The sequence below is a fragment of the Phoenix dactylifera genome, chromosome 9, assembly GCF_051530095.1.
Source record: "Phoenix dactylifera cultivar Ajwa chromosome 9, Ajwa_hap1_PhDact_Kaust_v1.1, whole genome shotgun sequence".
Classification (NCBI taxonomy): domain Eukaryota; kingdom Viridiplantae; phylum Streptophyta; class Magnoliopsida; order Arecales; family Arecaceae; genus Phoenix; species Phoenix dactylifera.
Genome location: NC_143198.1, coordinates 27,299,570 through 27,358,849, shown reverse-complemented (window position 1 = coordinate 27,358,849; position 59,280 = coordinate 27,299,570). Strand labels below are relative to the sequence as shown.

The 59,280-nt window shown below is 37.4% G+C and overlaps 9 protein-coding genes and 1 non-coding gene across 10 annotated transcripts; 7 read left to right on the top strand and 3 right to left on the bottom strand.

The window, feature by feature from the left end:
• The first annotated feature begins 1,312 nt into the window (after positions 1-1,312).
• LOC103713224 (Thioredoxin z) lies at positions 1,313-6,471 on the top strand. Its single transcript, XM_008800076.4, has 4 exons — positions 1,313-1,614; positions 1,713-1,835; positions 6,014-6,094; positions 6,213-6,471. Exons 1-4 carry the CDS (start codon positions 1,396-1,398, stop codon positions 6,327-6,329), a joined length of 540 nt encoding a protein of 179 aa, XP_008798298.2. The 5' UTR covers positions 1,313-1,395; the 3' UTR covers positions 6,330-6,471.
• Positions 6,472-11,888: 5,417 nt separating this feature from the next.
• LOC113463109 (cytochrome b561 domain-containing protein At2g30890-like) lies at positions 11,889-14,305 on the top strand. The gene is made up of 4 exons (XM_039131598.2): positions 11,889-12,559; positions 12,882-13,043; positions 13,353-13,501; positions 13,622-14,305. Exons 1-4 carry the CDS (start codon positions 12,419-12,421, stop codon positions 13,911-13,913), a joined length of 744 nt encoding a protein of 247 aa, XP_038987526.2. The 5' UTR covers positions 11,889-12,418; the 3' UTR covers positions 13,914-14,305.
• Positions 14,306-15,294: 989 nt separating this feature from the next.
• LOC113463111 (pentatricopeptide repeat-containing protein At2g13600-like) lies at positions 15,295-18,830 on the top strand. The gene has a single exon (XM_026807015.3). It carries the CDS (start codon positions 15,669-15,671, stop codon positions 17,982-17,984), a length of 2,316 nt encoding a protein of 771 aa, XP_026662816.3. The 5' UTR covers positions 15,295-15,668; the 3' UTR covers positions 17,985-18,830.
• Positions 17,794-19,718, bottom strand: LOC103713226 (uncharacterized). The gene is made up of 3 exons (XM_008800081.5): positions 19,478-19,718; positions 18,429-18,497; positions 17,794-18,319 (listed from the first exon to the last, which is right to left on the bottom strand). Exons 1-3 carry the CDS (start codon positions 19,656-19,658, stop codon positions 18,027-18,029), a joined length of 543 nt encoding a protein of 180 aa, XP_008798303.2. The 5' UTR covers positions 19,659-19,718; the 3' UTR covers positions 17,794-18,026.
• A 1,077-nt stretch (positions 19,719-20,795) lies between these two features.
• LOC113463110 (uncharacterized protein At4g18257-like) lies at positions 20,796-24,777 on the top strand. Its single transcript, XM_026807008.3, has 3 exons — positions 20,796-21,253; positions 23,322-23,639; positions 24,433-24,777. The coding sequence occupies exons 1-3, from the start codon at positions 20,979-20,981 to the stop codon at positions 24,635-24,637; spliced, it is 798 nt and encodes a 265-aa protein (XP_026662809.1). The 5' UTR covers positions 20,796-20,978; the 3' UTR covers positions 24,638-24,777.
• A 1,634-nt stretch (positions 24,778-26,411) lies between these two features.
• Positions 26,412-31,070, top strand: LOC103713225 (GDSL esterase/lipase At4g10955-like). The gene is made up of 2 exons (XM_026807009.3): positions 26,412-26,731; positions 29,795-31,070. The coding sequence occupies exons 1-2, from the start codon at positions 26,493-26,495 to the stop codon at positions 30,786-30,788; spliced, it is 1,233 nt and encodes a 410-aa protein (XP_026662810.3). The 5' UTR covers positions 26,412-26,492; the 3' UTR covers positions 30,789-31,070.
• Positions 31,071-33,116: 2,046 nt separating this feature from the next.
• Positions 33,117-37,375, top strand: LOC120103965 (GDSL esterase/lipase At4g10955-like). The gene is made up of 2 exons (XM_039131597.2): positions 33,117-33,434; positions 36,166-37,375. Exons 1-2 carry the CDS (start codon positions 33,190-33,192, stop codon positions 37,154-37,156), a joined length of 1,236 nt encoding a protein of 411 aa, XP_038987525.2. The 5' UTR covers positions 33,117-33,189; the 3' UTR covers positions 37,157-37,375.
• A 1,358-nt stretch (positions 37,376-38,733) lies between these two features.
• On the bottom strand, positions 38,734-38,806 carry TRNAR-ACG (transfer RNA arginine (anticodon ACG)). The gene has a single exon. It is a non-coding gene; the product is annotated as a tRNA-Arg (tRNA).
• Positions 38,807-41,302: 2,496 nt separating this feature from the next.
• Positions 41,303-47,343, top strand: LOC103713227 (HMG-box (high mobility group) DNA-binding family protein). The gene is made up of 5 exons (XM_008800082.5): positions 41,303-41,598; positions 42,574-42,631; positions 42,722-42,766; positions 46,974-47,054; positions 47,167-47,343. The coding sequence occupies exons 1-5, from the start codon at positions 41,444-41,446 to the stop codon at positions 47,209-47,211; spliced, it is 384 nt and encodes a 127-aa protein (XP_008798304.1). The 5' UTR covers positions 41,303-41,443; the 3' UTR covers positions 47,212-47,343.
• Positions 47,344-48,552: 1,209 nt separating this feature from the next.
• LOC103713228 (uncharacterized protein ycf23-like) lies at positions 48,553-55,558 on the bottom strand. Its single transcript, XM_008800083.5, has 9 exons — positions 55,266-55,558; positions 54,159-54,224; positions 52,144-52,218; positions 51,211-51,273; positions 51,063-51,122; positions 50,886-50,975; positions 50,684-50,791; positions 49,733-49,855; positions 48,553-48,919 (listed from the first exon to the last, which is right to left on the bottom strand). Exons 1-9 carry the CDS (start codon positions 55,554-55,556, stop codon positions 48,791-48,793), a joined length of 1,005 nt encoding a protein of 334 aa, XP_008798305.3. The 5' UTR covers positions 55,557-55,558; the 3' UTR covers positions 48,553-48,790.
• Positions 55,559-59,280: the final 3,722 nt, after the last annotated feature.

Here is a 59,280-nt window from a genome sequence, read left to right as displayed (position 1 = left end):
TAGCCTGTGAAGCACCATCTGCAGCTTTCCTTGGCCATGCCAATTGGTGCACAGGCCTGGTTTAAAGGAAAACAAATAAATTGAAATAAGACTAAATTAAAGCCATTAACTAAAACTTGGAATGGTGGCAAAACATATCTTGTTTAAATTTGTGACGGCACTGGATGCTCGAGTACTGAATTAAGATCTACAAAGCAAGTTAACAGAGGCATGGTAATAAGAAACACAAAAATTCATTGTAAAAGTCAATACCAGAACTTTCCTACGGCTCTATAAGTTTTGACTGTATTTGAGAGCTGCTGCTTTCTCATCAGCATCAATACATGCTTCCGCAAAAGGTTTATAGTCTACTAATTAGATAAAAAACTAGAGAATTAATAAATGAATGATGTAATTATATAAACAATAATGCAAGTGAAAATTGAGGTAAGAGAGGAAGTGGTTTAATTTACATATCCGCAGATCTTCAAAGAATCTTTTGCTTCATTCAAAAATGCTTTATTTGCAATTTCATTTGTAATGCTCCATAATAATAAGTTCTTAAAAGAAGTGATTTAATAATAAGTCCTTGTAATTGTTTTGTTGTAAAACTTATTCCATTTACCTATATACAAAATCAAAATGGCAAGATGAGACGGGTACAATGCACAAGAAGCAAGATAGGTTAAGCCATCTCACAATACTAAAGTAGTTCCTTCCAGCGCAACATTAGTGGTAGATAAGGGAGTGATGGCCTCAAGTAAGAGGTCAAGTTGAGCCACTATAATCTTTACATACTCACTTATTTATTTATTTTACATACTCAGTTTATTTTCTCAACATAATCTTCTATGGATGAAAGATAATACCTTCTTCTTTTTTTGTTAAATCTTAGACTAAATACAACCACTCGCATCGGGGCTAAAATAATCTCCCGAAAATAAGTGGGTACTGAGCCACCATGACGAGCAACATAGAGAGCTATCCAATCTGCCGTTCCTCAAAACATACTTAACAATACATGCGATGATATTTGCTTTGAGATTACCTTCCTTCAAGTTGGTTTGGGTTCCATGGTTAACAATAGTGAAATAATCATTGCATTTCTATTTATACCCTCATTGACCAGCTAAGAGGTGGTGCACAAGTTTATCAATGATTTCTACATCCAAGTTGGCCCAACCTTGGTTTGACGATCCAATCTCCGATCTCCACCGGGCCTCCACGAGTCGGGTCGGGTCGAGTGGGCTCCGACCCGACCCATTTATTTGCAACTGTAGCCCACTCGACCCGACCCATTTATTTTTCGGCTACCACTCCTGCGAAGTAATTCCGGAAGTCAGGAAGATAAGATTCAGAGACGCACATAAATCCATTTGCTTCGGTTCCACTCCGCTGCGTTCTTCTAACGAAGGGATGGCCGCGGTTCTCCAGAGCTCGACCTCCTTCGCCTTCTCGTCCCTTCGGGGCCTTCCGAGCTCCTTTCTCTCGACACCTCGAAGCCCATTCTTCGGCCTCTCCACCGCCAAACCTCTCTCTTCTTGGAGTTCCCTTAGCCGGAAGAGCAGCAGCAGCATTAGAAGGTTGGTTTCCAAATCCCCCTCGGCCAAGTACATCAGAGAAGATTATCTTGTGGTATCTCTCTATACCCATCTCCTTTCTGATCTCCGTTTACCATTCTTACTTCTTTTTCTTACTGCTTTTTCTTTGGGTTTTGGGGGTGGGGGGAGTAGAAGAAGGTGTCGGCGAAGGAGGTGCAGGATTTGGTGAATAGCGAGAGGAACGTCCCGCTCATCGTGGATTTCTATGCTGCATGGTGCGGGCCCTGCATTATAATGGCCCAGGAGCTCGAAATGGTACATCTATTCTCCCCTTAATCTCCCCTTCTTCTTCCTCCGTTTTCAGTTCTTTTAAGATGTTGTGCTCTGGAGCATAGATTATTTAATTTACCAGTGCTTTCGCTTTTCTTTGTATGTCTTTGCCAAAGGATTGACCCTCTATAGGCACAGAGTTAAATCAGACTGCCTTTTTCCTTTTCCAGTTTTATGAGATGAAGGATGGTAAGAATACCATCCAGATGAAAGAAAGTTTCATTTGATAGATTATTAGAAAAAGTTTTTTCGAATGCGAACAATGAAAGGATGTGAAGTTTGGTATGAATTGATGGATTAGAGCAGTTGCTTTGGAGGCAAGTTTGAGATTTTTGTCAAACTTCATGATGAATGCTATATTTCAAATGAAAGATTGGAATCATTGGAAGCTACTCTGTCTCCTTGGTTGTGGTTAAGGGATGCATTATCTGAATAAGTGTCCTTGAATGTGTTTATAGCTGGGGAATTTGGATGCTTCTATCCTAATTGCAAGCAGATTTTTTCTGAATAAGAGGGGCTTTCTTTGCATTGTGAAGAAGCATGATATCTCAGCGTCTGACTTCAGATAATATCTTGGTCAAATTGAAAGAGCTTGTAAGCAGTTGCAGTTTGGAAATGGTGCAGGGGTGCAACACTTCCAAGAGACTTTTGCTCGGTACATTGTTTGATGCACATCGTAGGTATTGTTCGAGTAAGGACATTTATTCATAAAACAATGTAGAGGAACAGGAATCCAAAGACAAGAAACCATTAGGTAAGTCTAGTATAATTAATTTGAAGTCATTCTGAAATTCTGCAAGTTACTTAGGATGAAATGAACACTTACTTATCAAATCTAACAGTCAGTCAGATGCAACTCCGGTCTCATAACATAAAACCAGCCATGACATTTTAATTTATTCTTTTAGCTTCTTAATAGAAAAATAATTTTGAAGAAAATTTGATTTGAGTTAAAGATATTGGTTCATAATATTGCTAGGTCATTAATAAATTAATAATATTTCAAAAATCTAATATGTTTGAATGGTTATAGATCAATTTCTAAAATTTACCATTGGATAAGTTGTATACATAATAATACAAAACTAGGAGAAAATGTCATTCCAATTGCCATTACAAAATTTTGACTTTTGTCATTAGAACATATTAACTACTCCAAAAAGTACTACTTATAGTAATTATAGACACTCTTGTATCTTATGTGGGCTAAGCAATTTAGAACTTCCATTGATTGGTGAATCGGTGGATCCATTTGGAACTCTTTTGGAAATATTACCTGATGAACTTCTTCCCTCTATGTTAAGTGCCTTAAGTTATCTGTTTTTTGGAACACCAAAGAAAAATCATTCACTGACCAAGATATATATTAAGTCATGAAAAGGATTCATGAAAGAGAAACAAATGCAATGTCTGTATTATATCAAGCAACACATGTAGAACCTCCGGATAGAAAATTGGGAACTGCATGCTCTCTTTTAAATCAATTCATCTTACTTTTTGAAAGGTGCTGATGCATGCTCTGAAGCTCTCTACCATTTGTCACTTTGAGGATTCATTGAGGATATATGCACAACCATGTTCCAGTTCTTCTTGTTGGCCAGTAAGCCAAAGCTTGTCTCTGAGTTTGGAAAATTTTTTCCCACTCACTGTCCTCCACAATCTCTTAACGTATTTCTACTCATGTATCATGACTCCTGCATGTTACTTAAAAGTCAGAGAGATAAAATTCCTTCTGTTTTGAAAATATGTGGCTGAACATCTGTAGTGTGAATAGATGGTTGCAAAATAGTGGTTCCCATGAATAGTAATTGAAGTCCTTGGCACCAAGAACTGAGAACAGAAATATGGAAGACACTAACCCTTTTAACTGACAAAAAAATCAAAGGACTGATTCCCATGAAGCTTCGTATAGGAAGACACTAGACACCATAACTTGTTTAAAACAAACTCTAGCGACTGCAGAACTTTCACTCGAAGCAATATTAGAAGATGGTCCTTCGCTCACCAAAAAAATAAAAGGAATCTAATCAACTACTTCTATGTGCAGAGGGAATCCTTTACATTGGGGAAAAAGAAATTCATAGATGGCGAACTCTTTTCTTAAGGAATCTACATGGATTTCCAAAACACTTGCAGGGTGGTATAAAAATTACGGAATGATTGTCTCATGGTGAGCCACCTTTACTCCGTGGAGGATGATTCAATGTTGATTCTGCTGTAAGAGAAGAGGCAAACTGTAGTCTTGCAACAATATGTTGTTCCATTTAATATATGCTGCTTCTTGTTCTTTCACTCAAAGTGGAGAGCGTGAGCAACACGAATCTTACAGCTGAGAGGAGTTGTCCAATTGCTGTCCCATCTCCTCTCCATGGCTGTAGCAAGTAGAAAGCAAGAACTTTCATGGTCCTTTATTTCTTTGTAATCCTGCTACTGGTCGATCATTAGTGGTTGAAACATATGGGCGCTAAAAGTTTTAGTTGTTGTTGATTGACAAGGATTTTAGTTGACGGGGTAAACCAAGCTGAATCCTTTACAGGGAAAAATTCACAGTGAAAAATATATCGATCATCCATCCACAAACATATAATTAGGATAGGCTGTTAATGGTCGGGCCAGTCTGAGTGGCCTGAAGATCTGACCTTGAAAAAACAGAGATCAGGCTAAACATTTTATAAGCCAAAAGCCCAATTCAACCAATTTTTAGGAAGTCTGGTTAATTTTAGCCTGGCTCAGGCTGGGGTTTTGGCAGAAAAATGAATATGGGCCTGTTTTGAGTGCCGTCCAGCCCAAAAATATACCGAGTCAGATTGGGCTGAGGCCTGGTACCTTCAGGCCAGGCTTTGGGCTTGAGGCTTATAATCTTGGCTTGTTTTGGGCCTAGACCCGATCCCACACATGGACACCCCTAAATTAGTATCTTATTGAAGATTTTGCATTTGCTGTGAGTGTTATCTCACTCTTGCTCCTGCTCACGCATCTTATCCACATCTTTAATCCACCAGCATTAATTTTACTCAATTTATAACTCGTATTGTCTTGTATTGTCTTGTCTTGTTTCAGTCAGCTACTGTGTTCGTTAAAATTTAACCACCATATTGCTTTGCTAAGACAATTATGCAGTATATCTGCTTTCTACCTTTCTCTCAAACACCTCTTTCCTATTTTCACATGCATTTGGCCCCCACTGCTACTAATGCAAGCTTTGCAGTTCCTAGGAACAATTTCTCTATGATTTAGGAAAGGTTCAATAGTAAAATATAAAAACAACTGCTGCATGCTGATTATGCCCATAATGAGATGCGTAATGCTTACTCAAAAAGCAGAGATGCATAATGCCACTTTTGATGAACCATTTTTCCTGCAACTCTTTCGAATGAGTAAATATTATACCAATTATCTATGTTCTTCAGGTGAACAGGTTTGCAAATGTGTTAGCTTGCTCATGAACGTGCAAGCATATGCCAGTATTTGTGGAGTTCTTTTTAGCAAATACACTGCATTTGTGAAACTTTAGAGAGTTCCCTATCTATGACATTTTAGCATTCTGCATCTGTAGGAATATCAATTTTGGATCTGTTGTTTGCATTTGGTATCATGTTTTCCTCCTCACCAAGCTTTCTGGAGCTGTCATTCAGTTCTGACTGCATGCTGATAGGTGTTCTATTAACATCTGCTGTAAACCATGCCAGCCATTTCTCTGATGGTTTTAATATTTTTTTTTCATGATATCCAGTTCTCTGCATTATGCGCACAAAGTCTAATAGTATCTTGACTAGCTGGCTGCTGGAACTTTTTTGGAGAAAAAGCTTTCTGTTGGTGCTGCATTTCTATCAATTTACTGGACAAAGCAAATTTTGGGTCTTTTAATGTGTTGGACACTTGGAACATTCCATGACACTCCTTGACACTTCATTACCAAAAAGTCACCATGCCATCATCATTATGTGTTTGCATTTAGCACTTCTGTTGGAAAATTATTAAGTCTAACATAACAATTTGTAAACCATTTTATTGAATATTAAAAGGGGCATGGATCTAACTCATTTCGCTATATTAAGCATGGTTTTGGCAATTTTGCTTCTAATCCGAGGAACACAATTTTATAGGTAATGCAATAGTAATAAAATTCTTATGGGCTGATATCGACAGCAACTACTTTGCAGCTTGCTGTGGAGTATGAGAGCAATGCACTGTTTGTCAAGGTGGACACTGATGATGAATATGAATTTTCACGAGATATGCAGGTATTCAACAATGAACTGTGAAAATAATAGCTGAGATTTTACATTCCAGAGACTGTTGAATCTTAACATCGTCTCACTATTTTCTGCCCTTTGTTTTTGAAAATATAAACCATCACAGGTTCGTGGACTACCAACATTGTATTTTATCAGCCCAGATCCAAACAAGGATGCTATTCGAACTGAGGGGCTTGTCCCATCTGAAATGATTAAAAACATCATTGATAATGAAATGTGAGAATAATATCTTGAAGGTTTGGTGTTGTAGCTGTTTTCAGCATTGCAGTTTTGCTCGTATTCTGCTAGAACATCACTTATCAGCATCAAATTGTACCACAGTCATCCGCTCCCTGTTTCTGTTAAAGGTCATTCGCATGCAATTCTAGTGACATAGTTGGTGCAACTCCAAAACTCTACTTTTGTGATTTGAAGGTAAGCTGGTTCATAGCTAGGATTGATGATGATGACGGAACAGTCCCAATACACGTAGAATGTAGAACAATACAATAGATCAGTAAGCATGTTCTTTTAAGATTTTTTTTCTTTCTTTTAATTATAGCAAAGTGAAATGGTAAATAAAATATGTGGCAGAACCCATTGCAGCTTAGCAGTACTGCGAAGCCATTCTCTAATGGCTCAATTGATAAAGCCATTGTAATGGGCATGGATGCAAGATGCAGGTTTTCTCCTTTGACTAGAGTATTCTGCATGTTCTGTTGTATTTAGCTGTCTCTTTCTGTTGGCTTTTTCTTGAAGATATGAAACAGCTGACGTATTGTCATACATATAATGCTGATTCGGGCTTCACCATGATAGTCCTTTAGATTTTAGAGTCAACTTCTGTTAAATCCAATCATTCTTATGTTTGTCTACAGCATCTGTTCTTGCAAATTATTGATTAGCTATAAGCAAGGCTAAATAATATAAATAATTTTGGCTTCCATAAAATCCCATGGCTTGTTAGAGATAATATAGGAGTCATTTGTTGGATTCAATTATATATAGTTCAAATTCTGAATAAGATACCAGTTATCTAATACAAGAAATGCAGCAAAGAAGAGAGGAGTTGTAGCTTTCTTTTTCTCTATTGGGTAGAGGAAGGGGGGAATGTAGCTTTAGAGGATTCCTCCACGAGGGTTGCTGCAACCACTTTGATAGCATCATCTTTCTCATGCTCCCGTGAGCATCTGAAATAAGGAAGGAACACCAAGTTGTGGTGCATCTTTAGACGCATTAAGGCAGCTTCTTTGATCTCCATGACTTCGGCCGCTACCAAAAGACCTGTCGGTGACCAAAGGGGTATGGTAGCCCATGGCAAACTACTTTGTGGTGTGCTTGTGATTTCTCGGGCCATCTTTGGGCCTGTAAAACGTGGTTTTAGTTTCGATCATCAGATCTGCTGTGGATTATTCTTGTCGTGTCGGGTAGGTTTAGATAGAGTTTGGGAGCAAAATCTGCTACAAAAGAAGCTGAATTGCGCATCAAAACTTACGGAGGGTAGAACTTTCTCCCACCGTGTTTGATTGAGAAGCATTTTTTTTTAAAAAAGAAATGTAGAGAACTTTTCATCATCTACAATGCTGTGTCCATCCCTAAAGGGTTCTATGCACGCAGCAGTTGGGGCCATATAATGATGTTTGGATCTTTAAATAGGCTAGTGAAAGTAAAGTTTTTTAATCCTCAAATCGGATGACAGCGATTGGAGATAAAGTTGATATAAAAATCATTACATAGTCCTGAAGTATTTTAGTTGTTTTTATGATTATTTTTTCTTTCAACTAGAAGAAAAATTCAGCTTGGATTTTGTAAGAGCAGTATAAATAGAGGGATTTAATCAGTTTCATTGTTAAATAAATGAAAGAAAAAGAACCTATAACCTTATTTTGGATTTTTTTAAAAAAATTTGGGTTGGATGGGCTGAGAAAATCTCCTAGTGAATCATTTATTTTTCTCTGGACCTTCTAATAAGCACTCAACCACCAAAGTAATACGGTAGCTCCATTGCCACCTAAAAAGAAGGGCTACCAAACAAAACGTTGTGGGCAGAACCTCTCTCATGGCCAGCAGCATCTTTAGACTTGCAAAAAGAAGCATTTTTGTTCCTTTGTTGCTGGGCACCAGCGTATAATTGCTTGGGTTTCAGCGGATGTGGTCCAATTAATAGTTAAAAGACAAGCTCGAATGAGCAAAGTCAAAATTAAAAAGGTTTTTTATAACATTGACTAGAAAAAAGAGAAACTGCGCTTCAAGGGAACACTAAGGAAATTTCAAGTATTAAAAATGGATTTTTTTTTGTCATTCTCCTTAATATCAAATTTTAGTTGGGGTTGCATCTCAAATAAATTATTTATCTAAAATTTTGAGTGATGTTTTTTACATGCAAACTGCAATATTCATTCTATTTTGATCCACTCCACAAGCTTTTGATTCTAGGGTATATTACAAAAATTCTTCTGAGATTAGAAGTAAATTATACTTACATACAATAGTTAGAAAAATTTATGCTTATCCTTCTGCAATTTATTTTTATCCAATTTGGATCCATTACTTAATAGAATGTTAGCTAACTCATTAATTTTAAATGGAACCCAAATGTCATGTCAAAAAAAAATAAAAAATGATTAAAATAATTTTAAATGACATAAGATATGTATCTCTTTTCTATTTAAGGATGGTTTTGATTTTTCGTATGGGGTAAAGGGTTTCATTAATGCCGTTAATTTAACTAGATGTAAGTATATATTTTACAAATTATTGGATGCAAATGTAACAAATGTAAATTCAGAAATTTTTTTATAATTTACTCTTATCCTTATCATCTTTTCTCGTGTCGCTTACTAGAAAGAATTTTGTAGCATGGCTTTAAATTGTTCAAGTGCTTAGTAATAGTGTTTCTTGAAAAGAGTCACCGAAGGATGAAAAATAACGTTAAAGATGCTCCATCAAAGGCTACTTACAAAATTGATACAACATATACCTGAAATGCCCTTTATTTTTTTTTAAAGAGAGATGAGAAAAACTTTTTTACATAGTAATACAATCTAATTTTGCTGAAATTTGGTGTAGCATTAAGTAGCAGTTAAAAATTATCTTTGGTTATATTCTTTGTAAGATGTAAAGTACAATATCAATGATAGGTCTTATCTTAGCAATCCCTTTATTCTAACAACTTGCATCCCAATTGAGTATATGTATTCATAAATATATGTTAAATGTCAATGCCTCCTAAAAGATTTTGTTCCTGAAATCCCCATTATTGAAAAGGGACAACCAAGTTGACAAAACATTCTCCCCACAAAGGGATGCCTCAGCTAGGTGGCAAAACCTTCATTAATAAAATAAAAAAAACAAGATACGACCCCCATGTTTTTCCCAACGAAGAGCAAAGTTCAGGACCATAAGAACATGGATGTTGCAAGACCACAATTAATAGAATTCCCTTTGCCCCAATAATTCATTTTGGGAGACCCACATGCGATCCTTTAATCTTGCCCCCAGTGATCAATATGATCACCTTTTTGGGCTCGTTTGGTTCGCGGGAAGTATTTTCCCTCCTAGGAATATGATTCCTGGGAATCAGATTCCTAGGAAGAGGATACCTAGGAAAGTACTTTTGACATGTTTGGTTAACCATGGGAAAGTGACTAATTTCCAAAGTGCTTATGTTTGGTTGACCATCCACTTTCCTAGGAAAGTTATATATAATTCCTATTATGCCCTTAATAAAAATTAGGTTTTTAATGCCTCTTTAATGCTTCTTTAATGCTGAAGGGTCTTTTTGGGAAAAAATAAAAAAGAAGTGATTCCCACCTCATGGGAAAGTAACTTTCCCATGTTTCTCATGGGAAAGACTTTCCCATGAAATGTGGGAATCATATTCCCATGGGAATACAACTTTCCCATCTCTCTCCTTTGAAAACTCCAACCAAACAAGAGGCATTTCATTACTTTCCCGTTGACCACACTTTCCCCCCTCCTTTTCCTGCGAACCAAACGAGCCCTTTAAGTTGATGGTTGTTAGGTTAAGAAAGAAACCTCATCCATGATTATGCTTTAAATGAACTCTCCCATCTGTCATGAGCCCATAATGGATAATGGGCAAAAGGTCTCGATTTCATAATCAAATTCGTTATTCTCACCATCTTAACCTATTGATAGGAGAAGAAAACCAATTACATCAGCCCATGGTTTTGTTCCTTTGAGGGTCATGGTCATACGGTCAAAGTAAAGCATGTGAAATCTCTTGTTTTTTGATGTGAAGTGTCAACCACAACATGGATAAAGGTTTAGTGGGGCCTTTGTCTTAGAGTGATGAGGTGGATTTCTAGCTTGCTTTGTCACTTTGGCATCATTAGGTTTCTAGATTATGTGGGTGGTCCAAAGTCTAATGAGTATGTTAGTGAGGCCCTATGGGCAAATCCTGCACTGAGTAACAAAACTCCCTTTTTTTTTATCCTGCCATCCTTTGTCATGTTAAATTATATTATCATGTAAGAGAGTTTAGCTGTACCAGATGGCCATTGTTAACTTCTTCCTAAGTTATAATTAGTCTTTTATAAACAAAGTAACAATTGTGGCCGATACAATGATTTAAAAAGCTACAAGGAAAAGGAGAAGGTTGTAAAGTATCAATGATGTAGAATTCTAACGAACATTTGTGTCTCCGATCAAATTCGGCCGGTCCCATTTAGTGGATTCGATTGATTGAGCTAACCCACCGTATCATACAATTAGACTTATTTTGTATCTCATAAGCATACTTTATTGGATTCATTTCTAGCAGATAAAAAGCGATCACAAATTCACAACAGTCGAAGGCTAAATAATTTTCTGCTTTTGATTCACTAAAATCATGAACCAAGCAAAATATAACATGCTCTTAAGACCTGCAAATAAGTGAATCTAGGTGCATTAATCTCCAAAGAAAATTGAACACTACATGCATGATAGAGTCTATGACTATAACTCTGGATTTCTATATGGTAACGCAAATGTGCATTTAGACTTTTCCATCCACGTTCATGCATCGAAAGCATCTACGTAAAACTCATTATCAAAATTAGCAGCCAATTAAAATCTAATATTGGGATAGATCATTATCCTTAGTTGAGGCCCAGGTTTCTATCAACATGGGTTCTCGAATTGGCACCATGCTGAACAAGGACTTATACTCCATCTAACCTGGTTTATAATTTTGACCTAAGTCACAACTAAAAGTCCCCACCAACCTCTCAGCGTGGTCAATTGTCGTAGATACGCCGACTTTGATGGCAATCTTTGAAAAGCGGCGATTACTTCTTAGGCGCTCCCCACAAAAGACTGTGGGGGAGTATGGCACATGGATTCTCCTCTAATGGCTTGATCTCAGGAGTTCCTTAGATGCATTCTTGTTATCCAGCCCAACCAGTTATTGCAAAGCCTAGATGAAATCATGACATCACCAAGACCTTGGTCTCTTGTACAGTAACTATTTAAAAAGATTGTCTAAAAGGAGCACTGCTTCTTATTGTGGCCCTGGTGGGGAAATACCGGAGGATAACAGAGCACAATTCCATCTCCCTGCACCCCACCGACCACGTTCCACTTGTTTACAAATGTATTACTGTTTGAAAGTATGGCCACCTTTTCTTTGTGCTCCCTGCTACTCCACAAACCTCACCATCATACCAAAAAGTTGAGAAAGCTGGAGCTAAAGCCTCGCATTCCAGTCCCCACGTAGAGATTCTTAATATATTTAAAATCTATTCACAGCCAAACCATCCAAGGCCTCTAGTCTATTTAGAGGTTTCCCTCGGCAGGTTGGTTGCTTTTGGGATTCCTTTATTGGCCTTCAAGCTAGCTTGGGATTCTTCACATAATATAGTTGCTTGTGGAGAGGTGGTGAAGGAATTCAAGTGTCTGTTTCGGCATTGTTTATATGCTTGAAAGGTTACTACTGTGATCCGAGCATACTTTGGAAGGGAGGGATTTCTTCTTTTTTTTTTTCAGGGGGTACGTATCATCTGTCTGCTTTTTATTGATCTTCAAATGCACATTGGTTTGCTACTGAGACCAGAGGAAGAAAATATAGGAAAGGCTTTGCTTGCTGCACTGGGTTAAGCTCGAGGAATAGCTCTAATAAATATATTCCGAGCGATCTGTAGTATTGGAAGAGGTTATTGTTTTGCTTGGTCATTGTATAGAATTTAGGTTGCTTAGACTCCAACAAGGCTGAGGAGTAGTACAGGCAGTAACTGCACTTGAGTTTTGAGTTTTAGTTCTCTTTTTCTTTTCGATATTTTTTGGTTCTCTTTTTGTGTGGAAAGAAAGCTTCTCCAGCTTGAAAGAATGCTCGCTTTGGAAAGAGGAGTTTTCTTGGGATTAGCAAGCCTTCTGATTCTTATTCTTCTCACACCATTGGTGAATTCATCCCGAGACCCCCATAAACCAAGTCAAAGCCACAAGACCAGACAACAAAACCAACTGAAGGTAGTTCATTCTGCTTCAGACTTTGTAATTGTTTGAAATTTAGCAGCGCAAGGAACTTTTAAAAGGATTACATCTCCATGGTCATTTGCTGAATTTTCTAATTTAGGTCTGATTACAAATTGCCTGAAAGTGATAACTATTAAACTTGAATTAGAATTGTTCCTTTCCCTCTTATCTTTCTCTTGTTGGTTGAGGTGGGAATTGGGTAATGTAGCCTAACCTTTTCTCTTTGTCATGTTAACTGAGCTATGTGTTGGTGTACACTGCAGATACATAATTTGAAAAGCCCTCTGTTTTAACTTCTTTGTGATGCTATCTGCAGCTGACTCCTGAACTCTCATTTCAAATCACACTCCACGCATTCCTTCTCTGGGCTTCCATTGGTTTCTTGATGCCTATTGGGATAATCATAATTAGGATGTCAAACAGAGTTGAATGTGGCAAAAAGCTCAAGGTTCTCTTCTACTCCCATGTCATTGTGCAGGTAAGCTCTATCACATGTTACATCATCCACAGCATTTGCAGTGCACAGAACTGTATTTAATTTATCTATTGGATGGTGGTCTCTTGTCTCTTTCTGGCCATTTACATATTTTGCTTCCACCCTCGTACTTTTTGAGCAACCAGCAACATCAGAAGTACTAGGTTTTGTACTTGGTAACCTGTTATTGGTGATTTGAAGGGCATTTTTAAAAAAACAAGCATGATTTTACTCCACTAAGTCTCCTCATAACATTTTGCCATGCAACCTTCCACACACATTACCATATTTTCTTTCATTTTGAGTTGACAGATGATAGCTACCCTGCTTGCTACTGCTGGGGCAGTTCTGGCTATAATGAACTTTGAGAATTCCTTCAGTAACACTCATCAGAGGACAGGGTTGGCACTTCATGCATTGATATGGATTCAACCTTTGATTGGCTTTCTCAGGCCTCGCAGGCATGTAACACATTTTTATGCATTAAAAGAAGAAGATGTGTGTATTGCTTGCTCTTTTTTAATACTCTTTTCATCAAGAGCTAACATTGAGTGTTCATTTCTTGTTTTATTTTTTCTCAGGGGAGTGAAACTAAGGAGCATATGGTACTTTGTGCATTGGCTACTTGGAATTGGAATTCCTATTTTGGGGATCATAAACATTTACATTGGCCTGCACACCTACCATGAGAGGACCTCCAGAAGTGTAAGGTTGTGGACTGTTCTCTTCACTGCAGAGATTGTGATCATTGCTTTCATCTATCTTTTCCAAGACAGGAGGGATTATATGATGAAGCAGGGAGTGATCCTAGGTGATGAGCAGATCAGACCCACTGACCATATAACTGTCCAAGTACCAGCCAGAAAGAGTTAGTATCAATTACCTAGTGGAGAGCCAAGGTCCCAAGGGCTTGTTTTCATGTGCTCATGAACTATTTTAGCTCTAGCATTGGCTCAAACTCTTTTGTTCTTCTGTCAGTGCATTCTTTTAGCAACATGGTGAAAGTGTTGGAAACTGTCAATGGAATGGAAGTATTGGAATTAGAAAAGGATGTTATGTATGAGAAGTATGGTATAGTGGGGGCTTTGCTGCTTAGAAATTTTTTGAGATGTAGTCTGCTGCTTAGAATTGAGATCCATTGTGTAATATAAATTTAAGCATCTGTGTACAATGATCAAATAGGATTAGTTGCAATTCAAGACTTCTCCTTTCTGTAATTATAATTTTTTGTTTCATCTTCTGAAATAATACAGCATTTGAACATATTTTTATTCCAAGTGATGCAATGAATTGTCTAGGACAATAAGCCAGCCTATAATCTCATGTTCTTCTTTCCTGATCCTAAAGGGTTTCTTTTGCAAAACTTGTGCTATAGCTGCGTGCTTTCCAAATTTATAAGCCTTCATTAATTCTTCTCTCTTTCATACAAAACTTGATAGAATGTCTCTGCAGGTAAAATTACTAGTTAAACGATCACTGCTAATTTACCTGGAGATCAAAATTTATTTGAGAGATGAAAAGGTGTTTCATAAAACAACTTAGTCAATCAAGACTATTGATTGTGAGCAGTGGCCACATTGATGTCTATTTATTCTTCCAAGTTGGCATACAACATAAAACTAATTTGTGCAGAAAATCCCAAAAGTAGTTTCTTTCTCTACTTAAATATCCTAATCCAATCACAACAACTTCATATTGAAATCCCCAAAGTCGATTACTTACTTTTCCCTTCAATCAATGTCCTCCTTGTTATTTAAAGTTACAAGTCATTAGTTGCCTATGATTCATCTATAGCTGCACCAGGTAGGAGATCTAGATGCAAGAGTATAGAAACTATTATTAAAAATTGCAGGAAAGGGGAGCACAAAGGAAGTGTTTGCTTGATGTGGGGCTTGTGCACCACTTGTGAAAGAGAGTTGCATGAGAAAAATTCATAAAGCATCTCAAACATCAACAATCAGGACAAACATTTTAGATCCATGCAGGTCAACCAGGTCGGCTCATCCGACTCAAATATATATAGATTCGATCGAGATTTATTTTTCTGAAATATCAAAACCGGGCATATCACTGTTACAAATATAAAAGCCTAAGGTATGGAATCCAAGAAACAAGATGGCCAACTTAAATGAGATATGATAATTTATTTATGGTCTAATATTTTTGTCAATACATTATCCTTATTTTATTCCGAATTGTAGTCTCTAATTAATTATATAGCAACGATAAGGTTAAATGGTGAAGTCTTGTGCTATGGTTGCGCAAGCCGGTAGAGTACATGTGTCGAGCTAGATCAAATGACTCCAGATCTCAAATCTCGGAAATCCGTTCGTCCTGTTGATCTGGGTAGGTCAACCTCTTGACTTGTAACTTGTATGGAGTCAGCCGACATTCCAGCTGTCGGGTCAACCACTACAAAGCTAACATTCTTTTCGCGACAACAATCTTGGGCATAACGTGCCCACCTACAATAGTGATGAAGCATGGAGTAACCTCGGAGTCATCAGTTCAAGCTCTGCTGCTTGAAGGCATCAGCACACTCCACTCCAACCTCGTCAAGACCTCCCTCGGCGCTTGCTCCAGCATTCAGACTTTGCTCCGGCCAACGCCGTAGACCTTCTCGATGAAATGCCCCACCCAAACCCGTCCACCGCGAGGGCCGTGATTACTGCACTCTGTAGAGCAGGTCAAGTTGCCAAAGCACGGGAGGTCTTTGATGGCATCAAAAACCAACGGACCCCTGATTGTTTGAATGCCATGATTGCTGGGTACGCCCTTAATGGCTGTGACTCAGAAGGTCTACAACTTTTCAGGAAGTTCCAGACATCCGGTTTTGATCCAGATGAGTTCGCGCTCTCACGTATGCTTTCCATCTCTGCCAACCTCAATGCATTGGATGAAGGAAAACAAATACATAATCTCATAGTGAAAAAGAATCTGGCCGTAGACGTTGCGGTGAATAATTCCCTGATCAATCTTTATTTCAAGTGCAAAAGTGTGGGTGATGCTGAGATGGTTTTTAGCTGCATGCCAGAGAGAGATGTTTATACGTGGACGGTCATGGTTTCGGGCTTTGCAATGAGTGGTAGTTTGGAGAAGGCCATGGATTCGTTCAATAAGATGCCATGCAGAAACACGGTTTCTTGGAACTCAATGATCAGCGCATATCAGAGTGAAGGATATGATGAGATGGCCCTGGACTTGTTCTATAAAATGAGGGAACAAGGCGAGGCTCCTAATAAGCCGACATTTCTTGCAGTTTTGAAGGCATGTGCAAGCCAGCACTTATTGGAGACTGGTCAGGGTGTTCATTGTTGCCTAGTGAAATTGGCATGGATAAAGAATGTCGATATCAGATGTACATTAATGGATATGTACGTCAAATGTGGTGAGCTTTTAGATGTTCAGAGAGTTTTTAATGAGATTTCAGAGCATAACGTAGTGTCGCGGTCCATCTTGGTGGCAGGATATGCTCAGAATGGGAAAATTGAGGAGGCTGAGAGGATTTTTAGTGGATTGTTGGAGAGAAATGTGATCTCTTGGAATGTTATGATTGCTGGCTATGTGCAGAATGGGATGCTAGATAGAGCATTTGGTCTTTTTATTGATATGATCAAGGATGATGTGAGACCAAACTGCTTCACCCTTACAATCCTCCTTAGTGGGTGCTCAAGTTCTAAATTTACGAGAAGTGGCAAAAAATTTCATGGATATGTGATGAAAGTGGGCTTACAGTCAAATATTTCAATAGGAAATTCTTTGATCACTATGTATGGCGAGCAAGGAAATGTTGGATATGCCCGTTTAGTCTTTGACACGATGCCTCAGTATGATGTGATCTCGTGCACAGCAATTGTGGCTGCTTATACTTCTAATAATGATGTAGCTGAAGCTCGAAATGTTTTTGATCAGATGCCACAGAAGAACCTGATATCTTGGAACACCATGATGTTTGGCTACCTTCAGAATAGCAAACACATCGAAACCAACACTGTAACTGGGATGACCAACCTGGATGCACTATCATTCTTTTATGAGATGGAGCAATCAGAGTTGAAACCTGACCAGTTCTCTTATAATTGTGCTCTAAGTGCCTGTGCCGCCATTGGCGCTCTGGAACAGGCCAGAGCAATCCATTGCAGAGCTGTCAAAAGAGGGTTCATAACAGATTTAGGAGTGGGGAATGCATTAATTACTGTATATGGGAAATGTGGAGCTCTTAATGAAGGAGAAATGATCTTTCACACCATGACCAACCCTGACATGATATCTTGGAATGCCTTGTTAACAGGATATTCACAGAATGGACGAGGAAGTGAAGTCCTAGATTTCTATGAGAAAATGCAAAATTCAGGAGTTCAGCCAAATCATGTCACATTTATAAGCTTACTCACAGCTTGCAGTTATTTGGGAGAGGTTGTGAAAGGTCAGCAATTCTTTTATGCTATGGAGAAAGAACATAGTATCAGTCCTACCAAGGAGCACTATGCTTGTATGGTAGATCTTCTTGGCCGAGCTGGCCATCTTAAGGATGCTGAATCTATTATCATAAACATGCCAATAGAACCGGATGCGACTGTTTGGGGAGCATTGCTTGGAGCTTGCAAAATATATGGAGATACTGTGATTGGTAGAAGAGCAGCAGATCAATTCTTTCATTTGCAACCAAATAATTCTTCTGCTTATATTGCACTAGCTGAGACTTTTGCAGCAGCCAGATTGTGGGAAGATGTGGCAAATTTGAGAGCAGTAATGAAGGAGAAAAGGCTTCTAAAGGAACCTGGATGCAGCTGGATTGAGATAAGGAACCAAAAGCACATGTTTTTATCTGGTGACTCCTGCCACCAGCAAAAGGATTCCATCTATGCAACACTCTATGGCCTTTACAGTAGCATGATTGAAGAAAGTTATGTACTAGATTCTGACCTCTTGGTTTTTGTATAGTATGATCAACAGAAAATGATAGCAAAAACATGCACTTTTACTTCATGGAAAAAGCTGGACATAACCAGTCAATATAGCAATAGATAATATGGCTACTGGTGGGAGAATCACGAATGCTCCAATTGTTGCAAAGAAAATGGAATCATTTCTGCGAGCAACTTCATTCAGATAGGTCTGTCGCTTGATGTTTCTTCTCTGTGAAATGGTTAAGGAATTCCGACTTGCTTTCAGCTTTTTACCTAATGGAAGGCTGAAATCACCTTCTCTGTCCCCTACCAGTTCAGAAAGTTGTTCACGAATTGTAGGCTTGTGAGCGTCACCATCACTCTCATATCCTGTTAGGGAAGTCCGCATCAGTTATATTGGAACAAAGTGTTGGTTTTGTGAATGTATATGATGTTGAGAAAAGATCTGCCAAGCAATCTCTAGATAACATGTACATACCGCTGCCAGGGAAGGTGGAAGAAGAAGTCAGTTGTTCCAAGAGATCCAACTGAGTGCGGGCAGAAGACCCTATTAGAATCGAGCACACAGGCATGAGTAATTAATTTATTGACAAGATAAGGCTCCAAAAATATGAAAGAGGAAATGCAGTGAACTACTTTTTCTCAGATGGAAAGACATGATCTGTATTTTGCATTGCTAGATAAACTGAAGAGCCATTAAACAATATAGCCTGGCCAATCTCCAATTCCAGCTCTCAAACATGACAACAACCTTGTTGACCAATTGCTTGGACTTCTGAGTTTAGAAGTCGTGATCATTGTAATGATGTATTCATCAAAGTCGATGATGGATTCTAATAATTAAGTCGAAGGGCTATTGATCCATCAGTATTTACTGGCATATCATAGCATTATCATAACATTTGAAAGTGAGTAATCATTCTGTTATTTAATTAGCTTTCCTTTTATTTTCTACCATCAGTGTTGTACATGATTAAATATTTTTTTAAAAAATAAAGAAATGCCTAAACTTTGACATAAAAACTGAGAACAGGAATAAGAAGTTAATGATTTCATAACGATTAAGTGATAAAGAACCGACATGATGATAAGCCTCTGCAAGGGAGAAAGAAAAAAGTGGTGCAACATTCGATTTTCGTTTTTTTTTCTTTTTTCAAATCAACATATGATGTAACTAGTGATTGCAATAAACTGCGAAGGAAGAAAGCAAAACTGTACAGTTGCTAGTGGTTTGGTTATGGCTAATTCATGAATCCAGCCTGAGCAAGTTTCCTAAGGCCTAGAGGACCTTTTTATCTTCTATTGGCGCTTGCTGAATCTCTTCACTTGAAAGCTACTGATCCATCTCAGCTTGTTCTTTGAACTAAAAGTTCAGCTATGCTGCAAACTAGATGCTTCTACGCGATGAAGATGCAATTGCCTCATGATTCGGACTTCTAAGGGCCATGCAAGCATTCTTCTACGTGTTAGACTAGATATCTACGTGATTTCTTTGTTCACAATGAAACCAAAGGGAAGGGACTGTACCTGATAGACCGTGTTCTTCTGTAACACCTTCTGATTGTGCTACTTTGCAGGGAGATAAACTTTTCTCTGGGCTTGTGGGCTTCACGAAGGCAGTGAGCTTCTTTATTGGGAACCTCTCTGAACCCTGAATCCTAGGAGGAGCTGTTGGGAGAGAGGAGGAAGGGGCAAAATTCCAGGCCATGGATTTCTCTAAGAAAGGTTGGACAAGTTCATAAGGTTATATTTTTTTTGAGAGCAATTCCATGCCATTATATTATGTTTGGGTATCAACCACAGAAACAGAAGAAACGGAGCACCACATGTTTGTATTTGTGAGAGCTCAGTTTAAAGCTTCTGGAATATGTTCTGGGACGCTTATCAGTCATTCAAATGATCCGATGCGGCCCGGACTTGGTTTCTCATCAGGATTCGTGTAGTCGCATGCGATGCATGTAAGCATCACGTCAAAACTCGTGCTTTACATGGGTCTTAATGCAAATCCAATAACTTATGCTGCACAAGACCATCGAATGATCCCTTGTGCATTACATTCAATCCTCTTTTCGGGAGATGTAATGTGAAAAATTGCTCAGGTCGTTGCCATCATACTGTCACAATAGCTTTAGCCACAAAAAACATGATTTGATGCAACAGAAACTACATACAATAAACTTGGCAAGTGATCTTGTTTATCATTTATAATACCCCATATGGAATAATTAATGTGGAAAACCACAATATGTGGCGTTGCAACTCATTTATATAATATGTGGCGTTATAATTCATTTATATGTTATCTCCATTACCTTACCATGGGATAGCAAACTTGGTTCAGCCTAGTCACAATTATGTTGGTATATCTAATGAGCGCATGAAACAAATCTTCTATCAATGTTCAAAATTTTAATTCAAATTTAAAATGCACTAGAAATAACAATCATATTAGCATAAATTGTGGTTGGAATGAATCAAGTTTGCTATCGCATACAAGCATAACATTTTCATCATACTTATGGAAAACTACTCATATAGATTAGTGAAAAGTCATTCATGTACATATTTGTGATTTGAAGAGGTCATACAAATTGCATACAAATCACAAATTTGAGGGGCTTATATGTGATGGATATTGGAGCTTAGATATCCCGGATTTGGTGTCCCAAAAATTTGAACTGGACCATAGGACCGGTCTAGGTTTATAAATCTATAGGATAATAATTTATTAGTTGGTGCGGAACAAAGACATGGAGCCTATAGCTTGGTTACCGCCTTACCGGGTGAGGTCCAGATCAAAGTCCCCGACTCATCACGCCGCTTCATTGGCACGTGATAACCGGTTCCCGAATACCCGAACTTGATCCCTTCTCTCTTCTTCCCCCCTGCGCGTCCGCTCCGAGAGCTTCGTCGTCGCGATCAAAGCCTGGTTTTTGCCCTTTGGTTTCTCTCTGTAGTTATCCTTTCTCGATTCGGTTCCAATTTGAGGGAGAAAGAGAGGAACATAGGGAAGGGGGGGGGGCGCGAGATGGCGGGGGAGGAGGAGAGGAGGAAGAGAGTGGAATCGCTGGGATGGCTGACGGAGTCGTCGGTGATGCCAAAGAAGCGCAAGGCCATCGAGGGCGTCGGCGCATCCTCCATTGTGGAGCTCAAGGCGCAGCTCTACCGCACCCAGGAGCAGGCCCGCAAGGCCAAGGAGTCCGCCCCTGATTCCTCTTCCGAGTTCCTCCGCGCCAAGAAGAAGGCCCTTGCTTCCGACCTCTTCTCCCAGAAGAACTCCGGCGTCGATTCCCGCGCTAAAAAGTACGACCACGATCTTTTTCTCTTCGAAATTTGTTTTATTAGCGACTGTTGTCCCTAATTTGGGACTATAACCTAGGGCAAGATTTGATTTTGCTTGCAAAATGGTATTTTGATGATTCTTGCGAAACACCACCATCTGAAAATGATGTCTTTGTAGCCATGAGACCTGCAAAACCTAATTGCTTATGTTATCTCGCAAATATCATGAATGTCTCGTGGTCATTATAATAGTCAACTTCACAGGTTCATGCTCCGAAGAATTCTCATTAGTTTTGTGGCATGAGAAAAGATAGTTGTTAAGTTGGTATGGCTGATGACTATGTGGTGTGCATTTCGCCGTAGTATTCCTTTTTGATAATCTAGAGAACATGTTAGCAATGGCGGCTAACATGAGTAGTATGCACTATCATTCACGCAATAATTTTTTGAATGTTGATCACCTATTCATACCTTAGCTATTAAATTTTAACTTGCGGTTCCTGCACCAGCTTCTGAATCTCGGTCTGCTCCTGCACATGTTTCCTAGTTAGTCTTGCTTGCAATATACTTTTATATTTTATACCTCTGAGCAACCACAAAAACAAAAACAAAAAGAAATAAGAGAGTAACTTTTTGGAGAAAAAAAAACCCAACACAGACATGCAAAAATACACAGGCAGAGAGGCACATTGCTTCATGTTTTCAGAAACACTATAGGAGGATTGAAAATACCAAACATAGGCATCCCTCAGTAGAAAGGCAAGTTCTTAGGCATGGTAGAGAGAGTTAGGTTTCTCTTCTTTGATCCCAAAAAGGGTGCATTTGACTGTATCACTTTGAGTAATGTCATCATCTTTCTGCAGTAAGTATCATTGATCCTTGGATCTATTTGTTACCCAACCAAAGATTAAACAGAATCTGTCATGACTGTCTAGTATACAGATACACACACATAAATACACACACACATACATACATACATACATACATGCGCATGCACACGCATATGCACCCACACAAAAATTTAATCAGGGCTAAATCGTCTGGCAATTTAGCATTTCTATCTTGCCACAATTCAGCTTACAGATGACTTATATTGTAATTTTCCTTTATCTGATCTAATAAGCTGTCCTATCCCTTCACTAAAACTCAAGGCGTAGAAAAGGGGGAGAATACAAATAACTTTAATCCTGACCATATGAAAAATTGGATCCATAGCTATGATTTTGAGTTAAAATTAATTTTTAAGTCTAATGAAATTAACTAAATTACATTAATCTAATCATAGAACTGACCTAACATTGTGCCACCTATTCCATAATATATGAGCTCGGATTCTCATCAAAATTTGATAGATTTGTGTGATCTCTAGTTTGATCAATCTTTATCATATGACTTTGATTAGGGAATAAATGTTTGAAGCTGATTATTAAATCCGGACTTAAATTACTTAGGACAAGTAGTTCTTGTCTTTTCTTATGGGATGGTTGAATATTACAATAAATTGATTCAACTTACCAACTTAATAAATTGTAAGTTTATGTAAACCGGTTATTATATATGATTGAAATTCAAACTATTGATGAGTAGGGATGACTGTTGAGTAACAATTCATAAGGCTGATTGCGAACAGTGGTCAAGGTTTGGATATCATAGTTATAGTAATAGAATGACAGATGGCTAGTTTTTGATAAAATAAATGATTGACGAAGGTAGAGAATGGTAAAACAAATTCTTAACGTCCATTTGTGGCTTCGAAAATTCTTTGGGCTTAGTGGCTGATATCTTGTTAGTATATAATCATGATCCCGAATTTCTTTAGAAGACAAGAAGCATTGTTCTGAGATATTTTTCTGTGTATGGTTTCTAAAGCTCAACCGTTTAGTTATAACTGTGTTCTTTTCCTGTGTGCTAATGAATATTGCTCAGCTAATAACATAGAATACTTTCTCACAATTCAGTTGTATGTATTCTGTTGCATTTATTTACCTTTATTTTCTAGCTTGCATCCCAAGGAGGATATTGCTTACTGTTTTTGTTTAAAAAAAAATGCGTATCATTTATACTTTTGGTTATTCTAATAATCCAGAGACAAGCTGGAGATGAAAGCTGTAAATGATGGCTCAGCTAGTTATGCAGCTTTAGAGAGGAAAGCCGAGCTATATGAGAAACTAGCTCGAGGTCAACTTCCAGATGAAGAAGACAAAGAGAAATACTGTGTGGATTTCTTCAGCAAGAGTCTTGAGCAAGATGAACCAGAGCAGCCAGAAGGCCATGACGGTAATCATTTTGTACCACCAGAAAATGAAGATGATGATGCTGATGTCGCACCTTTAAATGCAAAACCGATTGGTCCTGGTCGTACAAGTGCCACGGTAGACAATGACGAGCATAAACGTTTCGTAAGGTATGATTTGCTAAATATAGTCCTTGTAGCTTTGTAAAGATCCTATAGTGGTACATGTCCTTTTACATAGTATGTATACATTGAGTTGTTTTTTAAGATTCCTGGTCCCTCATTTCTGTGAATCTGAATAAAATTATAGTATGTGAAAAATGCATAGCAGTGTGATGATTTTGTGCAGCTGAAGTGGTGAACAATATCAGATCAGGGCCTCTATATTACTATAAATGATGCTGCCAGTGATATGGAGTTTTTTTAGAAACTTAAATGTGTAAAATGATATAATTACCCCCCCCCCCCCAAAAAAAAAAAAAAAAATTTTTTTTCATGCTCCACACCAGAATTTTGCTACCAGTCCCTGAAAATATGTTGTGCTTCTTGTTAAATATTATTTTTTCGAATAGTTCAAATTTGAAGGCTCCAACTTATTCAGAAATTGCCAAGCTGAAGTTAAGCTACAACATCAGACATTTTCTTACTCTTGAACTTCTCACTTTCAGAAGGTATATAGAAAGAAAGTGCACATGGTGTGGACCATTTTCTGTCGCGCTGAGTTGATTCACTTATGTAGTTGCTTTAGTTTAATCACCATGGAGTGCTAAAATATCTAGTCTTCTATGATCCAGTTTGATTGGTTATCTGATGTCTTTCTATTTCTGGTAGGAGTAGAACATCCATGTATGGGTTTACATTTTTCAGATGGACAAGTCATTCCTCCCATATGTTTTTGCATGAATGAAATGCTTGTATAGATCAACTCCTCTGATTTTCTATTGATGTAAATATCTGTCATCAGGGAAGTTCATGAGGAGGTCAATCAGGCAAGGCAAAAGGCAACGACACTCAAGTTGCGCAGGCAGGAACAAGAGGTTGCTCGCAGGGAGAAACTTAGGCAGGCTTATCTCAGAAAACAGCTAGAGAAATTGACTTCTGCAAAACAAACCAGTTCAGCTGACAACTGCTCACCGGTTGTAGATCCAGAGGGTGTTGCACTAAAATAATTGTTACGTGTGTCATTTTCTCCAAAGTGTCCATGTAGAAGGGACGCTCTATGAAAATTTTGAGTTCATTTGAGCGACATGATCTATGTGCAACAATTATTAGCAATAATCTATCATTCAACATACCAACATATTATCCACACCAACTTTGGATGATATTTTCCTTCTAGTCCTGAGACGAGAACATCCCAAATGAAAACTCATTCAAACGGATTTACATGTTGGTATGTCTAATGTTTGGCATTGGAGTCCTGAGACATGCTTTAAGGCTGTATGTATGTATGTATGCATGTATGTAGGGAGGGAGGGAGGGAGGGAGAGAGAGAGAGAGAGAGAGAGTTTGGATACCGATGATCCAGGCGATCTACTATTGTTAAATTGCTTATACATAAAAATATTGTTATTGTTTATACATAAAAAAAATCATATAATCTGAAAATCTTTAATCAATGCTTTGAGTGATTAAAAAGTATATGTTATTTCATGTTATTAAAAATATCTTTTTTGATTATTTGATATATTGTTTAGGGTTAGTGATTTTTGGTCTATAAATAGTTTAAAGGCAGCAGGTTATATTCAACTGCTTGGATCATCGATGTCAAACCTTTATCATCCAATCAAAATTGATGGAATTCAACATCAAATCTAATCGATTGGATTTTAGTCTGTATAAACATAATCAAATGTATGCTGAGACTATGTTCACTAGGTTAATGTTAAATGATTCAGCAATTTCCAATTAAGTTGGTTGAAATGAATCTCTTCCCATAATTTATAAATAATATTAAAAAATAAAAGTACATAAGATACATACATATACACACACACACACATACGTACGTGTGTATGTACATGCATGAATATAAATATAATCAGAGTGAATATGGAGACTATATTCACTAGGTTAATGTTAAATGATTCCACAATCTCTAATTAGGTTGGTTGCAATGAGTCTCTTCCCAGAATTCATAAATAATATTGCAAAATAAAAATATGTAAGACACACACACACATACAAGTCTAATGCTCTGCTTCACATTCTGAATCCGCACAAGCCTATGCTTGATCTTGCTTTGCCTTACACCACCTTGCTGATAGAGTAACCTAAAAAAGGCTTTAAGAGGCGTGTTTCTTGTAGATGCGCCAGAACAGCAGTGGGCTTAGGCTTGAAACTAGTGCAAGGGCGGAACCGATCTCAATGTTGTGTCTTCAGTGAACTTAGTTTTACTTGCTGCCATGTTCTTGAAAACTTGCAAATAAGATGTGATCAGAAAACACATCGAGGTTTGAAACTAGAACTGGGGATGAACTAATCTCAATGTTCTTACTTCAGAGAACTTGGCTTCACTTGGCTGCCATGTTCTTGAAAACTTGCAAATAACATGAGAGCTGGAGATGAACTAATCTCAATGTTCTGACTTCAGAGAACCTACCTTCACTTTATTTTATCTTCTCTTTTAGTAAAATAAATATAAAAATAATTAATTATTTTTTTATTTTTACTTTTTAGATCAAATATAATATTTGGTATGAAATTTATTTTTTCATGCCACGTTACCTCAACCCAGTTCACTCCCCGCGTATTCCGGACGTTCCCCTTCCAAATTTGACCGTTGGGAGCGCTATCCGCCACAGCATTCAATGCACGCGAGTCGCTTTTCACTGGAAATAAATCACATCCCGGGTGAGACCGGCGGCATTGGCGTAACCCAACGAGTTGTATACCAGAGGAAAAAAACGAGCCTTTTCTCTGATTCTCCTCTTTTTATATTCCATCCGTTGTTCTCCCACTCTCCCTAATGCTTTATTCTCTGCTATTTGCTCTGCTTTTTATCCCCTATTTTTCTAGAAATTCATGCAAGGAGTGGTAGAGGGAAGAGCAGGCGAAGGAGGAGGAGGAGGAGGAGGAGAAGGGAAGACAGGAGGGTTCGGTTTGATGCCGAAGGGTTCTCTGGAAGAAAATGGAGGAGGAGAAGGAGAAGGGAAGAAGAGTGAGGTTTTGGAGGTGGTGGCGGGCCATCCGTACGATTTCCATGTGTCGGGCCCTCGCAATATCTCCTCTCCCAACTGGAGAGATCTCATGCGCTCCAGCTGGTTCGTTTTTCTTCTTCTCTCTCTCTCTCTCTCTCTCTCGACATGTATCAAACCTTTTTGTCTTTTGTCTTGCTTTTCTCTTTGATTCAATGAATGTTCTAGTGGCTGACAGGGTTTTGGCGAAAACCCTATCAAGACTTCCGTGATGAGGAGTTTTCTATGTAGTTTTAGGGGTTTTATTCTCCGAAACTTTTTTATGGTTGATGGAGTTAGAAACTTTTTTTTTTTAATGACGGTCTGTTTATTTTGTTATGTTTGATATTTTCGGGACTAAGGGCGCACAGTATCTATTTCTTGGAAATCTTCTTGTGGGTTCTTACTGAGAAAAGAAGAACAGAGAATTACCAAGGTCTAGGTCTTTATAGGGTTTGTTAGAAAGTTTTGAATCTTTTGATAAACATCTTAGATTAATGCCCTATGTGTATCTGTTTCCGTGTATTCTCCGGAATCCAAGTCACTAGCTGCAGAAATTGAAATTTTACCTACGTTATTGGGTGAGCATTATATTTCCAGGAAAGAAAAAGGGGTGACCATGGTTGAGGAAAGAGAGCTATAGGATAGGATAAAAATCTTATCCTTACTAGTTACTAAATAAGTTATTATATTTTCTTTTTGGCACATTCATGCAGACTATTGTTCATTTTTGATGAAACTAAATGGCAAAGTAAGCTAAATATTTTCTTTTTGGTAAAGTTGTTTCAGATATCAATGTATAAGGAGATTATAATCCCGAATGTTCATCAGATGTATGCATACTACATATGCAAACTTATAAATCTCTGTGCTATTAGGTTTCAGATGAATACACTCATGTTTGTGAAATTTAGTCAAAGCATCTGGAAGAATTTAACATTGTTATGGTTGAAATCAACTTGATTATAATCAATTCTACCTCTGGTGATTAGGACTAAAATTTTGAATTATTCATTCTGGTATATATATATATATATATATGACTTAAATTGATTTTCAAGTGCGACCCAAATAAGAAATGGATGCACCCATATGAACTTATCCAGAGAAGTGGCTGTTCCAGACCAAAGTAGTTCAGCTAGATGTTTAATTTAGCCAAACAAGCCAAATTTCTTTAGAGTTAGGGGTTGTTCTTTAAGTTTTGTATCATCAGATATCAACTTTTAATAAGCACAATGACTGGTGCGATGAGAGGACAATACTCACAAATCCGGTGTTACAAATTCTGATAGCAGCTAATACATTTTGTTATCATTTGAAAATATTTGTTAAGAATTGTCTCACTCCCCGTTATGCGAGGCTTTCCAGAAATGCCTTGAAGCTTAAATGTTTGACCGTATAAACAAAGGCATGTGTTTTGCTAGAGCGGCTCATGCAAGGCAAAATAATGGTATGTTGTACCATACCATACCATACCAGACGGTACTGAGCGTACCATACTAGACGGTATTGGACATACCATACCGGTCCGGTACTGGTACCGGTATCGGTGGCGTACCGAGTATCGGTACTGATGATGTACCAAGTGTCAGTACGTCAGGTGTACCACGTATTATACCGTACTGACACTATAATAGTGTGGCACCGGTACGGAGTCCGGTACCGGTACGGCGAAACTTGGGCAAAACCTCTCACTCTATTTTTTTTTTGTCTGTTATATGATGAGAATACATTAATATTTGATTATTTCCATTAACAATGGAATAAAAGGGATGATCTTGTGTTTATTGTAGCATGACTTTTGTCTAGATTAAAATCTCTCAAACTTGGGTGTAGTAGGCATCACACATTTTAAGCTATGCACTTACAGTAATTGGAACTTGGCAGGTGATTTTTTGATATATTTCCTTCAAGGTATTCATACGTGGACTCTTCTTATTAAAGTTTGTTACATAAATGAGTGCAGATTGAACAATAATATCAAAATCCTTAAGTTTTCTCATGATATTTCTTGAATTTTAAGTTTTTCTCCTATACAAAGGAAAGTTTATGGAGTTTGTCTTAGCTTTGAGGCTCATGCCCCACCTCACTGAGTACCAAATCATCCTGTCTTACAACTCCATCTTCTGAAATGTTGCTTTTTATGAGCAATCTAAGTCGGAATATATTACTCTGTTGATTCACTTCTACCCATTTAATTTGAGTGGTTTGAACTAGTGCAACTTGAAAACCTGGCCACTTCTCATCTACACAATTGAAATAATCACAAGTTGTTAAACCTGTTTTGATTAGATGGTCTTGTTTCATTTTTTAAAATACCATCCTTGTTTTGATTTTTTGAACTGATACTACTTAACAAATAACTAATGGATATATACTTTTGACAATCAAAACTTAAACATCTTAGATCCAGTTTACCACCATATTAACAATCCTGGCTAACCCTAAATGGTGAAAATATTGCTTCCAAGTGGGAATACATCTGTCATGCTCATGATGATCTCACCCTTCCCTTTCTTTCTTTTAGTTGCATTAAACTAAGGCAGGCAACACAGTTGCTATAGTCCTTTTAAGCAAGAGGAATGAAAACTAGAAGTTCTAATTTTCTTTAGGTACATGTCGTAGTAGAAACATTAAATATCTGAGAAGGATCACATAAGTATGCTATGTTATTTCTTTATTGTTTATTTTTTCCCAACGTAATAATTTCAACCACTAGCAGGAGAAATTGGATGGATTTTATAATAATGAATGAATGTAGAGACGAAAGTCAATGAGATAAAGTACCTTATACTTGTAAATGACCATCATCTTTATTTACAGTACATGCACAAACTTCCTGTTCATTTGATGAAATCAATAAACAGGTACAATAAAATGTTCATATTTTTAAGTCTAAGTATAAATCAAATGTTTAGTGATTAAATAATTTGAAATGATGTTTGATATTCTAACCTACATTTGCAGACTTGTGCTCATCAATTTCTATTCTTCCTTTGTCCATTTGAGATATTTTGAGAATATCTAGGCTGTCGATTTGGTTGAGGATATAAGAGGTTACTCAATTTACACTTCAGTTGGTTCTGGTTTTGCTGTTTTAGACTAAACTGTTTGCGACATGTAAAACACGACTCTCTGTTGGGGTTTCAGGAGGGATCCAAATTACAGGAGGACTGTGATAGCATGTTTTATACAGGCAGTCTACTTGCTAGAACTAGACAGACAAGAAAGAAGAACCAAAGAGAATGGTCTTGCTCCAAAATGGTGGAAGCCCTTCAAATACAAGCTGACAAAGACCTTAGTGGATGGGAGGGATGGCTCTGTTTATGGCGCTGTTCTAGAGTGGGACCGCTCTGCTGCTTTATCTGATGTCATATTGCTGCGACCAAGTGGGGCACCAAAGGCTGTCCTTGCACTCAGGGGAACACTACTAAAGAGCCCAACCATTAGAAGAGATCTAGAGGATGATCTTCGCTTCTTGGCCTGGGAAAGCTTGAAAGGTTCAGTCAGGTTTCATGGGGCTTTGGAAGCACTGAAAACGGTCGCTGACAGGTTTGGCAGCAACAATGTGTGCATCGGTGGCCATTCCTTGGGGGCTGGTTTTGCTCTCCAAGTAGGCAAAGCACTGGCCAAGCAAGGGGTGTTTGTGGAGTGCCATGTGTTTAATCCACCCTCTGTTTCAATGGCCATGAGTGTGAGAATTATCAGCGAGAAGGCTGGCTTTCTCTGGAAGAAAATTAAGGCAAGGTTGCCTTCGAAACATGAAGTTTTGCGCGAGAGCGAGGAGGAGGCTTCTGGAAATGAAGAAAATAAATTACAGGCAGAGATAAAGAAATGGGTACCGAATTTATATGTAAATAATAGTGATTACATTTGTTGTTATTACATTGATTCTGCTGGCACTGCTGTTGCTACCAGTGGGGGTTCAAACAAGACATATACAAATGGTGGGAATGGAGATATAGCAGCAAAGCTTTTTGTGATGTCCAAGGGGCCAAAGAAATTTCTTGAAGCTCATGGGTTGGAGCAATGGTGGGCTGATGATATGGAACTCCAACTAGCCCTCCAAAACAGCAAGCTCATAAATAGGCAGCTAAGGTCTTTATATACAACACCACCAACCCTACCTCCTGGGAAATCATAGTTGGAGCTACTGCCAGGATCTCTAGAATTTTCTTCTCCTCACTTATCCAGTTCTCGCAGTATGTCATGCTCTTCTTGAGTATGGTTCAAGTAACTGGCAGTTTATACCCTTTTATCTTTCATAAGCATAAGCATTCACTTGTTATCTACTCTTTTAATTAGATGCTAGAAATCAATGTACTCGGTCTGGTGCAAGTTAATGGGAAGGATTTTTCCTCCATCTGACTTTTATTAGCTTTCAAGAAAGCAATGAATAAAATAACAATTTTCTTTTTAAGAAAAATGGGAGTGAAAGCCTCTTTTTTGGATTCCAAGAGGTGGTTTCGCTTGTTAAGTTACTGGTAAGCTTGCCCAAAAATTTACTCTTTTTTTCACCATTGTTAGATACCATTTTACTTTTGGCACTCTACTCTTAAGCATCTATAAATTATATTGCCTCAAACTTGTCTTTGATAGAAGAAATGTTGTTAGAAAATGATGTATGCTTGAATAACCAACAAAATTGTGAAATTGCCAGAAGAGGAACATTCATGGGGGAATGCTGGCACATCTGAATAGGGAACATAAGATAGCATCCTATGTATTGACACTTGTAGATGCGCCAGAACAGCAGTGGGGCTTGAAACTAGTGCAAGGGCTGAACCGATCTCAATGTTCTGTTTTCAGTGAACTTAGCTGTACTTGCTGCTACGTTCTTGAAAACCTGCAAATAAGATGTGATCAGAAAACACATCGAACGGCTTCCACGAATCATATGAAAACCTCCTGATCTGTGTGGCCACATCGAGGTTTGAAACTAGAACTGGGGATGAACTAATCTCAGCGTTGTTACTTCAGATAACTTAGCTTCACTTGGCTGCCATGTTTTGCAAATAAGATGAGAGCTGGAGATGAACTAATCTCAATGTTCTGACTTCAGAGAACTTACCTTCACTTGGCTGCCACATTCTTGAAAACTTGCAAACAAGATGAGATTGACTTGGCTGCCACGTTCCTGAAAACTTGCAAATAAGATGAGATCATAAAACACATCCAACAGCTTCCACGAATCACATCAAAACCTCCTGATCCATGCGATCCACTGGATGCTCGCCATCCCTAAATTAAGAGCTCACATTAGGGAGTTGCTATATGGTAAAGCCAAATAGTTGCTTGGTGTAATGATTTGAGAATTCGTTTTTATGTCAAATTATCGGGCAATCTGATTATTTCTGAAAATTATTTATCTAGACATATAATTATAAAGTAAAAAAAAATGACCATATTTAGTTGGTGGAAAAATTACTTTATAAAATAGAACTGAAAAAAAATTACTATGTTTAGTTGGAGGTAACATTATATGAGAATATTGCCAAATTTTTAATAATAACCTTGAATAAACAATTCAACGAATGATATTTATAGATTTTTTATGGCTCGCTTACACGAAGGCCGTTAGTCTGGATCATTTTTGAATATTGAAATATATTTATATGAGTTAGTAAATATTTTTAAATTAATTTTACATGATTTAGAAAATATATTTCTTACTATAATAAACTAATTGATTATATTAATTATTGTAAATAGTTAATATACATATTAATAATAAATAAGAAATAATATATAATTAAATATTTATTGATTTCGAATTTTGATTAACAAATTAATGACCAATATATTTGTTAATATATTAATTATTAATATAAATAATAAATATAAATTTATATTAATTGTAATAATCAATATAAATAAATTAATATAACTACATAACTGTACTATATTAATAAATATATATAATATATTAATATATATAAATTATATAATATGAATATAAATTATATTAATTTATAATAAATGTATATTAATATATATTACAATTAATAGATCTAATAAATATATAATATTAATATAATATAAGTGGGTGTATTTCTATCCGTAGATACTTTCAGACTACCTTCCACTCGGTAATCTAGCATGAGAAAAAAATTATTCGTATAATGATATTTATTTTATCTTCTTTTTTAGTAAAATAAATATTAAATTAATTATTTATTTTATTATTTTTTATTTTTTAATATCAAATATAATATTTGGCATGAAATTTATTTTTTCATGCCATGTTGCCTCAACCCAATTCACTCCCCGCGTAATCCGGACGCTCCCCTTCCAAATTTGACCGTTGGGAGCGCTATCCGCCACAGCATTCAAAGAATGCGAGTCGCTTTTCACAGGAAATAATCACATTCCGTGTGAGACCGCGGCATTGGCATAACCCAACTTGTTGTACGCCAAAGTGAAAAAAAGGGGCCTTTTCTCTGATTCTCCTCTTTTTATATTCCATTCGTTGTTCTCCCTCTCTCTCTAACGCTTTATTCTCTGCTCTTTGCTCTGCTTTTTATCCCCTATTTTTCTAGAAAGTCATGCAAGGAGCGGTAGAGAGAAGAGCAGGCGAAGGAGGAGGAGGAGGAGGAGGAGGAGGAGAAGGGAAGACAGGAGGGTTCGGTTTGATGCCGAAGGGTTCTCTGGAAGAAAATGGAGGAGGAGAAGGAGAAGGGAAGAAGAGAAAGGTTTTGGAGGTGGTGGCGGGCCATCCGCACGATTTCCATGTGTCGGGCCCTCGCAATATCTCCTCTCCCAACTGGAGAGATGTCATCCGCTCCAGCTGGTTCGTTTTTCTTCTCTCTCTCTCTCTCTCTTTCGACATGTATCAAACCTTTTTGTCTTTTGTCTTGTTTCTCTCTTTGATTCAATGAATGTTCTAGTGGCTGACAGGGTTTTGGCGAAAACCCTATCAAGACTTCCGTGATGAGGAGTTTTCTATGTAGTTTTAGGGGTTTTATTCTCTGAAACTTTATGGTTGATGGAGTTAGAAACTTTTTTTTTTATAATGACGGTCTGTTTATTTTGTTATGTTTGATATTTTCGGGACTAAGGGCGTACAGTATCTATTTCTTGGAAATCTTCTTGTGGGTTCTTACTGAGAAAAGATGAGCAGAGAATTACCAAGGTCTAGGTCTTTACAGGGTTTGTTAGAAAGTTTTGAATCTTTTGATAAACATCTTAGATTAATGCCCTATGTGCATCTGTTTCTGTGTATTCTCTGGAATCCAAGTCACTAGCTGCAGAAATTGAAATTTTACCTACGTTATTGGGCAAGCATTATATTTCCAGGAAACAAAAAGGGGTGACCATAGTTGAGGAAAGAGAGCTATAGGATAGGATAAAAATCTTATCCTTACTAGTTACTAAATAAGTTATTAGATTTTCTTTTTGGCACATTCATGCAGACTATTGCTCATTTTTGATGAAACTAAATGGCAAAGTAAGGTAAATATTTTCTTTTTGGTAAAGTTGTTTCAGATATCAATGCATAAGGAGATTATGATCTCGAATGTTCATCAGATGTATGCATACTACATATGCAAACTTATAAATCTCTGTGCTATTAGGTTTCAGATGAATACACTCCTGTTAGTGAAATTTAGTCAAAGCATCTGGAAGAATTTAACATTGTTATGGTTGACATCAACTTGATTATAGTCAATTCTAGCTCTGGTGACTTAAATTGATTTTCAAGCACGACTAAGAGAAGGATGCGCCCACATGGACTTATCTAGAGAAGTGGCTGTTCCAAACCAAAGTAGTTCGGTTAGATGTTTCATTGAGCCAAACAAGCCAAATTTCTTTAGAGTTAGGGGTTGTTCTTTAGGTTTTGTATCATCAGATATCAACTTTTAACAAGCACAATGACTGGTGTGATGAGAGGACAATACTCACAACTCCGGTGTAACAAATTCTGATAGCAGCTAATACATTTTGTGATCATTTGAAAATATTTCTTAAGCATTGTCTCACTCCCTGTTATGTGAGGCCTTCCAGAAATGCCTTGAAGCTTAGATGTTTGACTGTATAAACAAAGGCATGTGTTTTGCTAGAGCGGCTCATGCAAGGCAAAACCTCTCTCACTCTGGTTTTTTTTTTGTCTGTTATATGATGAGAATACATTAATATTTGATTATTTCCATTGACAATGGAATAAAAGGGATGATCTTGTGTTTATTGTAGCATTAGTTTTGTCTAGATTAAAATCTCTCAAACTTGGGTGGAGTAGGCATCACACATTTTAAGCTATGCACTTACAGTAATTAGAACTTGGCAGGTGACTTTTTGATATATTTCCTTCAAGGTCTTCATACATGGAGTCTTCTTATTAAAGTTTGTAACATAAATGAGTGCAGATTGAACAATAATATCAAAATCCATAAGTTTTCGCATGGTATTTCTTGATTTTTAAGCTTTTCTACTATACGAAGGAAAGTTTATGGAGTTTGTCTTAGCCTTGAGGCTCATGCCCCACCTCACTGAGTACCAAATCATCCTGTCTTACAACTCTGACTTCTGAAATGTTGCTTTTTATGAGCAATCTAACTCAGAATATATTTACTCTGTTGATTCACTTCTACCCATTTAATTTGAGTTGTTTGAACTAGTGCAACTTGAAAACCTATCCACTTCTCATCTACACAATTGAAATAATCACAAGTTGTTAAACCTGTTTTGATTAGATGGTCTTGTTTCGTTTTTTAAAATAACTAAAAAACTGATACTACTTAACAAATAACTAATGGATATATACTTTTGATAATCAAAATGTAAAAACCTCTTAGATCCAGTTTACCACTATATTAACAATCCTGGCTAACCCTACGTCTGTCATGCTCATGATAACCTCACCCTGCCCTTTCTTTCTTTTAGCTGCATTAAACTAAGGCAGGCAACACAGTTGCTATAGTATTCTTGTATACTCCTTTTAAGCAAGAGGAATGAAAACTAGAAGTTCCAATTTCCTTTAGGTACATGTCGTAGTAGAAACATTAAATATCTGAGAAGGATCACATAAGTATCCTATGTTATTTCTTTATTGTTTATCTTTTCTCCCAATGTAATAATTTCAACCACTAGCAGGAGAAATTGGATGGATTTTATATAATGAATGAATGTAGAGACGAAAGTCAATGAGATGAAGTACCTTATACTTGCAAATGACCATCATCTTTGTTTGCAGTACATGCACAAACTTCTTGTTCATTTGATGAAATCAATAAACAGGTACAATAAAATGTTCATATTCTTAAGTCTAAGTATAAATCAAATGTTTAGTGATTAAATAATTTGAAATGATGTTCGATATTCTAAATTACATTTGCAGACTTGTGCTCATCAATTTCTATTGTCTCTTTTGTCCATTTGAGATTTATTGAGAATATCTAGGCTGTCGATTTGGTTGAGGATATAAGAGGTTACTACTCAGTTTACACTTCTGTTGGTTCTGGTTTTGCTGTTTTAGACTAAACTGTTTGCGACATGTAAAACACGACTCTCTGTTGGGGTTTCAGGAGGGATCCAAATTACAGGAGGACTGTGATAGCATGTTTTATACATGCAGTCTACTTGCTAGAACTAGACAGACAAGAAAGAAGAACCGAAGAGAATGGTCTTGCTCCAAAATGGTGGAAGCCCTTCAAATACAAGCTGACAAAGGCCTTAGTGGATGAGAGGGATGGCTCTGTTTATGGCGCTGTTCTAGAGTGGGACCGCTCTGCTGCTTTATCTGATTTCATATTTCTGCGACCAAGTGGGGCACCAAAGGCTGTCCTTGTGCTCAGGGGAACACTACTGAAGAGCCCAACCATTAGAAGAGATCTAGAGGATGATCTTCGCTTCTTGGCCTGGGAAAGCTTGAAAGGTTCAGTTAGGTTTCATGGGGCTTTGGAAGCACTGAAAACGGTCGCTGACAGGTTTGGCAGCAACAATGTTTGCATCGGTGGCCATTCCTTGGGGGCTGGTTTTGCTCTCCAAGTAGGCAAAGCACTGGCCAATCAAGGGGTGTTTGTGGAGTGCCATTTGTTTAACCCACCTTCTGTTTCACTGGCCACAAGTGTGAGAATTATCAGTGAGAAGGCTGGCTTTCTCTGGAAGAAAATTAAGGCAAGGTTGCCTTCGAAACATGAAGTTTTGCCCGAGAGCGAGGAGGCGGCTTCTGGAAATGAAGAAAATAAATTACATGCAGAGATAAAGAAATGGGTACCGAATTTATATATAAATAATAGTGATTACATTGGTTGTTATTACATTGATTCTGCTGGCACTGCTGTTGCTACCACTGGGGGTTCAAACAAGACATATACAAATGGTGGGAATGGAGATATAGCAGCAAAGCTTTTTGTGATGTCCAAGGGGCCAAAGAAATTTCTTGAAGCTCATGGGTTGGAGCAATGGTGGGCTGATGATATGGAACTCCAACTAGCCCTCGAACACAGCAAGCTCATAAACAGGCAGCTAAGGTCTTATACAACACCACCAACCCTACCTCCTGGGAAGTCATAGTTGGAGCTACTGCCAGGATATCTATAATTTTCTTCTCCTCACTCATCCAGTTCTCGCAGTATGTTATGCTCTTCTTGAGTATGGTTCAAGTAACTTGCAGTTTATACCCTTTTATCTTTCATAAGCATCAGCATTCACTTGTTATCTACTCTTTTAATTAGATGCTAGAAATCAATGTACTCGGTCTGGTGCAAGTTAATGGGAAGGATTTTTCCTCCATGACTTTTATTAGCCTTCAAGAAAGCAATGAATAACATAACAATTTTCTTTTTAAAGAAAAAGGGAGGGAAAGCCTCTTTTTTTGGATTCCAAGAGGAGGTTTCGCTTGTTAAGTTACCGGTAAGGTTGCCCAAAAATTTACTTTTTTTTCACCATTGTTAGATACCATTTTACTTTTGGCACTCTACTCTTAAGCATCTATAAATTATATTGCCTCAAACTTGTGTTTGATAGAGGAAATGTTGTTTGAAAATGATGTTATGTTGGAATAATCAAGGAAATTGTGAAATTGCCAGAAGAGGAACATTCATGGGGGAATGCTGGCACATCTGAATACGCACCATATCAAATTTGCTTTCTGTCCAAAAATATGAGCAGACAATCAATAAGAATATAACAAGCCATTGGGCCTGTAATCCAAGCACTAAATTGCATAGTGGGATGCTGTAGTTGAGAAAAAAAAGTCTTGATTAAGAATGACAAAAATGTGTAAAAGAAAAGAAGTAAACTTGGATTGATTTTTAACCACTGCAAATGACTTTTAGCACTATAAGGATGTAATTATTTGGACAGTTAACTTTTTGTAATCCTGGAGAAAGAATGCAGAGTGAGATACCTGAGTAGAATTTTTGTCATAAATGTTCAAATGTTGGATTTCTATTTTAGGTAGTAAATACAATTTATAATATGCAGAGATCTCTCAACGTGCAGACAGTAAGAGTTCGGCATGACTAATTTGACATGCAATCTAATCTCTGAAAATCTTGAATTCTATGTTCTGTATAGTCCTTGAACCACTTCATGTTGTTTTCTTTACATTTTATGAGTCTTGTAATCGTAGTTTGTACTTTGTAGGACATGTTTAGCATCGGCCACTATGTCTGCTCTACCATGTTCTTTGCCTCACCGAAATCTCATTCTGATTCAACTCATGTTGTGAGATCTCATTCCTAGTATCTGAATTTTACTGGACTTTTGGGTTGATGATAGTTTTCTAGTTTGCAATGGTTTTCTGATTGTTTCAGGATCAAATTGAAAGTACTTGCTCAACCTAACCAACCAGAAATTTAGAATTGTCAAGCCAAAGTACTGTTCCAAATAGAAGCCAGCAGTGATTATACATAAGTGCAAGCTCTGATTTCGAATCATAATAATGTTGGCCTCAAGGGTTCGTACTAAACCCCTTGAAATTGTGGCATAAAATCTGATGACCGGAATGGAGCTTAAAACATTCTTTTGCTTTCAAGTTCCAGACACCAAGATAAAGTGATAGAGAAAGCCCGTCTGATGACTGTAGCTTAGCAATTGCATCAAACAGCATCATAGCTGTATTTAAAAAATTAAGCGCGGCAAGGAAGCGACTCCGCTGGGGATCGAACCCAGAATCTCTGGTTCCGTAGACCAGCGCCTTATCCATTGGGCCACGGAGTCATTGGGTGCAAATCGATCAAACGGTTTTATATCTGTTTCAAAATGAACCAGGATTTTCAATTTTGTTCCCAAGGCTGGGGAAATTATTGCCTATGCTGCGTGCGACGATTTCTCCTTGACGAGGTAGAGCATGTCGAGCCAAACATTGATGCCGATAAAGTCATAACTAGGAGAATAGGCAAGGTGTTAAAATTTATTGATTGATTGATTATGCCAAACTTAGTCAGCTTTACCAAATTTCACTATTGATTGTGCTAAATATGATTAACTTTTATGACAAATAGCCGAGAACGGGAGGAAAAGAGGTGCCTCCACCTCTTTGGAGGAGATGTGGTGGCGGCTGCCTCGCTTAGTGACAACTTGGAGAGTATGGAGCGGACGATTTTGTCTCTTAAATGCACCTTTGTTGTGAGGGCTAGGAGGATCCTCTGCATTCCTTCTCCCTCTTTAAAATATGGATTGTGCTCCTTTCCCGCCAAAAGTAGAATTGCTCATTATATTTCATTCCACCAGTCCTGTAAATCATCAGATTGTTTTCAGAGAAACATAATAAAAGGCTGAAATAACAAATAATTGCTGTAATTTATGTTGGCCAAAAATAACAGAGGAGACTCATTTTTACGGATATTGATATTATTGAAATCTTATCAAAAGCAAAATAAATCGAAGAACAGATCTAAATAAGTGGTGCCTTGGTGGGATTGGCATGCATGTCATGTTCTAATTGGGAGCGATTGCATGTACATAATAATGTCCAGCACTACTATTCATATTGGATGTTATCTATTGTTTCCTAAGCTATCAATCCAAATGCCTCTGTTAGTTGCCCTTGGAAATCAAAGTTAGCATCCTAAAATTTTTACCTCCAGCAATTTTCACAACCAAGGCATGTGGCTCTTCACTCCTAGATATTATGCATGTAATATGCACTTTTTTGGCTAACAACCTTGAGAAGTTTATGCTAGGATCTATTTATATTTATTCTTAATTTTGATTAGGGCGAAGAGCCATAGTCCTTCTTCATTCTTATAGATAGACTTTTTCGAGGGTGCTGATGTTGAATTTTTAGATTATTTGCCTTGATTGTTGTTGAATTAGCACTCATCTATTAGGCCTTGTTGCTATTTTCCTATGATGGCTTGTCAGAGATGTTTGCTTCTTTTTATTTTTTTAAAGAAAAAAAGAGATGCCTGTCATTTTTTTGACAAAAAAGAGATATTTGTCATTTTAATATTTTCCATCAAACACCAATTGAAATAATTTCACCGTGATTATGTAGTCTATACTTGTTAGTGATAATTAATGGTAACTAGTGCAAGCATGCAACATGCATGGATGGAGGAGAAGCGGCGATAATTTCATAATCTAAATATATTGATGAATGTAAATTTATCTAAAATTCATGCATTTTTCTTTTTTATTCTCTCGTGGAGATGGAGAATTGAATTGGATAGATGTGATTGTTGAAGAAGGGACATGAAGATAATACAATACAAATTTATGACTATTTCATTGCCAATAAATGTTGAAGACTTTTTTTTAATCATAATATCATAATACCATAGGAGGAGTGGCATGCACATCGTTTGATAAGTTAATGCATATCTTTTGACATCTGTGCATGCGCATGTATGTGTGGTGGTATTCAAATTAAAGGGTGATCATTATATTCTACGAATAGGGTGCTAATTATTAACTAATCCCTCCAGACAATGTATAACTGATTTTGAATTTTAAAGTTGGGTATAGTAAACTCATTGTACCAAGTTCAAATATGGCCATAAGGCAAAATATCCAAACCTATATCCTTGTAATGCAAATATATCATGCAATGAAAAAAAATTAATGTCTTCAAATTCAAGGACAATAGTTATCTTTTGCAAATAGGGTTATTCAGTGAAACCACACAATTTGATGACTTAACCCTCACGATAAAAGATCATTCGTTTTGAGGCTTAATATTAGGTTCCATGAACTCATTCCACTTGGTTCAAATAATCCTACCTATTGATTTTTATGGATTCTGTTATTTGGACTTATTCAGAAAATACGAAATTTAATGTAAGTACTGATGCGAAAGGCAGTAGCCATTGGTTTTTGCTCGGTGGAGACCAACAGAAGTCATAAAATGATACTAAAGTATTAATCTAATTTTGAACAAAGATGGGAAGAAAGCTTTAAAAATGATACCATAACAGTGAGCAATCAGCATCTAATCATGAATCCAAACCAAACCAATTCGCACAAAAAGAACCCAAATCCGAACCAGATTAGCTTTACGGCATGGTTCCATCATGCTGGATTTCAGTCGAGTTCGACCATTTTACACCCCTATTAATGCAAAGGAAGCATTGGAGCCGAGCGACTTCTTTGGGTCGAGCCTGTCTTCCTCTCCCAAGTTCGACCAGTTCCGGTCCAAGTTTGAGAAGGCGACCTCGGACCGAGGAGCCAGCCAAGAGGCCGTACCAATAAGATGGCCGGGGCGAGGCGCCTTTCCTACAATCACCGGTTTCATTAGAGGCCGACAAGCGGAAGCGCTGAAGCCAGAAGCAGAGCAAATCCTCTTCGCCTCAATCGTCGCCTTTTTCTTCCCCCAGCCTCCATTCGCCGTCTTCTTTTCTCCGTCGCCCCGAGTAGATGAAGACGAGAGCGAAGCAAGCCAAACCCACCAAGAAGCCGGCGAAGCCCAAAGCGCCCGCCATGAAGCCGACGAAGCCCAAGGCAAAGAAGAGACCGGTCAAGGACGACGCCCGCAAGCCCAAGAAGCCCCCCACGGCTTTCTTCTACTACCTGTACGCCCTCGCCCTCTCTCTCCGCTCGGTTTTTTTTTTTTTTTTGTACCCCTTCTACCCTAACTAACTCGGTTCATCGCTTCTTTTATCTCCATCCTTTTCGGTTTTTAGTTTGATTTGAAGTTTTCCGGTGAGCTATTAATGATCTTGATGTCGTTTGAAGTCTTTATTTCTGGCTAGGTTGAGAAATGTTTGCTGAATCTGTTTTTTTTTTTTGGACCATGGTGCTGATTACCATGAGGATGTGATGTATTTATCGCATAACTTAAAACATCGAAAGGATGTATGCCAATTCCAGATGCAGTCGATGAATGATTATTATTACTGCAAAGATTTGTCAATGACCTCGTACTGTAATCTTCTGTAAAATAGCGATGGCGAGTTGAACAAACTGGGTCATGGGCCGAATTTCCCACCAGTGAAAATGTATATATGTAGAATTGAATCAACTGGAAGCAGGCATAAATTTCAAACTGAGATGGATTAGCTGTGGTTCCCGCAAAATGATGAGAGCCAGAGGAAATTGTAGGCTCTGGATTTGGAAGAGCTCCAATGAAGAGTGGGTTTTGGTTCCATGTATGTGATATAGGTGGAGTCATGGTAGCATTTCTTTAGGTTATAAGCAAAAGAGGAAAAATCTTGCACCTAATACTGGACCATAGTTACACTATGACACTCTTTGACTAACAAAAGGAAATTTACCCTTTCACAAACAATTCTATCAGAACATGCATATAATTCATGAATAATTGTTATTATTGACTCAAATTATATAGTTCATTCAATCTATCCATTTTTACATGATTTATTTTCTTTTCTCCGTTTCTTCTTCCAGTTTTCATTTATGTACCATTCTCAGTTAGTTTAGGTTTCCATCATATGTTATTTTCTTTACAGTAGTTTATACTAATGGAAAGATTACTTTTTTTTTCTTGAAAAAAAATCGTGTACTGAAACTTTGTTTTTGTTTTGAAGGGAAGATTTTCGGAAGACCTTCCAACAAGAAAATCCAGGTGTCAAATCAATGCGTGATGTATGCTACGGGTACCCTCTACTTGATGTTCAAACTGCATTCTCTTAATTCGTTTTCGGTTGCATGATGTAAGTGTTGCTTGTATTTCAGATAGGAAAGGCATGCGGGGAGAAGTGGAAAACAATGTCATTTGAGGTTTGAATCTATTATTCCTTTACCCTTTCAATTATGCATAAGCTTTAAGTTTGTTATTTATTTGACTTGTCAATTACTTATAGTGAGCCTAAAAAGAGAAGCATAACCTTTTCCTTCTCATATACCAAGATTATTTATAATTGCGAAAGTGATGGAGCTAACATAAATCTTGAGAGAAGAGGGAGACAACATGTCAATGTTGGAGTGGGACATCTATAAGTGACAAGGTTAAAAATACAACAAAAAAGTTTTATGCCATGTGCCTTCTAGAAGTTGAGTCTTGGCATAATGGTAAGGCTGCTCTACTGTGACGTAGGTGTCATGGGTTGAGATGGTTGCACAAATATATTTGTCAAGGATTTTTCTCTTTTTTTTGGCTAAAAGAGTCTACTATGGTGGGCTACATTTTGTCATTCCAAAATGGTTGCATCATATACTAACTTTTGAAAATCACATCTATCAAATGTTTGAATATGGCTCATCTTATCACTTCAAAATGGTTGATCAAGAGAAGTTTGAGATTATGAGTGGTCCATGACCCATTAACTGCAGTAAATTTTTTTTTCCTGGTCTTTCTTATCAAGAAGATCTTGACATGAATAATTTTTTGTTCCATAGGAATGGTATCACCATTTTTAAAATCTTTTCAGAGTCGAGGTGTTGTAAGAATTAACAAAGCTTATAGCTATGTCGTATAAAGGTGCAATATTCATCTAGAGCAAGAAAGAAAAAAATTGCATGTCATGACTGTGTCGGTTGTAGCATGGTACGCTTATCTCATGTGATACCATGGTGACACTTGCATGCACTGACATTGAATGATGCAGAATCTATGGAAGATTCACAACTAGCATGCTGTGGTATGCTATTTATTTATTTTTCCTTGTAACATAGGGTAAATTTAACTCTTCTACATAATCTATAGAATGCACTAAGCATCTATTGAATTTTTTTGAATCATAAGATATCTCTTCTGATCACTGTTTATTATATACACAAACATAATTATGCTTACATAATGACTGAAGAAAGTGAGGCACGTAGTATATTTACACATTACAGGACATTGTAGATGCTCTAGACATACTGCTGTTACCATGGAAAGCTTATTTAGAGATAGTATCATGGGAAGCTAATTTAACTGCAGTTCTATGAGAAGGATTTCAGACCTTCCAAAATAGAAAGAAAAAAATGTTCAGGAAAGTCAGGGAGGATACGGGCCTGTACCACTACATATTGGTTTATGCAGATGTCTGTTCTTTCAGTAGACATTGACGGAGTAATATAGACCACTACAGCAATAGATAAGTTTGTGCGCTATGTTATGCTGACAACCTACTACAGTTGTACATACTGTAGTTACTATATGGTGTGAATCAGCACCTACATCCTTCACTCAGAGTACCTAAGGTTATTCAAGTGGACCTTCTTGCCCCAAAAATGCTGTCTGTTTATGAAAACTATAGCAAACTAGCCTAAGATTGATGTTTTACGCAAGAATAAGAATAATTCTAAGAGACTAAAGATTGGACGCATAACATGCATTGGGCTATGGTAAATAAGAGAAATATGTGGAGTGCCTTTGAGAGATAAGAGTACATTATTGGCTGGCCCAGGGAGAGGGAATATGTCTTAAGTGGTTAAAGGTGGTCGGAGCACAATAAACTACTTTTGGAAGTAACAAGGTTGGGACAAAATTGCGAAGGAGAACTGAAAAGGGGAATTGAAAATATTAAGTGCAACGTCTTGGATGAATAAATACAATCATCGATGATTGGATATTCCATCACCTAGGAAAATTGATTAGAGAAGACCAAAAGATCCTTCGAAGTGATTAGTTTTGTTATTTCATATCATTTTTAGAAGCACAAAGACTCCAGAATATTTGAATACGTAGATGGATTGAACTCCATTGCCGATGTCTTCCAACCGCTGCATTCCAGGGAAGACAAGAGGCAGGCATGATAAGGCTCAGGACGCTGTTTGGATCTGGAAGTTACTTGAAGAATGCGCAAACACATGAGTTTGGTACAGATGATAATTAGATGGTCGGGTTGGGAAGTGTGGAGTTGAAGATGACAAAATCACACCGAGAGAGGATCCACTATGAGCATTTTATTTGAATGGATGAGTCAAAAGGGAGTTGAGGGGAGCCTAAGAAACCTTAAAAGAAGCTGTGAAGAAATATTTGCAAGCTCTTGATTATTGTGGATTATTACTTGACAATAATAAAGCACAAAGAAAGATTTATAAGTGGAGTAGGTCTTGTTTGGTTATCGTAATAGACCACAAATAGTCAATCTTCTCTAGAAAGATGTTTTGGAGGAGTTTTTAAGTAGAGCTATTTATATGGAATAAGGGCACTTGTTTGTGGATGATGAAAGTGCCATCCGAATAAAACTACCATGAGGAAGAAGACTTTGACTTTTATAACCTATAATTCGAATAAATTAAATAAAGAAAATTCAAAGAGGAAATCTCACTTTTGTTGGTATTATTTATTTGTAGGCATTTGAACTGACATGGTAATATCCATTCTGAGTGTAGCATATATCCGTACTTCATAGATAAGTTATTTAGCATGAACCATAAGAGATATATAGATCTTATGGATCTTGGCGAAAGGATTTGAAACTGCATCATATTTCCTTTCAGGATTATTTTAGTTTGGACTATGTAGAGTGCGGATGTGAGGTTGTTACATGGATGGAATAATGACATCACTTGTTACACCAAGGAAGGTGCAGCATCACAGCATATTATATGGCGGTAGGAAGGAAAGGAAGATAAGATCATTGGAAGGATCTCAGTTAGAAATGCATTTTGTGGTAGAATGGTCAAGGAAAAAGTTGATATTTGTGATTTGAACAGGATTATAAATGTATACCAGAGTAGACTGGTAACATAGGGAGACATATGTAAACTAATAATATATTTAAAATTTTATGTCTATGCTTATCTATACTTATGTTCATCCTTTTGACTTAGATCTCTAGGTAAATGTTTTATCCACCAAAATTTCTCTGATGGGGTAGGTGTTCTTGAATTTAGGAGCTTCTCATATGAACTTTCCCTTTGTACTTGATTGTCATCAATTTTTGTTGGGCAGAGGGAAAAGTGTCTCTTTCTGGCATCTTCACAAATGCACCTATTACTTATTTTTTATCACTGTAACCATTCCCGTAAATATGAGATCCTTCAGTCTCTCCTCGAGTGTCTTAAATATATGAGAGATGTTTGCTAATCAAATACAAGAAGTCTACTGCTTCTCTATGCCACCATCGTCTTGCCCCATATAGGAACACAAGTGTAGACATGATGGTGGAAGGAAATGGTACAGCTACTGATAGTTGCTGGTTGGTGGTGGCAGTGGGATACTTTTGACACGTTTGGTGGCATAAAAATATGTAGGAAAAGATCTGAACGGTTGGACAAAGAAGGGTAGACTTGGTATATATCTAGGTAATCAGCCAATTAGGTAGCTGAATAAAATTAAGATGACATTGGAAATAAATAAGAAGAAATGGTGGGAAGAAAGCATGCAGAACTCAGTAACATAGAATCATGTGGAAAATAGCTTCAATCCTCATTAATGCGGATTATTCAGTTAACTAGGTTTTCCTGATGTTAATTATCCCTTAATCCCACCAAATATTCATCACAATTTATTTGAAGGTATTGTCTTGTCCTTCTACATCTACAATCTATAACCTTACAGGAGTAGATCCTATACATCAAAAAGAAAACCTGATTGCTTTTCTTGTTAAAGAAGGCTCCACTGTAACTTGTTAAACAACGCGAAGCCTCATTCGTTGCAAATATGGGGTGCAACTGTAACTTTTATCAAGAAGGCTCCACAAAAACAGCAAGCAGGATATAAGGAAAATCTCTATGTGCACAAGGAACATGTAAAGAGATCTATCAAGAAGGCTCCACAAAAGCAATAAGCAGGTTATAAGAAAAATATCTATTTGCACCAGGAATAGATTATGTAAAGAGCCTGTTTTGTTTTTGTTCTATAGAAAACATTTGGTGAACAAAATGAAAGAAAAAGCATAAAATATGACAGTTATAAGGTCACTTTTTTCCTCTTAGAAGTTTTAAGTGATACCCAGTTGTGCTAGTTTTCGGATTTGGGAAATTAAATTATAGCGGATGCTACTATATTACACTTTTGCCAATCATTTGCTGTCAACTTGTTTGATAGGAAAAGGTGCAATATTATGATAAAGCTACTGAAAAACGAGCTGAGTTTGAGAAGGCCATGGCAGAATACATGAAGAAAAAGGTAAATGATTTGTTAGTGGAGACCTTTTGTTACACTTGCCTTCTCTTTGTGGTCTTGTGTTCCTTTTTTTGTTCCTGTACAATTACATATTATCGTCACTATTTTCTTGCAGGAAAGTGGTGAGTTATCTGAGGAGCCTGATGATGAGTATGAGTGACTGGGATGGGGAATATAGTTGATGAGAAATTGAGGGACCAATGCAGAAACCAATCTCTTGTACATGATACTGATGAATCCATTTTATTAAATGGGATGCCAAATTCATCTTTTCCATGTTGCATAGTTCTAATGGGCACCTTTCTGTTCCTCTTGCTCTTGCTTTCCTCTGTCTATGAATGCTCTTTTTTCTTTTTCTTTTTTTTTTAAAAGAAATTTGAAGTGCCATCATCAATGAAGTGCTTGACATAGATCTCGAAAATTTTCAAGAACATATATACAGGATGAGCTTATATAATGATCAAATGCTAATATTTATTCTCTGGACCTCAGAAAGCTAGGATAGATATTGCAGTTATAGCTACTGTTTTACAAACTCTCAAGCAGTATCTCTAAGCTGTTGCATCCCACAACCGCATTTTTACATTATCAGTAACTTCAAATTCTATGATCTTAGTATAGGTTTTCTCTTAGTGCTTTTTCAATCGAATAGCCCTGGTGAGACCACGGAAATTCTTTATCTGTTGCATGTTATCTTTTATTATATATAAAGCATATGCAGAGCCAGGTTGAGCATTTGCATGCGAGGCCATGTTTCACTTCCCTTTTGAATGCATCCTTGTTCTTAAAGAAAACTCTTCATGTTATTTTCTTCTCTTTTCTTTTTCTATTGAAAGTATATTTCTCAAATGTACTGTAAGTACTCATAATTGATGGTCATAGCCTAAGACTAGTTATCGCAAAAGAAAGCTATTGAAGGCAATATTGTTGCACTTGAGCTGTGATTCAACTTTGTTGCACGTACAGCGATGATTCCATTAAAAATTACTCTGTGAGAGAACCCAAGGATGCGGTTTTTCCTTTCCACTGGTGCACTGAGACCGTGGAACGAATGCAAGGAAAAGATAAGGCGGCATGCTTTTGTCTGGGTGAGAGGTCCGCGTAGGATTTTATTTGTTTTTGGCACCAGGTGAACAACCATTGAAAATTTTATCCTTCCAGGGGAGCCCCCTCTTCCATGGTGTTTTGTGATCGACCCTACATTTGTAAGACAAATCCTGGGCGTTGCCATTTTGATACAGTAGTTTTCTGGGGAAATTATCATGTGCGTGCATGCTGCTTGGGAGAGTTCCAAGTTTAGTTTTGGTGTCATGCTGTATTTCATCAGAAATTTATGATCATGCTGGACAAGCAAAAAGCAGCATTATACAGCACAATTCATGACTTTGAATGAATTTTGATGGACCTTGCCCGTTTCCTTCTCAAAAAGACAAGAATAATCTGCTACTTTGTTTAGTCTCCAACAAAAAGAATGGCCTTGGAACTGCCCTGTAGCGAAGGCTAAAAACAAAGTACCATCAACTTAGGCTAATCAAAGTTGATACATATTACCTTGTATCAAGGATTTTTTTTCCCTTTTCAATTTGCAGTGAAGGTGCCTTGGTGTTGCAAAGGTAACCATGAGCGAACTGTGAAGCAACTGATATAGCCGCTGAATGCAAATCACCAGATTTGCGGCCTGCTTACAATTTATGGATATAAATTTATAGATGTACATGTTTCAAAATGCAGAAATGGAGCTAAGGTTGGAGAATTCTAAATTCTTCAGACACACATCTGGTTGATAGACCTAATGAGTCAGCTATGCTTTTGACCTCTGCAATCATTGCGATCACATCATTGAGTTTATTCACAGCTGAACCAACGCCCTGCATCCAGAAAAGAGCCATCAATCATAACCATCAGCGTTTAACCGGAATGAGCATTCAACTTGATCCATGAATTTTGTGCATTCTAGTGCTGTTTGAGGTTCTACACATTTTTGGTCTTCTGGTGCATCAGATATAGAAGATGCCATTATAATGTAAGAATTCAGAAAGCAAGGCAGTAGCTGTCAGGCTGAGTTTCATGAACCAAGCGAACTCAAAACTCAAATGAGTCCCTACGCTTTTGCAAGGATCAAGCTAAAACTCCTATCAGGATATAATCATTGTAATCACATCCTGCTGCCAAAATACATAGTAAAGCATCTAAGTCAATGATCCACGATGCTTATCATGTACATAATGGAGAATTTTTTGGAACAAACCTAGATGTTTTGGGGAGTTGTTACCTGTGCATCAAATAGTCCTTAATGAATGCATTTCCAATAACAGATGATATTCTCCTAACGATGGAAAGTATCCAAACTTGCATTTTGGTCTGTGTGTTCTACGATAAATATGATGCGACGAAAATGGGACAACAAATTGGTTCACCTGGTGTTCTTTTCGTAATAGGGCATTTTAAGGGGGTCATGCCCAGTGTAAATTAATACCATGCCCTCATAATAGTTCGACTTATATATGTGTATGTCCATCAACTGAACCCTCAAAACATGTGAAACTCGTCGAGGGCCAACTTATCCAGCCAATTGAAAGGAGCATTGACTATCCCCCTCTTGTTGGTTCTAATGGAGAACAGAGATGTAACAGTAGTAAGTTCAAGGGGCTATCTTCAAAAGGAAGAAATAAAGCACATACCACGCCAGCTGCTCCGGCTGTTATGGCCATTGGTGCTGTAACTGCGCTTAGTCCAGATGAACACATAACTGGAATTTTGACTGCTCGTGAGATAGAATATGCAGCTGCTAGTGTTGGTGCTGCCTATATAAATCAACACAAAATGAGTATCCATATTTCAACTAGCGCTATTAACTTTTTCAGATACATCGTCAGCTGCTATATAATATTGATATACTGCCTTGAGGCAGCCAGAGTCATACTTCTTAAGTATGTATTGTATGGAAGGTGCATTTGTTTATTATCACAGCTGATTGCAACTCAGTATCGTAATTCAAGAAAATGGTTTATCACTGCACTAATAAAAATGTATCCAGATTTAAAAGGAAAACCATATGTGACAAAATGGTACAAGATAATTGCAAATTGATCACAAAGGAAATTATCAGATTGAAAGAGGAAACTATTACTTCCATATAGAATGAAAAGGGAAATTTGAAGCAGCAAGCAAGGGAAAAGGATTTGTGGACCAAAAGACAGACACTATTTGCTTCTAGGTTATTTGTAATCATTGCTATTTATTAAGTACTAAACTAGTTTGATGAAAAAGAAAAAGACAAGCAGGTGCAACAACAAATTCTCATTGCAAAAAAATCAGCTAAATAAAAACTTGTCAAGGGGAAGAGCATCTCACTGCAAGAGGTAAGTAGTTAAGTACAAATAATCATGTCTGTAAATTGAACATTAACACATATATTGAACTTAAATATTGAAAATTAGATTATTAAAATTTGAGAAGAGACAATTCAATGATAAACTTTTTTGCGATCTAACTATGTTAGAAGTCCAAAATGATATATTAAAACTAAAACATCAAGTAGTTATTCTAAATTTCTAACCTTTGCTTTTACACAAAAAGTAGTTCTTCCAACCAAAAGAACTGCTTCTTATTTGCAAAATGCAATGCTATACCTTCTCAATCAAGCCAAGAATGCCAGGTTTTGAGGGATTTGAGCATTTCCCCCCTTCAGTTTGGATGATATCAGCACCCTCCTGTTCTAGTAACTCTGCCAGCTTCACCTATTATGCAACTTGAAAAAATTGTGAGACAAACTGTACTGATAACTCTAAAAGAATCTATGGTTTCTTATGTAGCCACTCAATTATAATTTACCTGATCAGGGAGACTTAGGGTGTGAGGCACAGTTACAGAAAGTGTGATAGATGGAAGAATCTTCTTTGTTTCCCGAGTTAGCTTTAGTATCTGAAAATTCACTAGAGAAGCTAGTGAGAAAAAATTAATTATTGATGTACAATGGAGAATAATGGTTCCCATGCTGATACCAGGCACCTGGTCTGAAGAAAATTGGATACCCATCTCATAGAAGCAATCATAATTTCCAATTTCCACCTGTATATGCCAAAAGCTTGTTCTCAACTATATTCATTGTGACACATGGACAAGTCGACTTTCAGGTTATTAGGTTCGTGAGTCTAACCATTTGAGCACCTGCTTCCACTGCAGCGGGGAATGCCACAGGATCTACTGAAGAGACACAAATCTGCCAAATATGCAACTATCTTAACAAGAAGAACTGGAACAACTAATGGCAATTTATAAGAGCCAGAATCATTGTATGCAATATTTTATTTACAATCAGGCAAACACCCAATCTTCAGAGAAAATCAATATAAATTTGATGTTAACAAAGTTATGGTATGCTACATGCTGAATGCCAATTCTTCTCTGGCTACCTTCTGAAAATGAATAAATTATAGCATCATTGACATTTATATCTTATATGCTGTCATGATGATTAAACAAGATTTAAAAATGGGGACATTCTTGTCTACTTAAGATTGCATTGAGTAAATTCTTTCCTTCTATATGGTTGGGGAGGCAGTGGTTGCTGCAAGAACACAGCTAGTAGCTGGAAAAATATGAGGATATCAATTGAAATTGTATACAAGATATTACAACACTGAGATAAATAGTCATGCATGATATGTATGTCATCAACATAAAGTGTTGTCCATATGGTAATGGTTGCAACGTGGCAACATTGATATAGATATATGATACATTAACTTACGAAAAATGAGCTAGTGCTACCAATATGGTAATGGATGCAACATGGAAACATCGATATGGATGTATGATACATTAACTTACCAAAAACAAGCTACAATGATATGAATATGGATATATGTATGCATATCTCTAAAATCATTTGTGTAGCAGTATCATTATAAACATGGATATCCAGAAGAGTTGCATCTCAAACGTTCATATTAACAAATATTTTCTATTATTTGATAGTGAACTTTCAAATCTTAGAAAATTGTCCTATAATTCAAATGATATAAAATAGACCTATAACAGTCACATCCAAATAAGCTGCAGGATTTGTTTTATGAAGTCGGGTATTTACCGGAAGAGAGGTTAAGTTCAAAGCCAGCTTTACTAACTCCGGATCACAAGCTATATCAACATGAGTGGCACCACCCTGTTGTCCATGTGTAATATAAAATAAACAAGCATGAGAAATCTAAAGGAAAAATATGGAGAATAAAAGACCCATGTGGATAGATCAGGTGGAATGATAAAAGTAAAGTAAAGAGGGGAAAGGAACTTAATCTTTCAATGAACATAAATAACTGATTTTTTCTCAATTTTTCTAACTGCAAGCTATGCTAAGTTAGTCAACAAAAAAAAACAAAAACAAAAAAAAAACAAAAAAAAAAAAACAAAGACACTTGTTACTTTCCCCGTAAAAGGAATATTTATACTGAATTCTATGAGCCGCCAGTAAATTGTCATTTATGAGCAATGCATAAAATGTTTATCCCAGGTTATTTACCGCTCCATAGTATTTTTCAAAAAGGAATGCCATTGTGAGATGAAACAGTAAACGTGCAGGGCTATGTCATGATGGCTGAAGGGCAACGCTGGTTTCAAACCGTCAACATGGCCTTTGCAAGTTGAAACCAATAATTGTGCAGGATTACGTCATCTTGCCAAAAGGTTATATGCATTATAAATGAATAGTTTGACAGTATTCATAAACTTCAATGAGATATTATGGAAAGCATAAATACTAGTTAATCTTCTATAAAGGTCAGCCATAGTACAGCCCATGACATTCACCATAGTAAGGGTCTTCTTCAAACTAAAATGCATCATTCACCTTATCCACTAGAGTTTCCAAGTAAAATTTTCTCCATTTCACCTTACTCTTATTTATCCCTTTAATCTAGATTTAAGGCTCACTATTGCTGATTATAAACTCTTTTCTATAGTTCCTATATCTGTCCATATTTAGATCCCAATTTCTCTTACTAATAGAATTCCTCCTATGAAGAAGTTATATTATGTTATTTTATTGTAACAATTTAGACATAATATGAAAAGCTGCTTCTTGTTTATAGTGTGGTATCTGGGACAGGGTCAACTTCACTTGAGTTAATCCTTGTTTCAGGTCTATCTCTGTCTAAAAAAGCAGTCTCCATCATGAGTTTAATATCCTTAGCTTGTCAAAAATAGTGTCACCACCATCAACAAAGTTTCTGTGAGAAAATAATCTGTTAAAATGTGTTTGAAATGGCCAACATTATGATTAGATAAGCGCTTATTTAGGTGTAATCAGGGACTTTGACCAGACGAGAAAATTAGCCAATTCGAACTTCTTAGATGAAGGAGAGTATTAACATTTGTTTTGGGAATTGAAAATTTCTTTAAATTTTGCAAAGATGCATATAAATATATTTTAGAAAAATCAAATATTTATAAATGGTTGTCTTTAGTTTAAAAACAATTAATTCGAGATTTGACTAAAACTGTTTCATTGATATGCAGACTACGGAGTCTAACTCCTTTTCTTTTAAACTTGTTTTAGTATATCCAGTGGAAACATAACTTCATTGACATGACTAAATCCCACTTTACCATCACCGACAAATGATAAGAAATTAAGATTTGCAACCTTTGACCAATAAGTAGTAATTATTGTCCATCTTCAAATGACTAGAAACACAAACTATAACAGTCAAAAACATAGCATGGCAAGGAAAGATCATCCAAAAAGCAGACATATCCAAGAAAAGTTTCTTACATCAACTAAGAAATAAACCAAAGACAATGAAGGTATGTTCAGATTATTGGAAAAACAAAGTCCACGAGCCTTGTCCCAGCTAGTCTGGCAATGAGGTTGTATTTGTATAAAGTATTGGACTTTGCAAAGTTTGCCAAAGTAGAAACCATCAGACTAAGTGGTTTTGAATTCATCAATGGATCTTATAAATAATAAAAATCAAGCAACATAAACCTGACATGCATAAGCTATCTTTTCACAAAATACACAAGATATTATTACTTTTAAAGTAGTATAACTGAAATGCTGACTAGTACAGGAAATAGCACAAACCAGGATGATGAGGATATACGGACCTTCTCTGCAGCGATAACAACAGATGCAACACTGTCCTTGTCAAAATTTTGAAGTCCTGAGATGATCTGTAAAAGAAAGCAACATTCTAAGTGGAAAGGAGAAAATTATGGAGCATATCATGAGCTAATCATAGATCCACTGCAAGAGTATTGGCAGATATAGTAGGCAGAAGACTTCTTATACCTAAAGAGAGCTGTGTAGTTCATAAGGAAGAAACAACCAGTTTAAGTAACTTTTCATGTAACAAATTTAATGGTTGGACATGATTATACCAGAAAATCTCACGGCTAATATTAAGATGTACCTGTGCATTTAATGCAGTTAAATTTGATCCAAGGTTCCATCATTAAAAATATGTAAAATTATACAATCATAACAATAAACATCTTCTTCGCTGTCCGCTACTAGCAAAGAAGAACTTTTACTTCATGCAAGCTTCATAAGAACTTCTTTAATAACTTCCTACCAACTTTTTTTTTGGCTTCATCAATCAGTTTCTTCATTTAAAAAGTGATTCTCTCTTTATAAGGGCCTCGAATAATTCTCCACTGCAAACGACAGCACTTTTTCTTGTTTTCTCAAAAGGAAGCAATAGGCAAAGAGTACCCAAAGGTATTTATTAAATGGTAGTGCAATATAAATCGCTTGTCTATCACTTTAATCTTTATTTTTGTTATATCCAGTTTTATCATTTCACATGTTACTGTACATCTACCATTACATTCTCATGTTTTCAATTCTCATAGAATATATAGAATTGCTCTTTATTTTTAGTATCTCAACACACAAGACTCCAAGCCTTAAGGCACATATTTAAACATCAAATCTTGCTGGTATTGATCATCGCACAGCAATTTGAAAGCAGATGCCTCTTCTTTTTTCTTCTTTGCTTAAGTTATTTGTTTTTCAAAGGAGGCCCAAGTTAATTTAATCAACACATAGAAAAGGTCGCATTCTGAATTCATCCATACAAATACGAAACTAAATCAAGAAGGAATTGCAAGAGAGAGAAAAGAAACGATCGCACTAGAAGCATCTGGAAGTGGAATCATGAAAAGAAATGCAACGGCATTCAGATTAAAGCAAGAAAAGATCACAGAAGAGACCTTTAGAGCTCTTTTATCAAGAAAATCTCCGAGCACGGCCGCCTTTGTGGTTGAAACCGATGCTCTCGTCGTGAACGAAGCCGGCCATTTTCTTGCCAATCGCCGGTCACCAACCGCCGTCCAGAGACGAAAAGCTGAGCCGGGATTGCTTCGAAGGAAAGGAGAAGCGCCTCGATGAGCAGTAGAACAGTACGGAATTGGAAGAGCTCCGGTCACTGCTCCATGCGCCATATCGCTCGCGCTCTCCTCCCGTGGAAAGGAGGGAAGAGGGGATAAGATCGAGGCCTTCATAAAGGAGTGGCTCCGCCATATAACGCCCAACTATTCGAGAATCTACGAATTATTCGGGTTATTAGCGCGATATTTTTGTTTTACTCGCGAGTACTTTCTGGCCGTTTAAAATATTGAGCCAACGGCTTCCTTCCCCCAAATAAATACGAAACCCCTCGCCACCTTCAACCCCACCTCTCCCTCGGTCTCTCGGCCGGGCCGCCACCCCTCGCCGTAGAGTTAATTACGGTATTGTGCCTGCCGGACGGGACCCGTAGCTTGCTGCCACCGCCGGGGAGCGCCGTTTATCGATCTCGCGAGTTGCGTCCTTCGTCGAAACCCCCCCGCGGCGTCTCCGGCCTCTTTCTTGGAGGCGAATCTGAATAGCCGGTAAGCCAAATTGGTAACCCCTTCTTAGATAGATCCTGATACTTAACCGTTCTCTTTCTAATCTCTCATAAGTTTTGAGTTTTAGAATCCTCATTCTTTTTATGAGCCCTAAATCTTCTGTTATAAAGTTTAGCTCTTAATTTGCTGATCAAACCCCTCTGTGATGCAAGAATAAAGAGGAGTGCTTAGTGTGCACCAAGTTTCCCTTATGATCTAATAGTTTGTTGTGCACATGATGCGTTGAATTTTTCATGACTAACTACTAAGAAGAAGAATCATGCTGTCTTCATTACTTTCTAAGGAACAATTCCTGGACTTTTTGTGATCATTTGACCTAGAAGAATTCTTGTTGTTCCATTATCTGGTTTAGGTTTTTGGTGTGTCATTATTTTGTCAGTTCTCTCCTATTTTACGAGCTATAAAGGAGGAATCCATCTTATACATTAGTATTGGTGAGTTTGACAGCAATGGGTTTGTGGTGTTTTGCAAAAAAAACTCCAATTTTAGAGCTGTAGTGTCTTATTGTTCAGTTTCTTCTTCTTGACTGTTCATAATCTATTATTTTGCTTCCATAGTTTATCATATGTTATAAAGTTATGCTTCATCTTTTAACAAATCATTAGTTAACAGTGATGTTATTGGTTTTCTTCTCGCCTAGTAATTGGGAATTTATACCTTGGGTGACTTACCAGCTCTGGAAAATCTGTGGAAACTCAAACCGACAACCTCTTCTTGAGCAATTCCTCACTTTTAAGTGTTGTCTAAGTACCTGCTTTCCCAGACCAGCACAGCACCCACATCCACTCCTGATTTTAGCAACTAAGGTTCTTGATATTGTTTATGCAAATTTTTCGTTTGGAACTTCATTCGATGATTTTTTTTTTTTTTTTTGAATTACTCAATGAGATGATTCTCAATTGGTTGGACATTATAAACTGAAATATGCTCATACAATCCCAATTCAACCGTAGTTTGTTACTTGTAGTTTTAATATATTGTGTTTAAAATACCCGCAAATAATAAAAAAGTAAAATCTCATGCAACTGTCTGCCATTCCATAATGCACACTTTACTTTCTGGTAACTTCAATAGACTTTTTTGGTGAACTTGTGACTTCAAATTTTCAGGACTTCAACTTGCCTAGCGGTTTGATGATGTCCAGTTTTATAAAGAAAAGGCAGAGCACAGACTTCTAGCCATGTCAGCTGAAAAGAATGATGGAAGCTGCCTCAATTGACTCATTTTATTCCATGATTGACCATGATCCAGTGGAAGAATATGATGATTGGGTGGTTGTTAATAAACAAAGAATCACCATTCTAGTTCCTCCTCTATCACCCGAACAGCCTCAAACTGAAATACCAGAAAGTAATCATACCCAAACCAAGTCAAGGAGCAACATTAGGAGAAGCTTAAATATTCAAAAGAAAAACTGTTGGAAGCGGTCCAAAGATGGACCCAAGAAATCAGCTGTGACCCGACCCCTATTGAGACCGAGGTTCCAGCTGATGGTGAGTACAATAAAGCTGCTGGAACACCTTCTGAGAAGAGAATTCAGAATGCTGGTGTCGGAATAAAACCTCAAAAACCTGTTAACAACCTTGTTGCTCTGCTTGAAAATCGAAGCCTGGTTAATGGTTCTGCTGATGTTTCTGGAAACTCATTATTGCAACAGGTATCTTTAATTCATTTTCCCAGTGATGGACATGCTGCAGTCCCCAACAGAACAAGAACAATTAGACCCTCAGGAACAATTGGAGGTGCCCCAAGGCTGCCCGTTGGTGCATTAAATGTTGTGAATCAGCGAATGCGAGCATCGAACCTTGAGAGGGAGCTCAAAGGCTTTGGTTGACTGAGGAATTGGTTGTTCGAAACTATGCATGACAAGCATGCTAAATTAGGAGGAGGAGGAGAAATATTAATTTGCAACATTTTAAGTACCAACACCACCATCTAATATAAAAGAGTAACACCAACATCATCCAAAGACCATACAAACCTTCGAATAAAATCAGAAACATCTACAACAAGCTCTAAGAAGCTCGCATCCTTGAAACACTAACCGGATCTCTCATTCCAGCAACCATCATCGAAGTTTTTAGAGTAGCTGACTGCATCATAACCAAATGCGAGAGGTTTGGAGCAGCATATGCTCTTCCCTTCCTTCAACAATCTCTTGAGGAGCTCTCGCCATCTCCGGCTCCTATCGGTGGCCTCGTGGCCGCCGAGGAGGCGGAAGCGAGGGGAATTTCTACGCACCGGGAACCACGATGGAGAGGCCATGCAGCCTGAGAAGCATGCTGAGCGCCATGGAGATGGGCCGGTCTCCATGTGGTAATTAGTAGCCTTTCAGGGGTGTGAAGGAGAGTAGCTGAGTAGCTCACTGCTTGTTTGGTTGATATAAGAACCGGGGTTGGTATTTTGTTGAAGGCGAGAGGCTTAGGGTAACCTCATGATGGTTGCATGGAATTTAGTGTAAAAAATGGCCATCTTTGCCATTATCCCAATGGGGTGGTGGAAGTGGGCTAGGCAGCTCTTTCACTATTGTCACAAGGATTGGTTAAGCTAAATGCCTCATACCATCAAAAGTTGGTAATGAGTGACTCACATTGTGACACATCTAGCAAATTTGGCTACATGCTTCGAGTCCCACCTGAAAATGAAGTAGGTCCCATTGGGTGAGCCAATTAGGAACCTCTCCCTTGAGTGGAGTCTTAGAGGCCAGACTCCCTGCTCTCTCATCTTTAGACAACAACCAGCACGGTCAAATTATGGCCTATACTCGTGTTATCGTGATGTTCGTGTTTGAGGGAAGACAGCGCAGATCTATATAGATCTTGGATTTCCTGAGAGTATCGTAAATGGCCGGCAGTATGATGATGAACGGTCGTTTCCCTTTTTCTTTTTCTTTTTCTTTTTGGTACAAATGATGTCGAACATGTTAAGCCATTAGTAAACCAACCACACCATGTCAATGAATTGCGTAATATAGGGTGACGCCGTAGCTCTAATGTCCACTGTGTTACTGGCCCAACTAATCTATCGGAATAGTACTAGCATAATTCAAAAATGTCGCTCCAAAGTATCACTCAACGAAGGTAGAGCTTTCTCTTAGTTCAGAAGGAGCAACGAGAATGTCACCATATCATTTGAGTTGCTGAATCATTTCTAAGACTTAATTCACATTGTCACCATTCATTAGCATCCTTGTTTTTGCATGACCAGATTATTAATAAGTAATGTACACTCGGTAGACATTTTACTGATTTTCTAAATTCTGTGATTAATGTTACAATTTTATTGTTTTTTTTTTTTTGGAGCATAATGGTTTAGCTTTCTGCTAAATCAATGTAAA

Bases quoted from the DNA above. Each gene is read 5' to 3' on its own strand.
- LOC103713224 (XM_008800076.4), top strand. From the start codon at position 1,396: ATGGCCGCGGTTCTCCAGAGCTCGACCTCCTTCGCCTTCTCGTCCCTT. The intron at 1,615-1,712 runs GTATCTCTCTAT...TGGGGGGAGTAG, and splicing joins TCAGAGAAGATTATCTTGTG to AAGAAGGTGTCGGCGAAGGA. The intron at 6,095-6,212 runs GTATTCAACAAT...AAACCATCACAG, and splicing joins AATTTTCACGAGATATGCAG to GTTCGTGGACTACCAACATT.
- LOC113463109 (XM_039131598.2), top strand. From the start codon at position 12,419: ATGCTCGCTTTGGAAAGAGGAGTTTTCTTGGGATTAGCAAGCCTTCTG. The intron at 12,560-12,881 runs GTAGTTCATTCT...TGCTATCTGCAG, and splicing joins GACAACAAAACCAACTGAAG to CTGACTCCTGAACTCTCATT. The intron at 13,044-13,352 runs GTAAGCTCTATC...TTGAGTTGACAG, and splicing joins ACTCCCATGTCATTGTGCAG to ATGATAGCTACCCTGCTTGC.
- LOC113463111 (XM_026807015.3), top strand. From the start codon at position 15,669: ATGCCCCACCCAAACCCGTCCACCGCGAGGGCCGTGATTACTGCACTC.
- LOC103713226 (XM_008800081.5), bottom strand. From the start codon at position 19,658: ATGGCCTGGAATTTTGCCCCTTCCTCCTCTCTCCCAACAGCTCCTCCT. The intron at 18,498-19,477 runs GTACAGTCCCTT...CGATTCTAATAG, and splicing joins AGAAGAACACGGTCTATCAG to GGTCTTCTGCCCGCACTCAG. The intron at 18,320-18,428 runs GTATGTACATGT...CTTCCCTAACAG, and splicing joins TTCCACCTTCCCTGGCAGCG to GATATGAGAGTGATGGTGAC.
- LOC113463110 (XM_026807008.3), top strand. From the start codon at position 20,979: ATGGCGGGGGAGGAGGAGAGGAGGAAGAGAGTGGAATCGCTGGGATGG. The intron at 21,254-23,321 runs GTACGACCACGA...CTAATAATCCAG, and splicing joins GTCGATTCCCGCGCTAAAAA to AGACAAGCTGGAGATGAAAG. The intron at 23,640-24,432 runs GTATGATTTGCT...ATCTGTCATCAG, and splicing joins GAGCATAAACGTTTCGTAAG to GGAAGTTCATGAGGAGGTCA.
- LOC103713225 (XM_026807009.3), top strand. From the start codon at position 26,493: ATGCAAGGAGTGGTAGAGGGAAGAGCAGGCGAAGGAGGAGGAGGAGGA. The intron at 26,732-29,794 runs GTTCGTTTTTCT...TTGGGGTTTCAG, and splicing joins GATCTCATGCGCTCCAGCTG to GAGGGATCCAAATTACAGGA.
- LOC120103965 (XM_039131597.2), top strand. From the start codon at position 33,190: ATGCAAGGAGCGGTAGAGAGAAGAGCAGGCGAAGGAGGAGGAGGAGGA. The intron at 33,435-36,165 runs GTTCGTTTTTCT...TTGGGGTTTCAG, and splicing joins GATGTCATCCGCTCCAGCTG to GAGGGATCCAAATTACAGGA.
- LOC103713227 (XM_008800082.5), top strand. From the start codon at position 41,444: ATGAAGACGAGAGCGAAGCAAGCCAAACCCACCAAGAAGCCGGCGAAG. The intron at 41,599-42,573 runs GTACGCCCTCGC...TTTGTTTTGAAG, and splicing joins ACGGCTTTCTTCTACTACCT to GGAAGATTTTCGGAAGACCT. The intron at 42,632-42,721 runs GTATGCTACGGG...CTTGTATTTCAG, and splicing joins GTGTCAAATCAATGCGTGAT to ATAGGAAAGGCATGCGGGGA.
- LOC103713228 (XM_008800083.5), bottom strand. From the start codon at position 55,556: ATGAAGGCCTCGATCTTATCCCCTCTTCCCTCCTTTCCACGGGAGGAG. The intron at 54,225-55,265 runs GTCTCTTCTGTG...TTTCTTTTACAG, and splicing joins TTGATAAAAGAGCTCTAAAG to ATCATCTCAGGACTTCAAAA. The intron at 49,856-50,683 runs GTATAGCATTGC...TGATTTATATAG, and splicing joins TTCTTGGCTTGATTGAGAAG to GCAGCACCAACACTAGCAGC.